The sequence below is a fragment of the Mus caroli genome, unplaced genomic scaffold (assembly GCF_978045245.1).
Source record: "Mus caroli unplaced genomic scaffold, Mus_caroli_1 scaffold_8, whole genome shotgun sequence".
NCBI classification, from domain to species: domain Eukaryota; kingdom Metazoa; phylum Chordata; class Mammalia; order Rodentia; family Muridae; genus Mus; species Mus caroli.
Genome location: NW_028227263.1, coordinates 73,176,706 through 73,248,794, shown reverse-complemented (window position 1 = coordinate 73,248,794; position 72,089 = coordinate 73,176,706). Strand labels below are relative to the sequence as shown.

The window sequence follows — 72,089 nt, the reverse complement described above, 5'->3', positions numbered from 1 at the left end:
TAGAGTGCCGGGAAAAAGGGAAGTAGGCTAAAGAGAACAGGAATGCAGATGCGTTAGCAGACTGGGAAGGAGAACGTCGCAGACCCAGGGTGGCTCCTGCTCTTGGGCTGGGCTTCTCTGGCCAGCTCGAGAGGGATAGTGCACCTGGACTGGCTGGCTTTTATAAGTCTTTCTTAATTCTTTCCTTCAGACTCCCCCTAATGAATATCCACTTTGACCAACCTGTCTCTTATCCCCAGTGGAAAATTTCTCTGTAAAACGTTTTACTTCATTTAAAATAAGTAGCTGTAGTTATTAAAAGTATCCTAGGAGTGAGAGATTAGCCCAATTGTATTCAACATACTGGGCCAAATGTTTGACTTCCTGGATGTCAGCAGGAAGGGAGAAATCTACTCCTTAATGAGGAATTTTACCAACTAGGGATTGGTATGCAAATGTATGCAAATAACAATTCCTCCTGGGGCCTCTTGAGACAGGGATTTGCTCTTAACAGGATTACCTCACTGGGCCAATTCAGTTGGGTAGAAAAAGCCAGTGCAAATGGGATTTTCATATTAATAAGAACTGCTGTGGATTGAGTATCAGGTCTTGATGTATCTATTTATAACTCTCTTAACATGGCAGCGATTAAACAGCAGACAGAGCTTTGTAGTTGGAAATCAGGCTTGCTTACGGTGCCAAGGTATTCAAAAGCCAGAATCTATCTTTCTTTTTTTTTTTTTCTTCCTGTTTGCTTTTTAAAGACAGGTTCTCATATAGCCCAGACTGGGCTCAAATTTAACATGTAACCAAGGATAGCCTTCAACTGGCCTTCCTGTCTCACCCTCCCAGTGCTAGTATACGCCTGTGCTATCAGGTTCAGTTGAGTCGAATCTTAGATAAGATAATGCTTTCGCTTTACCTCAAAAGGAAGCCACCATTCACTCTAAAGGCTGTCTTCAAATAATGAAGTATAAACATTAGTGTCTCGATTTTAATTTTAGGCAGTTTACAGAGTATATGGTAGGACACTTTTGTTTATTTCTGTGTCCTCGTTCCTCTCATCCCGTGAGACAGGGTTTTTCTGTGTAGCCCTGGATGTCCTGGAACTCACTGTGTAGACCAGACTGGCTTTGAACTCAGAGATCTGCCTGCCTCTGGCTCCTGAGTGCTAGGACTAAAGGTGTGCACCACCACTGCCTGGCTTACTTTTTAAATTAAATTTAGTTTTTTTTTTTTTTTTAAAGACAGGGTCTCACTTTTTGCCCTGAATATTCTGGAATTCATAGCGATATATTTTCTTCTGTCATCTGAGTGCTGGGTTAAAGGTGTATTCTACCATGACCAGTTACCTGCTTACTTAAACAGAAAAAAAAAAAAAATTAAAGTCTAAAGTCACGTGCTCAGACCCATCATCGAGCGCTCAGGAGGCTGAAGTATGAGAATTGCTGTCAGTTCTGTTCAGCCTGGGCTCCAAAATGTATTTACAGGTCAGCCTGGGCTTTAGGGAGATTTTAAAAAGTTGTTTGGGGGTTAAAACCTAGGGTCTTATGCATGCTAAGGCTAGCCCAGTGTACCTTTGAATTGGTAACAAAGTCTAAACATTATATATATTAATAGCATAGCATGCAATAAATACCCATAGAGATTGCATATTTAAATATTTAAATCAGGCTAAGGCTATTTATCTCACAGTTATGATTTCTTCATGGTGAAAACTTTCCAGGCCTTTTGTTTTTGAGCTTTTGAGTTCTACCGTTACTGACAGTCACTGCTCTGTGCAAAGGCATGCGGAATTTGCTTCTCTCTGACTGTAGCTCAGTCCCTCCTGATCAGCCTTTCCCATCCCCCACTCTCTATCCCCCAGCTCTGGTGACCACCATTCTGTTTTGTTTGTTTGTTTGTGTTTTTGAAATATGGAACGCTTCACTAATGTGCGTGTCATCTTTGCGCAGGGGCTAGGCTAATCTTCTCTGTATCGTTCCAATTTTAGTATATGTGCTGCCAAAGCGAGCACGGTGACCACCATTCTATGGCTTTACTTTTTTTTTTTTTGGTTTTTCGAGACAGGGTTTCTCTGTATAGCCCTGGCTGTCCTGGAACTCACTTTGTAGACCAGGCTGGCCTCGAACTCAGAAATCCGCCTGCCTCTGCCTCCCGAGTGCTGGGATTAAAGGCGTGCGCCACCACGCCCAGCTGGTTTTACTTTTTTTAAATGCATATGAATTCAGGGTCCAAGGAGGTATGAAGCATCTGCGGGAGCTAGAGCTACAGACGTTTGGTATGAGTTCTGGGAACTCAGGCCCTCTGGAAGAAACAGCGCATTAAGATTTAATCATTGAGCCGGGCGTGGTGGCGCATGCCTTTAATCCCAGCACTCAGGAGGCAGAGGCAGGTGGATTTCTGAGTTCGAGGCCAGCCTGGTCTACAAAGTGAGTGCCAGGACAGTCAGGGCAACACAGAGAAACCCTGTCTCGAATAACAAAAAAAAAAAAAAAAAAAAAAAAAGAATTTAATCATTGAACCGTCTCTCCAGCGTGTCTACTCGCAGTTTCTGTTTGGTTTTGCTTCTCCATATGTAACAGGCTCTCAGCCCTTACTACACCTAAGCACAACTGACGCCATGATAGAAGCAACATCAGGTTTTGGAACCCAGCACATAGGCAGGGATGCTTGCCAAAACAGGAACAAAGGATAAGTCAGTGTAGCCACGAGGTGGCTGTTAAGTATCTAAACGTACTTGTCAGATCCAGACCAAGCTCACTCAGTACCTATGGCTCCTCCCAGCACTTCTCACCCCGCCCCCTACTTCAAACCTCTCCCTCCCAGGGGCAGGGCTTCTCCCCCACAATTTCTGATTTCTGTATAACTCAGCCATTTTGGCTAAGAACCCTTCTGGTTCTTCACCCCTCTTCTCGCCTGGTCTTCTGTCTGTCTGTCTGTCTGTCTCTTTCTGTCTGTCTCTCTCTGTCTCTGTCTCTCATCTCATGGTTCTGGCTGTTCTCTCCCTCATATCTATAATAAAACCACACCAGCAGGCATGTCCTCATTTTTATTCAGTACTAACCTCATGTTTTGGCTTCTGTGGTTCTGTTTCTCACTAACTGTTCATGCCAGCCGCAGTGTGTCAACCCAGGATATGGTTTTTGTACTTAAATGACCAAGAACAGTGAGGTTTGGGGCTGCGTGATTTGGGCATGTTCCAGTGCAGCTGGTGAATAAAACCTTTCTATTGGGCTTTAACTGTGTCCATGCGTGTTCTGTGGACCATGTGATTTAGGTGGTTCTGTTCTAGATGATTTTTTTTTTCAGTGCTGGGGTTTCTAGTACCCTCCATGTTTACACAGGGAGAGAATATCTTTTCTTTCCTTTTTTTCCTATTGGCCTCACACTTATGATCTTTCCAGCAGCATCTTCTTTGCAGTTTCCTGAAAACAATGCCATAGGCTTGGTGAACTGTCAGAGATTTGGTGTTTGTGGCTCAGGGAAACACGGCAGCTGTTTAAATGTGCTCCGATCACACAATGTTTTGGTGTTTCTAGGGCTAATAGGCTAGAGATGAGAAAAAGAAAAAGCAAAAGCACGTTGGTTTAATTATTATTTACACAATGCATTTTACGGGTTACATAAATTATGTGTTGTTGACCTTTAATGAATATAGGCTTAATTAGATAATTTCATTGTGTTTAAAGAGACAACACAATTATTTTAATATGCTCTTGATTTGTTTCCCCTTATGTCTACACGTGCCTTTGTCTGCTGGTAAGGCCCACAGGTATTACCATCCTACAGAATTTCTTTTCAACTGTTTTCTGGTTTGTGGTTTGCAGAAATCTGATCTCACTGACATATGGTACTACTAAATTGTTTAATTTCCTAGGCTACACTACAGTGACTTTTGTTTTTTTTTTTTTGGTTTTGTTTTTTTTTTTTTTTTTTGGTTTTTCAAGACAGGGTTTCTCTGTATAGCCCTGGCTGTCCTGGCACTCACTTTGTAGACCAGGCTGGCCTCGAACTCAGAAATCCGCCTGCCTCTGCCTCCCGAGTGCTGGGATTAAAGGCGTGCGCCACCACGCCCGGCTGTGACTTTTGTTTTAATGCAGACCTGTATTTCCAAAAAGCTTAAACTTGATGACCTGAAATGGGACTTTTTTCAGTAACACTTTGAGGCTAGACTCTTTATCATCTTAGGCAGTAAGTGTGGAGCAGCTAAGACTCAGCCCTCTGGTGTTGGTTCACGGAAATGCAGGCGAATTGTGACACAGGTTAAGCGCTCTTGCTGCTCTTGAAGAGGACTGGAGCTTGGGTCCCAGCACTTATTGATTTATTTTTTTTCTCTCATACGTTACATCCCAACTGCAGTTTCCCCTCCCTCCACTCTTTCCAGTCCTCCCCCTTTTCCCATACCGTCCCAATCCACCCCTTCTCTGATTCCCTTAAAAAAAAAAAAAAAAGTTCGCCGGGCGTAGTGGCGGCGCACGCCTTTAATCCCAGCACTTGGGAGGCAGAGGCAGGCGGATTTCTGAGTATGAGACCAATCTGGTCTACAAAGTAAGTTCCAGGACAGCCTGGGCTATACAGAGAAACCTTGTTTCGAAAAATCGAAAAAAAAAAAAAAAAAAAAAAAAAGGATCAGGGTTTCCCAGGGATATTGAACAAACAGTATATAACAAGTTAAAATAGGACTAGGCACAAAACTTCATATCAGTGCTGGACAAGGCAACTCAGTAGGAGGACAAGGGTCCCAAGAACAGGCAAAAGAGTCAGGGTCCCCACCACCCCCAGCACAGTTAGGAGTCCCACAAGAACACTCAGCTACACAACCATAAGAGGACCTAGCTGAGACCCATACAGGGTCTGTGATTGTTGCTTCAGTCTCTGTGAGGCCCCACGAGCCCTGCTTATTTGATTCTGTGGGCTATGTTCTGGTATTCTTGGCTCCTCTGGCTCCGGCAATCTACCCCGCCCTCCTTTCTGTGAGGTACCCCTGGCTTTGCCTAGTGTTTGACTGTAAGTCTTTGCATCTGCTCTTTTTTTTTTTCTTAGATATTTTCATTATTTACATTTCAAATGCTATCCCGAAAGTTCCCTATACCCACCCCCCAACTCCCCTACCCACCCACTCCCACTTCTTGGCTCTGGCATTCCCCTGTACTGGGGCATATAAAGTTTGCAAGACCAAGGGGCCTCTCTTGCCAATGATGGCCAAATAGGCCATCTTCTGCTACGTATGCAGCTAAAGTTTGCATCTGCTCTCATCAGTTGCTACATGATGCCTCTTTGATGATGATTGGGCTAGGCACCGATCTATGAATATAGCTGAATATCACTGGGAATTATTTTATTGTGTTTTTTTTTTTCTCAGTCCTGTTTGGTTCTATTCTGGGTCTCTTGACTATCCAGCCTCTGGTTCCTGGTCATCCAGGCAGTGTGAGATGTGAACTCTCTCTCTTGTGGTGGAGGCATCAAGTTGGACCAGTCATTGAATGGCCACACCCACAAGTTCTATTCCACCATTACTCCGGCACATCTTGGAGGCTGGTTTCCAGTACTTAGATAGAGTGGCTCACAACTGTCGGAGACTCCAGTTCCAGGAGACAGGATGCTTTCTTCTGTCCTCTGTAGAGACCAGGCACAAACATGTTATACATGTATGCAGATATTCATACACACATACAATTAAAAATCAATCAATCAATCAATCAATCAACCAACCAATCAATCAATTTTGAGAAGACTGTGTTCCATAAGTCCAGGCTGGGAAGTCTGACAGGAGGAGGACGGAGGAAGACCCAGCCAGACTCCAGAGGTTCCTCTCTTGTAGACTTTTAAAAATGTTCAGGGCACTGAGGGACTCATTCTTGACAAAATAGTGATTTTTGGTACCTCAAAAAGAAAAGCTTTAAAACTATGATACTTGAGCATAATCATATGCAATCTAAGGACAAACTGTCTTATAAATGTTCATTTATATCATTGGATTTTAGTGTTTCTCATACCAAATATATAACTATATGAACTATCCTCGAACAACTACTTAACTCATGATAGAATTGTATATTTCCCACATACACACACAGGGACACACACAGAGACACACACACATACACAGAGTTTTGTTTTGTCTTTTTTTGAGACACAACCTTATATAGACTAGGCTAGCCTTTAACTCACTAGATAGCTGAGGCTAGTCTTTAATTCCTGATCTTCTTGCCTCTACTTACCAAGTGCTGGGGTTAGCAGCATATACCACATGCCTGGTTATTACATATATAGTAATTTTTAAAAGATTTGCTTATTTTATGTATGTGAGTACACTGTCATTGTCTTCAGACACTCCAGAAAAGGGTATCAGATTCCATTACGGATGGTTGTGAGCCACCATGTGGTTGCTGGGAATTGAACTCAGGACCTCTGGAAGAGCAGTCAGTGCTCTTAGCTGCTGAGTCATCTCTCCAGCCCTATATTATATATTTTAATGTAATTATGTAATTTAATGTAATGTAATGCTGTTTGTTTTCATGAAAACACGTTTGCTTCCTGGTGTAATGATATACGAGCAAGTAGCAGCTGCATATCCCCACAGCCACAGAGCAGTTTATCACTACAGTTTTCCCACTATGGTGTACTGTATCCCCTCACACCAGGGGCCAAAATAAACCTTTGCTCCCTGGAGTTGCTGGAAGACTTTCCCCCAGGTTTGACTGGGTACAGACCCAGAGACTGCTGCATCAGGGCAAAGGGGGCCAGGCTGCATACTGGGCTGGCAGCAGAGCAGAGAGCATCATCACCCACGTGGTGCTGGTTGTGTACGTAGGTAGAATGGGAGAGCGGGGCCCTCATAGAGGGGAGTGTCACATTCCAGAAAGCTGCTGAGGCCAGGCAACGTGTGACAGGGTCATAGTTCCTGCATGGATGACCCAAGAGGAACTCAGAAGAGCTCAGGACGTTGGTGATGCCAGAAATGTGGGCTCTTTATCAAGGACCCCTAAATAGAGTTGGAGGATGGAGCTGCCTAAGTCTTCTGAAATCTAGACAGTGAAGTGGAAACTTATGCATTCTTTGGAAAGACATTTTCATTGGATGGGTTTTTGCTGGGGCAAACATGTGAAGTGTTTCACTGAAGTAGACACAGGTGAAAGGATGTTCTGCTAAAGCAAGCATGTGAAAGGACACGCGATGAAGGATTCTTCTCTAATGACATGCATGTATCGGTCCGCTTTACATTGTGTGGTTGAGCTCCATTTGTAAGGACTCCACAAAGAGAAATGCATCAAAAAAACTTCTGGTGGTGTGCTGCGGCTTCTTGCAATTGGCAGAGTAGTGTCAGCTGAGTCAGACTCATGTGGTGAGACAAGATCCTTGAAGGACACGTGATGTTTGGAGGGAGTATAACTAGGACTCAATTCACTATGAACTGGGTTTGCTGGTAGAGCTAGCTGTGAAACGCTTGTTGGTCTTGTCTCTTCACTGATCTTCACTTTGTGGAGAGACACAGAGCTGAGAACTTCTGCAGTCCCTCCTGGTCCCTCCTGCTGACTTGTGCTGATTTGGCCGAGACCTGGCTGTTCCTGCTAGACTGTGCCACTGCTGCTGCTATCCCAACATTACCGAACTGGACTGCTGATATTATCTATGAAGTGTTTTTGAACAGACCGGGCTGTTGGCCTATGAACTGAACTGCTGATTTCCTGACAATTCAGATAGGATTTCTAAACAGGTCCACTTTTCCTGTATCCTTTATTTTCCACTACCTCTGGTGGGTGGTGGGCTAGAAGGGAGGTTAAGGCATTTATAAGAACCATCGTTAAAGAATACCCAAGATACAAGATACAATTTGCAAAACACATGAAACTCAAGAAGAATGAAGACCAAAGTGTGGACACTTTGCCCCTTCTTAGAATTGTTAACAAAACACCCATGGAAGGAGTTACAGAGACAAAGTTTGGAGCTGAGACGAAAGGATGGACCATCTAGAGTCTGCCACACCTGGGGATCCATCCCATAATCAGCCTCCAAATGCTGACCCATTGCATACACCAGCAAGATTTTGCTGAAAGGGCCCTGATATAGCTGTTTCTTGTGAGGCTATGCCGGGGCCTGGCAAACACAGAAGTGGATGCTCACAGTCAGCTATTGGATGGAACACAGGGCCCCCAATGGAGGAGCTAGACAAAGTACCCAAGGAGCTAAGGGGTCTGCATATGTATCAGAAGATGGCCTAGTCGGCCATCATTGGGAAGAGAGGCCCCTTGGTCTTCCAAACTTTATATGCCTCAGTACGGGGGAACTCCAGGGCCAAGAAGTGGGAGTGGGTGGGTAGGGGAGTGCGGGGGTGGGGGTGGGGGGAGGGGAAGGTCTGGGGGACTTTTGGGATAGCATTTGAAATGTAAATGAAGAAAATACCTAATTAAAAATAAATTAAAAAAAGAACCATCATTAAATATAGGGTTTGAAAAAATTAAGGTTACAAGATAGGGGCACCAAGAGCCCCTGGTGGCAATGTTTTTCCCTGCTGGGTTTCAGTTCCTTTGGTCTGATCTTTTGCTACCTTCCTAGTCCTTCCACTTGGAATGGGAATGTCTGTTCTGTGCTGTTTTATAGGGGAAGTATTTAATTTATTTAAAATATAATTTTCTGTTCTTTCCTTTTTTTAAACTAGGTATGTGTGTGCTTGAATGTATGCATGCATGCATGCATGAACCCATGCATGCAGGAGCCTAAGGAAGTCAGCAGGCATCAGGTTCCCTGAACTGGAGTTACAGTTCAGTTGTGAGCCATCAATCATGTCAGGGCTGGGAATTGAACCCTGGGTCCTCTGCAAAGGCAGTCAGTGCTCTTAACCACTGAGCCAATTGTTTAGCTTCCCTCTCTCTTCCCATAGTTCAGAGAGTTTCAGAAGAAACACTGGGCTCTGAAACAGTGTTAGAAGTATGGGGACGATGTTTTGCAAGGAATCTCTAGGAGGTAGAAATGGTTTGATGGAGAGTAGGTCTTTATGTTCATGGTTGTTCTACTTCCTGCCCCATTTCTGCTTCCTGGTCCACTGGGATGTGATCAAGTCCTGCCATGTGCTCTCACCACTATGGGGCCACCAGTCACCATCCCTTTCCTTTAGTGAGGGTTATATCCTTTTAAACTATAAGCCAAAATAAACCCGTACTAGTCAAATTAGTAAGCGGCAGAGGAAGCTGGGAGTGGTAATGCCTGCTTGCAATCCCAGCATGCAGGAGGCTAAGGCACGGCTGGGAGAATAGCTTGGCCTATGTGTAGGAAGGCTGCAGCTGGCAGTAAAGCACCTTCCTGATGAATTTAAGGTCCTGAGTTTGATTCCCAGTACTACAAACAAAGGCAACAAAACCCAATGGCCCTATGCCCATGGTCTTCATCATAGTTAAACAACCAAACTTGGGATTTTCTTTGTAACACCATGGCAAGAGGCTGAGGGTGGGCTCTAGTGAACACCCCGAGGGTGAGTTCGGAAGCAGCTGGTTTTTCAGCTCAGGTCCTGACCCTGGCTGACACCTTAATTCTAGCCTTCTGAGAGAGCCTGAGGCAGGATCTAGCTAAGCTAGGCCCAGTGTGTTAGTCAGCTTTCTGTTGCTGTGACAAAAATCCTCTGGGTAAATAACTTCAGAGGATAAAAGGTCAGTTTTGGTATGGTTTCTGGTTTCAGTCGACAGTTGCTTGACTCAGTTGCTTGGGGCCCTGGGCAGCGGAGTATATCATGGTAAGAGCATACAATGGAGGTGTGTGCTTACCTCATGACAGTCAGGAAGCAAAGACAGAATGGCTTGGGTCCCCATATCTCCTATAGTGACATGTGCTCCTGACCTGACTTCTCTACATGTCCCCACCTTGTTCCACCACCTCCCAACAGCCTGGCTTTTCACTTGTCTTCTTGAATGCTGTACAACCTGAGGCAAGTTCCATGCGGTAGGAACTGGTGTTTCTCACTGCCATTTGTTCCCGCTCCTCTCTTTTTCTTGGGAACACCAAGGGGTTATGTCCCAATTCCTTGCGTGTGGATGTTAATTGTTGGGCTCTGAGCAGAAATTCGACTGGTCCCTTATGGCTGAGGCGAGTATGAGCTGTGGGCTTTCCCACTTTATCTAAACCTGTCCCTGGAAGGGGAGGGTGATGGGGCTGACACAGTTGCAGAAGGTTACAGAGTTGCAGTGTGGAGAGAACTTGGCTCTCTATATAACTGACCACTAGAGGGAGTCCTCCCCACTTACTGGACAAGGCTGCGGAAAAACAAAACTGTTGTCACTTGTTAAACTGTGAGATTTTTTTTTTTTTTCCTTTTAGTAGCAATTCTCTATTCTGACAAATGTGATATCCAACCTCTCTGAATCGTGGCTATTTTTGGCTGCTTGGTCAGTTAAACGGAATAACTTGGTGGATAGTGCTGGTGTGCGGTCCAGGGATGTCAGCTGTTGTCTGTGAGCTCCGGAGAGGATGCAGACTTTTGCTAGCAATGTCAGGACTCACATTCTCACAGCATCACCAGAAGGTGCCGAACACCTGATTGGGCCAGCCTCTGTCCTAAGGACACTTGATGTGGTGCATGGCACTCTTGAGACCAGTGATGAGTGCAGTGTTCGTCCCAGTGAGGAGCGTAGCAGCTGAGGCCATGACGAGTTACAGACACAGCAAAAGGCAGACCATAGACTCCTGGTGCTTCCGCCTCAAGACGAGCTCCATGAGTTTTTTGGAAAAAGTGACAGAGAAAAAAAAAATATGTCTCTCTACAATGTCCATCTACTTTCTTTCTCTCCGGGGAAGCGTTGTTTTTCCTCTTCAGCTTTCTCTCCACGATAGAAGGACCTGCCGGGCTGGTGAGATGGCTCAGTGGGTAAGAGCACCCGACTGCTCTTCCGAAGGTCCAGAGTTCAAATCCCAGCAACCACATGGTGGCTCACAACCATCCGTAATGAGATCTGGCGCCCTCTTCTGGAGTGTCTGAAGACAGCTACAGTGTACTTACATATAATAAATAAATAAATCTTTAAAAAAAAAAAAAAAAAAGAATCTTTCGGCTTATGCTTGGCTCCAGATGCGGAAGGACAGTCTTCCTTCCTCCTCTGTTCCAGGGTCTCTTGTGTGTGTTTTGTTTGAATCCTGTGGGCTCTGTGTGAAGCTGCGCAGTGGAAAATTGGTCTGGGAACGCAGCCCATGTCCCAGTCTTTCCCAGCTCCCCTCAGCACTGGGTCTCTTGAGGCCACAGGGACACTTTAAAGCTCTTACCATTTCAAAGACAATAAAAGCTGGTGAGATGGCTCAGCGGTTAAGAGCACCGACTACTCTTCTGAAGGTCCTGAGTTCAAATCCCAGCAACCACATGGTGGCTCTTAACAAGATCTAACGCCCTCTTCCGGAGTGTTTGAAGATAGCTACAGTGTACTCACATATAATAAATGCATAAATCTAAAAAAAAAAAAAAAAAAAAAGAAAGCAAAGACAATAAAAACTGTGGCGGGATTATAACTCTGAAAGTGGCCCTTTTTCCCGTGGAGTGTTCCAGAAGCACCTTACATTTCTTTATTTCTTTGTGGAGCAGAGGGAGATTTGTTTGCAATCCCACAAGAATTAGAAAAGTTTCAACTTTTGGGTGTGTTTATTCAAATCCAGATACACTGGGGCTGGAGAAATCCATCTGGCTTTAGCCTTATTATTATTATTTTTTTTCAATTTCTATGGCTTCTTTGGGAATTTTACATTATGCACCCTGATGAAATTCATTCCTCAGTCTTTCCATGTCCTTCCATGTCCGCACCATTGTGGCCTTCCCAACCCCCAAAATAAGATAAAAATCAGACCCAAGTCCAATTTGAGTCCTTTGACCACTGGAGCATGGTCAAACTCTCCATGGCCTGCCACTTAAATAGAACCGAGTCTTCCTGCTTCCGCACCGCTGCCAGAGGACGTCACTTGTGGGGAGCTACACTTGAGTATCTATCCTATTACACCTTTTAAGAGTTCTCTTTCTGTTTAGGTTCACACTCTTTTTTTTTTTTTTTTTTTTTTTTGAGATCGGATTAGGAGGGGTTTAGCGTCCTCAGCATCCTGGTTTAGTCTTCCAAGTGCCCAGATCACACACTCAGTTTAGAGGGTGAAATATGTTCAACAACATAACTTTTTTTTGGTCGTTATTTAAAAACAATGTGATTAGACAGAAACAGCCCTATCTTTGGGGTTTGGGAAACTGACAGAAGATGGCGCCAGAGAGCCGATGTGGAGATGGATGGGGTCCTGAGCTGAGAAAGTCCCTGAAAACAAGTGGCCCAGAAGCATCTTAGCATCCTGGGGTGTGTGTGTGTGTGTGTGAGTGTGTGTGTGTGTGTGTGTGTGTGTATGTGTGTGTATATGTGTGTGTGTGTATGTGTGAAGCCATCATTGCCCATCCTCCCAGTCTCACTGTATCACAGGACTTGGAACATGCTTCCCACAGACTTTGCCACCAGGATGCCATCCTCAGTATAGCAGCTATGCTGGGCACAGGCTGCACACCCATCAGTGTGCACTTGCTGGTTGAGATAGGGAGATCCGGAGTTGAAGGTCATCATGGACTACATTTCAAGTGTGAGGCCAGACTAGGTCCATGCGTGCCTATCTTAAAAAACAAAACCAACCAACCAACCAAAGAATAAGAAAGAAAGTTGGTGGCATGAAGTCCGCCATCTTGAAGATATTATTTTTGCAGATAGTCTCCTGTATCCCAGGCTGGCCTCACACTGACTATAAAGGTCAAGCTGATCTTGAAATCCTGGCCCTCCTGTCAACACAGGAGGATCTGTGGAGGAAATGAGATATCCCAGCCTCCCTTGTGAGTCTTGCCCTTTACAGTTTGAGTGGAGAAAGCAGCTTTGTTTTAGGGTGGGAGAAACAGAGTCTCATATGATCCTGGCTGACCTTAAACTCCCGATTCTCCTATCTTGCCTTCTAAAGTGGAGTGATTACCGCCTTGAACCGCCTCACTCAACTTATTATTATTATTATTATCATCATCATCATCATCAATAGACTGAAATAAGGTCATGGAGGAGCCAGGAAGCTTGGGAGGAAAGAGAGGCCAAGGCTGGACCCAGACCTTTTCCTTCCAAAGGGCCTGCTACCTTTCAGGATGATTGGGCTTGGCTCGTGACCAGGTTTCCGTTTACTGAGCAGGAACAGCTCCTAAAGGAAGAGATGGTATCTCCACTGGGTAGTTATGAGCAGCAAAAACATCCCTGCTCGCTGGAGGCTCCGGCTGGGAAAGCTCAGCTCACTGGGAGTGGAAAGGAGGGAGGGAATGCTGGGAAGGAGGAGAGCAGAGAGGCCAGGGATCACGTGGCACCTGGAGCTGTCTGGGGAGGGAATGCTGGGAAGCTCTTCCTGGGGGAAGAGTGACTGACTCACTTGTTCAGAGAGACTGAAGGACCACTTTGCTTCTGAGTCTTTTGTTTCAGATCAATTGCAGGGAGACTGAGGGGAAGGGTCCACAGGCGCCTACAGGCACACAGCAAATTCAATCACTGACTGAAACCGCCAGACCAGGCTGGCTGTTTGCTGATCTGAGCCCAGACATGAAACAGCTAGCCTCAGCTCAAGCTGGGAGAGGGAGGACCTAGGTAAGGTTGGCCTGGAGGAAGTGATACAGGAGTTAGGTCCCAAGGGATGAGTAAGAATTGTCTAGATGAATTATGAAACAAGGGGCAGGGGTGAGCCAATGCTGTGGATGATGCTGAGACTCTCCCAATGTTATATAGGTAGAGCATAAGAATTCCTATGTTAGTCCTAGAAGTATTTAGTTGAAATTCAAGTGAAGCATGAATGAAGTTGCATTGGTCCTATATATCTTATAAGCCTTGTCAGAGAGTGTGGGAAGCCACATGTGCTGTTGCAGGGTGGTGCTGGCTTCCGCTGGCCACCACACATACATAGGCAGTTAAGTTTTTTTTTTTGCCAAGATGAGGTTTTGAGAATTAACCAAAATTAACCAATCAGATGAGAGACAAGTTAACCAGTCAGATGAGAGACAAGTTAACCAATCAGATGAGAGAGAAGTTAACCAATCAGATGTAGGCATGCAAATGAGGTGGTAAGCATAACCCAAGCACAACCAATCCGGGTGTGAGACATGCCTCTCCTAGGCCTATATAAGCAGCACCGGTTCTGGGCTTGGGGTCACTTCGCCTCTGCAATCAAGCTCACCCAATAAACATGTGCAGAAGGATCCTGTTGCAGCATCGTTCTTGCTGGCGAGTTGGGCGCGTGCAAGAAGAAAGTTTGGGTTTTACTTTGAAATCAACAGGGGATCTGCTGAAGGGTTTGAAACAGGGTGGCCAACACCTTGGCATCTGGCTTTTCAACAGGAGGAAGAGAGGTAAGGTGAGTCTGTAGAGAAGTGGCTCTTCCTCCAGACCAGGCTGGTTGTATTCCAGGCAGAAATGGGGGTCAGAGCTAAAATTGTGGATTAGGAAGGACCAGAAAGTGCTGTCTCCACAGCACAGCCCCAGAGGCATCATTCATGGACTCCTGTGTGAGGGATACTTCCTTAACATTGCTCATCACACACCCAAATAATACTCTTTAATGTCTCAGCGAGGAGAGATGAAGGGAATGAACGATGGGGACTTGATTAAGTCAAAGAGAATGGCTAGTACTGCATAGAGGGCTCAGCCCATGAAGTACTTGCCTAGAAAGTGCTGGGAAGAGGGCTCAGTCAATGGGTTCCTTGCTAGCAGGAACACTTGTGTTTGGTCCCCCTGACCCACATGAAAAAGCTCAGTATGGTGGCATGTTCATCACATGTGCTTGTAATCTCAGTGCTGAAGAGGCAGAGAGGGGTGGGTGGACCTTTGGGGTTCACTGGCCAGCAGGTCACGCTTACTTGTCAAGTTCCAGACCAGTGAAAAACCTTTTCTCAAAAATGTAAGGCACAAGCTAGGGAAGATGGCTCAGTCAACAAAGTGTCTATTGAACAAGAATGAGGGCTTGAGTTTGGACAGCCTCACCCATTTAGAAGCCAGGCATATTGGTGCATGTCTGAAACTCTAGTGGCCAATGGCGAGTTCATTGAGAGTTCAGTGAGAGACATTGTCTCAAATATTAACTGGCTGGGTTAGGAGTCACTGGTACCATTCATCTAACCAGAGAATGCAGGAAAGGACAGCTCTGGGATGCCTTGGATGGGAGAAATGGGGAAGGAAGAAGGAGTGGAGAGTGTTTTGGGTTTTGGCACAAATTCTCTAGAGCAGGAGCTCTCTGCTGTTTGCTCACCCCAGAGCACCCATTTCTTTGTGGTCTCTCATAGCCACCCTGGGGACTGGTCTAGGCCTAAGGCAACTAAGATCAGGGTTAGATGAGAGGTTCTGAGGTGTGGAACGAGAACAGTGAATGTCACAAAGAAGCCCACAGGACACCCTGTGCTGTTTCCCTGGCCATGTCAAACAATGCACAATGAGCAATGTTAACTTTTTTTGGTGTTTGTTTTGTTTTTTGAGACAGGGTTTCTCTGTATAGCCCTGGCTGTCCTGGAACTCACTTTGTAGACCAGGCTGGCCTCGAACTCAGAAATCCTCCTGCCTCTGCCTCCCGAGTGCTGGGATTAAAGGCGTGCGCCACCACGCCCAGCAAATATTTATTTATTTATTTATTATATATAAGTACACTGTAGTGTGTCTTCAGACACTCCGGAAGAGAGCATCAGATTTAATTATGGATGGTTGTGAGCCACCATGTGGCTGCTGGGATTTGAACTCAGGACCTTTGGAAGAGCAGTCGGTGCTCTTAACCACTGAGCCAGCTCACCAGCCCATTAACTTTTTTTTGGAGGGGAGGTTTCACACTTCTTCAGAATAACCACGTGAAAGGAAAGCCTCCCAAACACCTGGGCCTTATAAGTGAATTCATGCCAAAAGCAGTCAGCTTCCTTTGGTATGTAGCTTGAGGTCCAGAGAAATGGGGATGAACTACCGGATGCCTGCCTGCCAAAGGACCCCTTTCTGAATATGGAGAGACAGCCTGTCTGGTTTCCAAGTAGGGAGGTGGAGCCTGCACTTTCCCCAGGGTCCATGTTCATCTTCCTTGCAGGAAACATTAAAGAGCATCCATAAAAGACATACTGCAAATTTTGTAGGCTGTAAAACTCACAGATGAATTTTCCCATCCTGTTTTATGAGCATGGGTTTTAAAGCCTTCACCGTGCCAGGCAGGCCACCCCTCTGGTGTGTGTTAACTTCCTCTCCAGGTTAGGGGTTGTATTGTGAACTCAGCTGGAAGATCTCTGACGACACGGGGTGACTTAACATCTAGAACTCCTAAAGGACATTGTTTCCCTCCTGTCATGTAGATAGCAGATGGGAGATGTCCCTGCTTCTTGTGTAAGTAGCATGATCTATGTGGAAGCTGAGTGAGGATCCCAAGCAGGCAGGTGCTATCCTGGTCCCCAACAGGATCTAAAGACCTCAAGAGTCAAGAGAGATAAAATGAAGGTGTTTAACACGAAGGTTCAAGCACACATTCTACATCCTTCATCATTTGGAATTGTAAAGGTGCCAACATCCAAAACTTTGAGCCATGAATGACATGATTTATATGTGGAAAATCCCACTCAACCTTGTTTGATGAGTTGTGGAAAATGCAGGCAGATTAATAATATGGCATGAAGTCACCTTCAGATCATGTGAATACAAGGTGTATATAAAATGTAAATGAATTTTGTGTTTAGATTTGGGTCTCATTCCCAAGAATTACACTATGTGTGTGCAAGCCTCCCCACCCCATTATCTCAAAACCCCTCAAATTTGTCCTTCTGATCCCAAGCATTTGGAGGAGAGAGATTCAATTCATGTCTCTAGGAGTCTCCAGTCAGAGGAGGGGAGGGTAAACAATCCATAGGTGCTGAGGTGGAACGCAGTAGAACACCCACCTCGCACATGTGAGATACTGGGTTTAGCCTTCAGCCTGCAAAACAGAAGCCAATGCAAAGCAAACCCAAACTACCCAAGTTACCAGTACCAAGTTACCAGTACCAAGTTACCAGTACCAAGTTACCAGTACCAAGTTACCAGTACCAAGAGCAGAATCTAGATGTCAGACCTGGACAAAGCCTTTGAGGTCATTTAATCCGGTTTATTAAATCTACACTTTGGCCACCAAGGCCAAGATCATGTTCGAGGTTTTATCATGTGGTCTCCAAAGTCCTCTGATGTTTTAAAATAATTTTCTTCCATTCTTGCCCTCCTCCTCCTCCTCTTCTTCCTACCACTCCTCCTATGCCTTCCTCATTGTTGAGCCAAAGCCAGCTTCAAACTCAGGGTGATCCTCCTGCCTCTGCCTCTTGAGTGCTGAAATTATAGACATGAGTTGCCATGCTTGGATAAAAATAGTTCTTTAATTTAAAAAAGCAAAGCTAATTTTTAAAAGTAGGACGGTTAAATGAGACCCATTTGTTGTTGCCTAATAATAGCTCAAAAGTTTTCTCCCGCCCTAAATTAGGAAACCTCATTAAGGAACAGGCTTTTTGTTCCCAAGAATCCACAGAGCACTGCCCGCTCACTCCCTGCTTCTGAGGACAGCTGTGCAGTTCCAGGTTCAGACAGTGGTTTCTGGGCCTTCTCTGGCTCTGGGAGGGATTAGAATCTCTATGGGATGCTCTTTATGTAGCTTCCTAACTCAGAGGTCCCTTCGGCCTTCCTGGAAGGGAGAGGCTTCTGCGTGTATTCCTTATTACTTATGGTTGTGAGTGAGCCTATCCTGGCAAGGGCAGCTTTTCAGAAGTATGGTGAATAGGGTAGGGCATTGAAATAGTTCATTGTGTAACGGTGTTTGCTGCCAAGCCTGACAACCTGAGTTCAATTTCTGGGACTCATATGATGGAAGAAAAATCAACTCCTGCAAGTTATCCTCTGACACACACACACACACTCACTCTCATATACACACATAGTCATACACACATACTTATGCACACACACACTCATACACACACATATGCACGCACACACTCATACATTCTTAGTAGAGAAACAAATGCTAGTAGAAGTAATTTTAATGAAACATCATCTACTAGCTGAGATAGTGTCACATGGCAGTAATTTCAGGTGGACACGAAGGTCAGATGTTCAAGGCCATCCTCTGCTATACAGCAAGTTTAAGGCTAGCCTGTGCTAAATGAGGCAGTTCAACACTCAATCAACCAACAGAAAACAACAACACAGATGAGGGGGTGAGCTGGCTGCAACCCTTGTCAGCTCATTGGTCACCGGGCTGGTTAGGCTGTGTCCCCTTCCTCTCTCACTGCACCCGGTATCCTATCTGAAGTAGTATGCTGGGCTGAAGAGAACAACCTTTGGTGAAAGGTCAAAGCAGTTCTCAATCTGTTGGCTGTGATCCTTTGGGGGTTGAACGGCCCTTTCACAGGGGTCACCTAAGACCATTGTAAAACACAGGTATCTGCATTACGATTCATACCAGTAGCATAATTAGTTATGAAGCACCCGTGAGAATAATTTTATGGTTGGGGTCACCACAGCATGAGCATGAGCATGTGTTAAAGGGTCGCAGCATTAGGAAGGTTGAGAAACACTGCTGTAGAGTAGCTGTGGCCCTCTGCGGGAACCTCCAGGCTTCACAAAACAACAGCAACAAACACCAATTACAAAAAAAGAGAAAGACAAAACAAAACAAAAACCCTAGCATTTCTTTAAAACTGTCCCTCGGAGGGAGATGCACTCTGGAAGCTCCCAAGAAAGATGTGCGCAGTCACGTTCTGCCTACCTGGCATGGCATCAGAGTTGGGGCACTTTTCCCTTCTCGCTGAGGATATTTGCTCTGGACCAGGAGGCTGACCTTCCGGTCTGCGTGAGTGGTGTTGTTTATTATTGTTTCTTGATGGACTCAGAGCAGAAGCTGCACAATGTCTATTAGGCCTTGAGCCTGGGCTCCTTGTGTCCCCTCAGCAGAGAGACTCGCTGGCAGGAGTTTTCCCAGAAAACAGATAAGAGAGCCGGTGGAAAGACAAGAGGGGGAGGTGGCCCAAAAAATCGTGTTAGGAAGCTAGCAACTGGCACAGGCAGTGGGAGGTTGACTCTATGGAAACGTGGGATGTGGTAGGGAGTGAGAGGATCCACTAAGGAATATTTACATGCCAATTGTACCTTACTGAAAGTGGAGTGCCCTTACAATGGATATGAGCCACTCTGAGGCCTTTGAGATGGTGGTTTTATGTGTATCTTACCACAATTTAAAACAGTGTGGGTAAAAGTAGAGGCCAAGGCCCTGTGGTGCAGGCTTGTAAGCCCAGCTCCTTAGTAGGCTGAGGCAGGAAGGCTGCAAGTTTAAGGGGTTGTTCAGGACTACAGAGGGAGCTGCAGGCTAGCCTGGGCAAAGTAATGAAACTCTGTCTCAAAAATAGAAAGTTGGTCAGTGGTGGCACATGCCTTTAATCCCAGCAGGGAGGCAGAGGCGAGTCTAGTTTGGCCTATTGAGTGAGTTCCAGGCCAGCCAGGGCTACACAGAGAAACCTTGTCTTAAAAAAAACAAACCAAAGAACAAACCAACCAATCAAAAACAATAGAAAAAAGGTCAATGGATAAGGCTCAGCAGTAGATTGTTTGTTGTTTGCCTGACATATATTAAGTTCTATACTCCATTCCTAGTAAAACACACACATGCCCGTGTGCTTGTGTTTGCACACACACACACACACACACACACACACACACATACACACACACACACACTCATACGGGTGGTGGTGGTGCACTGTCATGCAGTCCTTCTTAGCAGACGGCTCAAGGGAAGGCAGTGGCTCCCAGTGTGCTTTGGACCTATCTGGGCATCCATGATGCACATCCATCCCATAATACTATTTATTGTCTATAATTTGAACATTGAAAAAAATATCTGAAGTGGAAACTTCTAGTTTCTTTGGAAAGTCAGTATGTCAAATGATGTTTTGCTGGGGCGTACAGGTGAAAGGATGTCTTGCTAAAGCAAACACAGGAAAGGCTATTTTCCTGAAGCAGACACGGGTGAAAGGATGCTTTGATATAGAAGACACATGAAAGGACACTTGATGAAGGAACATCAATCTGACCCCACAGGCAGTGGGAGATGAGCACTGAGCATTGGCTTGGTTTGTTCCACCTTGTTATTCTTTGCTAATGACTCTCATGTATTGGTTCACCTTAAAATAGCATTGTTGAATTCAACTTGTGATAACGCTGCTGTTGAGAGAAACTCCCTCAAGAACAGGTTGTGAGGCTCCTGCAGTAGCTTGCCTCCACTTCCATGGCTTCGACTCAGGCTGGTTGGCGAGCCTGGTGGTTACTTCAGGATTGAACTACAGTTGCCGGTTCGTGTCTGGTGTCTGCCTGCCTAAAGGACTGGTCTGCAGCTGCTGAGTCGTATTTGGTGTTTGCTATGGGACTGAACTGAAGATCAGGCTCATTCCCAAAGTACTATTGCTGAACAGGGCCACTTCCCCCATACCCTAATAACTTTTCTCTTCTGCTATCTCTGCTGGGTGGTGGGTTAGAGGAGAGGTTGAACCCTTATTAAACATAGGTTGCAAAAAATTTATGCCTACCGACAACCCATAAAATAAAGAGCTGGACACTGAGTGCAGATTCCCAGTGCCCAGGCACATGTGCATCTGTGATCCCAGCACTGAGGAGGCACAGAGAGGAGGATTCTCAGGGCTTGCTGGCTAGTGAGAGACCCTGTCTTAACACATAAGGTGAGGGGAATGGGTGGGGGAGCATGTGGGGGACTTTTGGGATAGCATTGGAAATGTAAATGAAATAAATACCAAAAAAAAAAAAAAAAAAAAGCAAGAGAAATAGATATGTAATCTCAAAAAACCAAAACCAAAACCAAAAACATAAGGTGAGTGGCTGGGTGTGGTCTCAGCATTCACAAGGCAGAGGCAGGCAGATCTCTGTGAGGCCAGCCTGGTCTACAGAGCCAGTTCAAGGACAGCAAGGGCTATAGAGAAACCTTGCCAAAAAAAAAAAAAAAAAAAAAAGACAAAAAACAAAAACAAAACAAAACAAAACAAAAAACCAAGCCAAAAAGAAACAAAATAAACAACAACAAAAATAAACCCAAAATAAACACCGCCCCCAACTGGCAAAACAAAAACATGAGTGTATGTATGTGTATGCACAAATATAAAAATAAAATCTGCTGAATCCATTTTTGTTGGTATATATGTGGTATCAGGGTTGACACTGTGTGTATGTGTGTATGTATAAAACAATAATAGGCATCAAAGAAGAGAGGCTATCAACTTGAGAGTTGGGTTGAGACATGGGAGGGGTTTGAGGAAGGGTAGCTGGAAGGGGCTGGAGGGAGGACATGGAACACTAGGGGGAGGGATCAATTAGAAACACACTTAAAAAATGGACAGGACTTGGGGAATTAAACAGTTTTACAAAAAAGAATATAAAAAAATGGGGTGGGGCTGGAGAGATGGCTCAAAGGTTAAGAGCACTGACTGTTCTTCTAGAGGTCCTGAGTTCAATTCCCAGCAACCACGTGGTGGCTCACAACCATCTGTAATGTAATCTTGGTGCCCTCTTCTGGCCTCCAGGCAGAATACTGTACATAATAAATAAATTTCAAAAAAAAAAAAAGTGTAGAGAAGACACTTGATGACAGCCTCCGCTTTCACCCTCCTAAACTCCACCCCATGTACATGTCTACACACGTGTGTTACATACGGGTACTCATACAGACCAAATCGAACCAAGCCACCACCAACAAAAATGCTGTTTTGAAACTTGAGAGGTTCTGGTCTGGCCTGCGTGGTGTGTGGCCTCACCTCCTTGCCTCTCTCTGTGTCTGACCATTGTTTCTCACTCATGTGTTCCTCCTTTGAGGGGAACATTACACCCTTCCCCTAGTAAATAGCAGTAAGGACAGCTGTGGTAGGGTGGAGACCCTAGGCTAGCATTAGAGCGCAAGTGGTTTAGGAGACAATCCCGGAAGCACGGATGGAGAGGAGGCAGCAGACAGAAGGGAGAGAGGGAATGGAGTCCAATGGGACGGGATTTGGTGAGCTGCCTCTTGCTGTGGGGCTCTGGGAGGCTGTAGCCCTGAAGACTCTAGGAGGTCTGTGTCTAGCATTCTACAGAGTCCCTCTCTGCAGGGACACCAGTCTTTGTCACTGACTCCCTTGCTTTATTGGTGAGGGCACTTTTGTTTATTCTGCCAGGGTGCAGAGCAGCTGTTCCCCTTGCCAGAGCAGCTACATGGGGGACATTGAATCTCAGCCGAAGCAGTGGCAGGAACTGGAGCAGCTGGGCATCTGCACACCAGCCTAAGGACCCTAGTTCCATTTCTGGAATCCGTGTAAAATGTCAAAGTCGTTCTCTGATCTCTACATGTGTGCGGTGGTGACATCCTCCGACCCCCAACCCCACACACAGTGACTAAAAAATAAAGGGGGTGATTAGACTGGTGTGTCTCTACTGTCTGATGTCCCCATGTGTCATGTGATCTCTTCCTGGTATTTATTGAATTGTGATACAGCTAGGGGGGCAGTACCATGCTGTATAGGCCCTCCAGCCACCAGGATCACACATCTTAAAGTCCTTGGCTGCAACTAATTTTTAAAGTTGCATAAAACAGCCCGACAGAGGGCATATAAGTGGGTCAGCAGTCAACGTAGTAAATATTGGTCAGAATGGCAAATGTCCATAGCTACACCCCAGCGATGCCACGTGCTATAACTTGGCATTGCTGTCTGAGGTGGTAACAGATTGGAAATCAGCTTAGATTGTCACTAAGATTGAGAAAAGGAATGACTTCTCTCTCCTCCCTTAACCCTCCTCACTTTCCTGTGGGGTTGGAGGTAGGATCCAGGCCTTGCATGCTAGGCAAGCCCTCACTGACCCCCAGCTGCAGAAGTGAAGGTGGCTGGGTTTGACTGTTCTCTTACTTTATGAGAACAGACACTTCCAGGAGCAAAGACTCTCCAGTACCTAGGATGGGGACAGGGGTCAGGGCGGGGTGGGGGGGGGCGTTGTCTCCTGGAGACCTGGAGATGGTGGATGGGCAGGAGCTGGGTGAGGTGGGCTTTGTTCCTTCCTTTCTCAATATGTGGGAGTTCCACACCGTTCCAGAGTTTCCTGAAGAAGTCCCACTCCTGTCCCAGTGTGCAGTTGGCTGTGGTTTGCTGACATCTTTTGTTGGTCAGGTAATTTTCTTCCCCCATTGCTGAGAAACTTGAAGTGGACTGCACGATCTAGGGTCTGGAGAACAGGGGGCTGCCTTGAAAACCCTCTGCTTTCTGTTTGAAGGGCTGTGAAAGGAGACACTTTTGCTGTAAGCTATTATTGCTGAAAATTGTGGCTTGAGTCTCCTGGCTGGGGACTCACAAAGGATGGACAATTGTGGCTTGGATTGCTCAGGGCACAGGGCAGGGAGTTCAGCCAAGCCTGATCAAAGTGTGTGAGAAAAATATCTCAGCATTGCCTGTATTCTGAGGGGCTGCACGGAGTGCTCCCAGACTATCTGACACCCTCTTTGACACTTAGGGCGTGTGGCTGACTTCTGTCTTTATTTTCTCTGGAGTCTGTCTTGTCTTGCAGGCTTGCTTGCACTCATCCCACCTAGGGTGATGCTGTGAGTATTCTCTAGCTGCTGGGAAAGGGATGTGGGTGATTAGGACCAGACATCCTCCAAGGAGTCCTCCATGTCTCATTGAAATGTTTCCTTGAGAATGAGATTGGGTCGGGTCACTGGAGCTTGAGTGGAGTGGTTGCCACAGCCAAACTCAGGGGATGACAGGACCCCAAAGTGCCTGGCTTGGGAGGTTGACATTAATCTGCCTTTTTGCAGGAACCTCTGGCACATTTGCTTTTCCTCTTGGTTTCTTGACCTGGGATACACAGTAAGATGAAAAATCCTAGCTCATATCCTTCCCACATCCCAGTTCATATCCTTCCCACATCCCAGTTCAAATCCTTCCCATATCCCCAGCACTCTGCCCTGTGAGACAGTGATCACTGCTAAGCTTTCAAAGTGGAAGGCAGGACAATGGGTAGGCAGCAGCCTGAGGAGGGGAGAACCCCAGCTCCTCAAATCTCAGCATCTAGCCCTTTATCAGATGGGTCCCTGGAGGAGGGGAATGGGCTGCAGAAAGCTGGAATATCGTGATGGTGGTTGCTTTCCTTTGCTTTGAAGTCCCCATGCCCCAGGGGTCATGGAAAATAACAGAATTTCCCGAAGTTCAGCATACAGGTTCTCAAAACATCATCATCCCCCAAACAAAATAATAATAAAATAATAATAATAATAATAATTCTAAACAAATAAATAAAATCTCCCCCAACCTCCCTCCCTCCTCCACACCCCACCTCTTAAAAGCAAAATATTGTGAAGTAAAGGTCTCAGACGGGTTGGTTGCGGCTGTAGCTGGCTTTGCTTGTGTTTTAGTTGGCCCGTAGAGTATTTTCTCTTTTCAGCCAACATTTAAACATTGGGGAATTTCAAATAGCAATCCAGAGCATACGGAGATCCTGACTGTGCTGGAGTCACACAGCTACACAGTGGTTGTTGGCCAGTTACCAAACCCAAATGTGTTGTCTTAGCTGGTTTCTGACGCTGTAGATATGTCGGTTTGTTATCTTTCAGGCCGAAGACCTGGAAACCCGCTGTCTTCATGATATTTTTCTGGATTAAGCTTTCTGGAGTACTAGAGTATCTCTTTACTTTTGGATTCTTCTCCAGATTTGATAACCCTTCACTGCTGTCATTAGTGCCTATTAGGCTTGTGAAGCAGGAGAATCTGGCATTTAAGGCCAGCTTCAGCAACCCAGTGAGTCTGAGGTTAGCAGGGACTGTATGAGACCTTGTTTCAAAACCCCCAAAAACAAGGGCTGGAAGATGGTTCTTGGGTAAAGTGCATCTTATATAAATATTGAGGACCCAGATTTGAATGTCCATTGCCCAAATAATATTCAGATGTAGCTGATTAGCTGATGGGGGATAGGAGGCAGAGATAGAGGCCCAGAAGCTCACGGGCTAGGTAGACTGATATATGCAGTAGAGAATAACTAGACAAAACACAACAAAAGAGCCTGTTTCAAAGTGGAAGGCAGGACTCAGGTTGTATTCTCTCTGTGTCTGTCTGTCTGTCTGTCTGTCTCTGTCTCTCTCTCTCTCTCACACACACACACACACACACATGAAAAGTAAAAGGTATAGCAGCACACACCTTTAATCCAAGCACTCAGAAGGCAGAAGAAGGAAGATCCCTGAGTTCGAGGCCAGCCTGGTCTACAGATGTCTTAGTTAGGGTTTTACTGATGTGAACAGACACCATGACCCAGGCAAGTCTTATAAATGACAACACTTAATTGGGGCAGGCTTACAGGTTCAGAGGTTTAGTTCATTGTCATCTAGGTGGGGGCATGGCAGCATCCAGGCAGGCATAGGGCATGAGGAGCTGAGAGTTCTACATCTTCATCTGAAGGAAGCCAGGAACTGACTGGCCATCCTCAGGCAGTTAGGAGGAAGGTCTCCAAGCCCACCCTCACAGTGATGAATTTCCTTCAATAAGGTCACACCTTCCAATAGTGCCACTCCCTGGGATGAGCATATATGAACTATCACATTCTACTTTCTGGCCCCCATTGGCTTGTTCAAATATAAGTCTATGGGGGCCATACCTAAACATAGCATAATGAAAAATACATTTAGTTTAACTTCAAAAGTTCCCATAGTCTATAGCAGTCTCAAGTGTTAAAAGTCCAAGGTTTCTTCTGAAATTCATTCAACCACTTAACTGTCAGCCCCCAAACAAGACAGGAAACAAGCTGGGCAAACTCCAAACTCTGCCATGTCTGATGGCAAAGCAGTCTTCAGATCTTCAACTCCTTTTCCATCTTTGTTGACTGCATCAAACTGCTTTCTCCTAGGCTGGATCCACTCCTTGTTCGCAGCTTCCCTTGGCAGGCATCCTGTGACTCTGGCATCTTTAACATCTTGGGGTTAACTTCAGTTTCACAGCTTCTTGTTACAATGTCTGGTATCCACACGTGATCTTCTGTGCTCTTCCAAAGGGCTGGTGTCACTTGTCCAGCTTTGCCCTCTGTAGCACTCTAAGTTCAGGTTGATCCATAACACTGCTGCTGCTGTTGTTCTTGGCGATCATCCCATGGTACTGGCATCTCCAATACATTAGGGTCTTCCCCTGCAACTAGGCTTCACTGATAGCCTCTCATAGGCTCTCTCATGATGCCAAGCCTCAACTCCTTTGCATGACTCCTTCAGCCCTGGGCTGTCAACTGCAACTGGGGCTGCACCTTCACCAATAGCCTTCCATGGCCTCTCACAGTGCCAAGACTCAGCTGTTCTTCATGACGCCCTCATGCCTTCAAAACCAGTACCACCTGGGTGACTCTTATACATTACTAAGTATAACTGCAGCATGAGATACAACCTTGGCTATCTCTGGAACACAGTTTCTTTGTGCTCTCAGAAAACACTTCCCAGATTTCACCACAGTGATGCTGGTCTCTTTGTAATCACCACTAATTTCTTAGCTCCAGCTAACCAGCAATTGTCCCAGTAGTCCCTTCTATTTTTGGACTCTAAAGCCAGAGCCATGTGGCCAAAGCTGCTGAGTTCTGCTGCTTTCTGGGGCTGGAACATGGCCCCCTTGTTCTATTATCATCAGCTTTCTGTTTTCCAACTCCTTCACTGCCTAAACTTGGTGTCTTCTTCCACCTCTCTTCACCCTATTAAGTTATTAAGATAGATGTAGTCACCCTATGTAATCCTGGTTGGCCAGTAACTTGTAATACAGACCAAGCTGGGCTTGAATTCACAGCTACCCATTTGCTTCTTTCTCCTGGGTACTGGAATTAAAAGTGAGCCTGGCTTCTTCATCTTCCTTCTTTTTCTTTTTGTTTTACATTTATTACTTGTTTTTTTATGTGTACGACTATTTTGTTTTCTTATATGCATATGCTCCACACACATGCCTAGTGCCTAGGGAGATCAGAAGAGGGCATCAGATCCCCTCAGGCTGGAGTTCTAGACAATTGTGAGCCACTATGTGAGTGCTTCGAAGCCCAGTCCTTAGCAGGTGCAACAAGTGTTTGTAACTTTGAAGCCATCTCTCCAGACCTTTAGCGTGCCTCTGTGTGTATGTGTGTGTGTGTGCATGTGCATGCACAAGGGTGCCATGGCATGCCTATGGGGCACAGAAAACAATTTTCTGGAGTCAGTTATTTCTTTCCCTGTGGGTTCCAGATATCAAACTCAGGTAGTCAGGCTTAGCAGCAATTGCCTTTATCTGGTGAATCATCTCACTGGCCCTTAATTCTTATTTTTTGATGGGAAAGCAGAGCCTATTATTTTTGTATATTTACAGTGCAAATTTGACCTGATATGTTATCTTCTATGTATGTATTATGTGTAGTTTAAGTGACTTTTTGAGAATCCTGTTGTTTTATATTAAAAATTCTGATTCTCGTTGAGCAGAGGTGGCACACGCCTTTCCTCCCCAGCACTTGGGAAGTGAAAGCAGGTGGATCTCTGTGAGTTAGAGGCCAGCTTGGTCTACATAGTGAGTTCTAAGATAGCCAGGGCTATATAGAGAGATGCTGCCTTGAACCCCCCTCCCCCAGCCCCCTGGCCACCCTCCCTCCAAAATTCCTGGAATATGAGAAGACTCTGTGGGTAAAGGCATTTGCTGCCAAGCCTGACAATTTGAGTTTAATTTTAATCCCTGGAAACCATGTGGTAGAAGGAAGGAATTAATTTCCTCAGGTTTCCCCAATCTCCACCAGTGAATTATGGCATGCACACAAATAAAAAAATGTAATTCATTAAAAAATAATATATTAGATTTCTTTGGAACACTGGAAGATCTAGAAACCTAGACCAATCATCGTCTGGTGCTGGGCAGCAGCTGCTCCGTTTTAATGGAGCCTGCTGGAGACCATCCCAACATTTCACAGTGATGTGCCCACATGCACATACACACACATGGCCCCTCTGCCCTCATTTATAGACCATGGCTGGCTCCTTGTGGGTATTTAAGCGTGCTATCTCCAGAGGGAAGGGACATTTTGCTAGGGGTCATGGGGGGAATTGCGTCTCAGAAAGTGCACTGACCTAAAGCAATAGGTTATGGATTGCTAAACGCAGTCTGAAGTTCTTTGCTCAATGGGGGAAGTGGACCAAACAGCGTATGGAACAAGTCAAGCTCCCTCCTGCATCTGCTGAGAAGTTTCCTCCTTTGAGGGCTCCCCAGTCTATCTCGAGGGTACTGTTTGCTCAGCACCAAGGAGTACAAGGAGGAAGAGCAGCAGAGCCATGAACATGAAAATACACATGTAGTATGGAATTCTCTGGTGCTTCTCAGCGTTTAGAACACTGGCTGGGTGGTGATGGCCACGGGGTGAATAAGGTGATCCTGGAGTTGTGGCTGAGTTGGTCGAGTGTTTGCCCAGGATGCTTGACGGCCTGGGTTCTATCTCCACGGCATCACCTGTAGTCCCAGTATTGGGGAGGCAGGGGAGCATAAGCAGAATCCTCAGATGCACAGAGGTCAAGGCCAGCCTGGAACACAGGAAAAATAAAAAGGTAATGCCGACCTCACTGATTCCAAGGGCGCTATCTCCTTATCTCCCGTTGAGATTGCTTTTTTTTTTTTCTGCTCAGTCAGTCGCTGAGTCTTAGGACCAAGAAGATGGAGCCGGGACTCCAGCTATTGTTTTCTGTCCCTACCTGGGCTCTATCTGCTCCACAAGTCAGGAGGTGACCCTTGAGGAGTTTACATATGGAGACTAGCTGACTTTCCTGCCTGTCTTCCTTCTCCGATGGTACCTGGTCTTTGTAATTGAATGGTATTTTTAATATTTTCCAAATGCCCCTTGCACCCTTTGTCTGACGATCCGACTAATAGGCGCATGAATTAGGTGGGGCAGGCAGACTTCATTTAAAATGGAAAATGAGCCACAGTGAGGCTAAATGACTTGTCACTCACTGGTCAGCACGATAGCAGAAGAGCAGGGGTCCCACTCAGCCATCTAGGTCTTTCTTCCCTCCTCTCCCGACCTGTTATTTTTTCAGATGCCAATTATTTGTACTTTTATTTAAAAGTTGTGAACACTTTTTATACAGTATGTTTTGATAATATTTATTCCCCTTCTTCAACTCCTTCTAGATCTTTCCTACTCTTTTACCCACTCAGATGTGTGTGTGTGTGTGTGTCTGTCTGTGTGAATGTATGTCGTGTGTGTGGGACTATCCCAGGAGGCTAGAGAAATGTGTCAGATACCCTGGATCTGGAGGTACAGGGTATGTACCCTATGTGGATACTGGGAACCAAAATCAGGTTTTTTGGAGAACAGGAAGTGCGTTCTTAACTTGTGAGTAATCACTCCACATCACTGGGGACTTTTAACTGCTAAGGCTAGGGCAAATAGTGTTTTACGAACGATTGAACAGAGTCCAATAGTCAAATCAATTTAATAGGTACAACTAGATTTTACAAATGAAATGGAACAAAATGGATAATATCGGCACTCCTTGTAAGCCAAGTCTTATTAGTCATGTTTGCTGCAAGCCTGCTGCTGTTTGGGTTTCCAGTCTCCTGCTGTGCTTGGTTGGAAACAGATTCAAGTCTCTTTAGACTTGGATTTTGGATGCTGTGAAGCCTTATCGGTTGCTTCTGCCTGAGCTTCAGGGAGATTAGATTGCAGCGATGGATTCTTGGGAAGTCTTGCTTTTGCACATCTGACAATCCAAGGCAGAAATGTATGCACAGACAATAGGACTTTTGATGTACTATGACAGTGGATTAAAAAAGACATTACCGTTGCCCTTGGTTACCTCCCAGAATGTAAAGGAAAGCCCCTATTGTGGAAGACAACACATGCTTTGGACAAGGGACCTGGAAGAATCGGGCTGAATCTGACCCGGAGGCCTCTTCCCTAAGGACTTGGTCTCAGTGCCAGAAGGCATCAATATAAACTGCTAAGAGAGAAAAGCAGCCACCCAGCTGTGACTCCCAGAACCACAGTGACCAGCATGGTCAGGTATCCCCAGAGGTGTACAGCATTATCTTGTATCTTAGTAACTGACAGCTGTCTAATTTCACTCTCTCAGTCGGAGGGAATTCATGCCTGGGGCTGTAAATTTAGCCAAATACCCACAGCTGGGGAGGCCATGGAACTGAGAGGAGACACGGCTGCTTTCCTAAGCTAGTGTACTTCTTCACTGCATTTATGTAGCATGAAATATTAAAAACCACCAAGCACGCTACCTCCGGCTAGGCTCCGGTGGGCCTTTGTTATCTTTGGCCAACTCTCTGATCCGGAGCTCTGAAATCTCACCGCCCGACTCACTAGGTTCCCACTGGCGGGTCACTACCATGCTAGCCCCATGCTTCCAAATTCCCATGGGCTTTTGGGGGTGCACTTTTTGCAAACTAAGGCTTTGCTGCTGTACCTGTCTCTCTTGAACCCAGTTGAGATGCTGTGTGAAGGGAACCACCACACAAACTTAGTTCAGATCAATGGTAACTCAACCACAGGGCGCAACAACTAACATCCTAATTATAAGCCATTCTAAGTTAAATCCTCTGGTAGCGGATCCAAACAGATCCGCCACCTGAATCTGGGTCTCCACTACCTACATTTTCACCTTCACGCTCCCATCCTCCAGTCCACTTTCCCCTTCTGCAGTCCTCGGTCCAACCCGGAAGTCTCGCCTACTCACCAAGTGATTGGTTTTTGTATTCATTAGACGGGTCACATGAAGTTCTGATTCACTCTCGGCCCAGGCAGCCCGATTTGGGGGGTGGGAAGCTGAATTAGCATCAAAATACAAATGGCACCAGGCTATCCTCAACACACTTACTTATTCTTATGCCTACAGGTACGGGTGGTTCTAAGTCAGTGTTTTATTGCTGTGAAGAGACACTCTGATCACAGCAACTGTTATAAAATAAAGCATTTAACTGGGGCTTACTTACAGTTTCAGAGGTTTAGTCCATTGCTATCTTGATGGGCAGAACGGTGGGATGCAGGCAGACCTTGTGCTGGAGAAGTAGCTGAGGGTTCTACATCTGCAAACTGCAGGCAGCAGGAACAGCAAGACACTGAAATGGTTTTTTTAAAAAAATATATTTACAAATTTTATTTTATTTTTATTTCAAAAATACATATCTCCAAATGCAGACAGGCCTTTGCCTATCATGTGGTATTATTTATAATCACAAAACACTGTCATATGAAATTCAGCATACAACTCTAAAGTACACAGACTTTAAGAGTATCTTTCTTTTACTCTTCTCTCCTTTTCTTTTCTTTCTTTCTTTCTTTCTTTCTTTCTTTCTTTCTTTCTTTCTTTCTTTCTTTCTTTCTTTCTTTCTTTCTTTCTTTCTTTCTTCTCTGTGTAGCCCTGGCTGTCCTGGAACTTACTCTGTAGACCAGGCTGGCCTTGAACTCAGAAATCCACCTGCCTCAGCCTCCCAAGTGCTGGGATCAAAGGCGTGCACCACCACTGTCCGGCAAGGAGTATCTTTCTACTCACACAGACCCCAGGTGGGAAGTTTAGACACTAGGCTGTCCCTTACTTTCCCCTCTGGGGAGGTAAATACAAATGCATGATCAAAGATGAAGTAGAAGTGTGGCAGCTACACAACCTCCGTCCCCAGGCCACAGCAAGGCCCCTCCTACACAGTCAGAAGGGAGAAGAGGGGTAACATTTAAATAAAAAATGCAAAGCTGAAGAAAAAGTCCGGATGATCAAACTATGATGTCTGTGTTTCATGGCGAAATCAAGAATCCTCACAGGGTGCAGAACTACAGCCCAGTGCCTGGTACAGCATCAGCTCCTGTTGGTAGAAGCCATGACCTCCCTACAGTCATGTCCACACAGGTGTTTATCAAAGACAGTCAATCAAGAGGTCACGTGGTAAACTGTCACTGCCTACCCCCCCCAAAAAAAACCCCTAAGTTCAAAATAAACTTTTTTTTAAACAAAGATTTATTTATTTTATGTATGAGTACACTGTAGCTGTCTTCAGACACACTAGAAGAGGGCATCAGATCCCATTACAGATGGTTGTAAGCCACCATGTGGTTGCTGGGAACTAACTTGGGACCTCTGGAAGAGCAGTCAGTGCTCTTAACCACTGAGCCATCTCTCCAACCCCAATAGGGATAGTTTCTAATAGTGGAGGCTGCCTTTCATCTGCCAGCTGTGGGGTACCATTTCCTCTTCCTCCTCTTCATCTTCCTTCCTCAAGTTCAGAGGTGTCCGAAGACTCATGAAGCAAGACATACTCTCGGCTACTGAATCCAAATTTAAGTACGTCGCTTTCTTTCAGTTCATAGTATCTCTGTGGCTCAATACGCTTGTTGTTTAAGAACGTTCCATTGGCTGAGCAGAGATCAATGATGAAGGGCTTCACTCTCCGATCAACCGTGCCATCAGCACGGGTGGACTCCACAAGCCGGTACTGGAAGACTGCATGTTGCTTTGAGCAAGAGGGATGGTCGATGGGAATGTCTGCGATGCGTCGATGTCTACCCAGAAGGTAGGCACTTTGCCGATGGATGTACAAGAGTGGAAGCAGCTCATCATTTTTAAAGGGGTAGAGACGCCACCGTTCTTTGGGGATCCGGGCTTCTGGGGGCTCATTGTATTTAATAACCACACCCCGGAAGGTATTAGTGTCCTCAAGAAGTGCCCCAGAAAGTTCAAAGCATGGTTTTTCCTTAACGGGCACCTCTTTGCTTCTGTTACCAGCAGGGTGAGGGATCACCTCTTCTTGAACCTCACTGCCGCCAGCACTTCCATTCTGCTGGCGATGCTCCTGGCGCCTGGCATTATGAAAGTCCCTGTCTTTTTCCTGAGCCTTCAGGTTCTGGCTGTCTCTATCCCGGCCCTGTCCACTGGCAGGCCTCTCATCAGAGCTCCTCCTTTGGTGGGAACGGCCCAGGTGCCGGGCTCGCTCATTACTGTTCCTTGCTCTCCTGTGCTCCTGTTCTGATGGCTCCCGGGGTTGTGGATCCTTTCGTCCTCTGGGTGGATGGTCCTCACGTTCCTGCTTCACTTTGACCGTGGAGTACTGGGGACTCCGGCTTCTCTTAGTCGGAGGGGACTTGCTTCTTCTCCCGGAGGACTTCCTTTTCTTTTTGTCTGGGGAACGACTAGCATCGGGCTTGGCAGTGGGCAGGCTAGCATCTGGAGCGCTGGGTTCGGGGCTCAGGCGCTCCTGCTTCACCACCACAGACGCCAAAGTGTTGCCTGACCCGTATCTCTGCCTGCTTTGCTCCCGCTTGCTACTCCCCATCCTGCGTCTCTGCTGAGCTGAGAGTGAATTGCATGGTCTCTTGAGCTGCTTGAGCTTTTGAATCCTCTCCAGAGACTTCCTCCAACAAGGCCACACCTACTCCAACAAGGCCACACCTCCTAATTCTTCTTAAGTAGTGCCAATCATTCAAATAAATGAGCCTATGGAGCTATTTTTTCCATATTAGAATAATTTATTTTAATTTTCAATAAATATTTTCTACATAGTCATATCCCCAATGATAAATCAACTGTCCTGAGTTAGCAAGAAATTAGATTTATAAAACTTTTATAAGAAAAAAATTGTCCATTATTTAGCATTTAAGAGTAAAACTAGCTGGGTGTGGTGGCGCACGCCTTTAATCCCAGCACTCAGGAAGCAGAGGCAGGCGGATTTCTGAGTTCAAGGCCAGCCTGGTCTACAAAGTGAGTATAGCCAGGGCTATACGGAGAAACCCTATCTTGAAAAACAAAACAAAACAAAACAAAACAAAAAAAAAAAAAAAAAGAAAAAAAGAATAAAGCTGTTTGCTTCCCCCTCCTGCCTGGGGTGGGGTCAAGGCTAGGCCAAATTCCAATCTCCATCCACAGGAACATTCTTGAATAAAAAATTCTCAGAATGTACTGACTGATAGGCGCGTGACCCTCTAGAAAGTCCCAGGTACAGTTCAAATTCGCGTCATGCTTGCAAGCCAATTGATTTAAAGGTCAGTATGCTTAGCCAATAAGTTTGAACTGTAACCTTGCTGATGTACCCCTAAAAAGTATAAAAATTGCTTGTAATAGCCATTCTAGCCACCCGCCTTGAAGGACTAATCGAAAGTTTATCCCAACCAAAAGAAAACCTCTTGCTTTTACATAGAAGAAGAAGAAGAAGGAGAAGGAGGAGGAGGAGGAGGAGGAGGAGGAGGAGGAGGAGGAGGAGAAGGAGAAGGAGAAGGAGAAGGAGAAGGAGAAGGAGAAGGAGAAGGAGAAGGAGAAGGAGAAGGAGAAGGAGAAGGAGAAGGAGAAGGAGAAGGAGAAGAAGAAGAAGAAGAAGAAGAAGAAGAAGAAGAAGAAGAAGAAGAAGAAGAAGAAAAGAATAAAGCTGTCTGAAGAGCTCAAATTTGACACACCTGTGGCAAGTTTTACAAAGAACATTAATCAAAACACAATATCAATATATGCCTATTTTATAACCTCAAAATCTTAATATATGCCTATTCTGAGTCATAGTATGTTTCCTAATTGCTACTCCCTTCCACTTCTAAGATAAGCCCTAATTATAGAACAGTGAGCCCAATATGGGACCCTTGGTATCGCCCATTAAAATTCTGGTTGTTCCTGGGTATGTGGCACACACCTTTAATCCCAGCACTTGGGAGACAGAGGAAGGTGGGCTCTCGGAGTTCTGAGGCTAGCCTGGTCTACAGATTGAGTTCTAGAATAGCCAGGGCTACACAGAGAAAGAAACCCTGTCTCAAATCACCCCTCTCCATTCTTACCCAGTGTTTTCTTTTTTTTTTGGTTGTCTTAACAAAGGGGTGCTAATGCCAGTAAACATCTAACACAGGCCAGAGCCCTACAACAAGAAGATCCACTCCCAGCCATGGTAGTGTCGAAGGTTTTCTCAACTCTTTAAAGTAGAACTCGCTCCTACCTTAGGACTAACCATCTTTCCCCACTATGATTGTAAACAGATTTTGCTGAGTAGTTAATCGGTTACCATTATTACCAAAAGTAACAGTTACCTTTAAGTAGTAGAATAATAATTTTGGGATGGTTAAAGCACAAAATCAACTGAGATTACAGAACTGGCCTTTCAAATCTGTGGGTCAAACATCCAAGGGTTCAAAGCAACTGTCTATTAATATCTGATCTGTACTGCACATGCAGACTTCTCCTTATCACAAAGCACAGTACCACAATCATTTACATGAGCATTTACGTTGTGCTCAGTGCCACGACCATGCCAGAGATGAGGTGCCGTGTGGGGGAAGATGTGCCTAAGTTATAAGCAAATGCAATATCATCTTCTATAGACTTGAGCATCCAGGGTATTGGTTATACAGGGATTCCTGAGATTAATCATCCTGTGTGAGGACTGAGGAAGCCACTTTCTCTCCTCTGAACCCATTCTGTCTGTTATTACTGTTGTTACAATTATCTTTAGGATTAGGGACTCAACAACCATGACGTCATGCCTGCAAGGCAGTCATGGTACCACTGAGCTGTCTCCTGAGCCCTGCCCATTTAATCTCTTAGTGCTGTTTCAAAGCAGCCAAGAGTGTCTTCTGCTCAATTTTCTGACATATGATAAAAATCTAATGATATAAAAAGCACTTGGCAATTGGCGAAGTGTTCTGAAAGTATTTGTCAAAAATGTAAAACATGAGTTCTAGTTATTTCTTCAATCTTGTCATAGTCAGGTATTTGGATAGGCTAAATTAAGTTTTACTTATGGCATAACTTCACAATAACCTCTCCTAAATGTCTTTTACAAACATCAGTGCATATATATGGGATGCAAATACAAAATTGCAAGTTAGCTGAGTTTTTCTTTTTTCTTTTCTCAAAACAAATTTTGGTTGTAAAATACCTATGTATCATATAAGGGAGCCCAACTTCAAACCAAACCATTCTAACTAGGTAGAAAAAGTTAAAATCGTCTACACATTCACAGTCTATGTATTTTTTCATGGTCAACAAATGGATTCAAATGGTTTCCAGTTATCCAACCATTTAAAGAGGAAAATATCTGCAATAATCTTAAACCACGGAGTTAACTTAATTTCACCACTGGCTGCCTTCTTCATAATTTCTTTGAGTTCTTTCTTTGATGCATAGCAATAGCTTTTATCTCGTTGGGACTCAAGGTTACATTCTTCCTCAGAAACAAGATGTTTTTTTTTTGTTGTTGTTTTTTTGTTTGTTTTTTTGTTTTTGCTCTTGTTTTTCGAGACAGGGTTTCTCTGTGTAGCCTTGGCTGTCCTGGAACTCACTTTGTAGACCAGGCTGGCCTCGAACTCAGAAATCAGCCTGCCTCTGCCTCCCGAGTGCTGGGATTAAAGGCGTGCGCCACCACACCCGGCTCAGAAACAAGATGTAATCAATTTCATGTTCAGCCTAGATACCATCAGATTGGGCCTTGTTAGATAATTCCTTTCATTTAGATCAACCTCTTCCAAGGCTATTCCCAACACGGCTTTTAAGTGCCTCTGTGCTGCTCGTTTTACACTAAGATAACTGTCTTCTTCCAGCTCGCCTGGGTTACGCAATGGATGACTACCGCAATTTCTGGTGAAACAACCTGGAGAGGTAATTTGACCATCTGATCTCTGCTGTAAGAGGAGCTTACTTTCAGTATTAAACAAGAAGACACTAAAAGCTCGATGTATTAATTCTTTGTTGATGTTTTCATTCAGGTGAAATTTTTTCTTAGTGTCAGCCCCAATTTTATTGTCATTTTCATCAATAAGAATACACATCTCAGCTGGGCCGATGGTGGTGCACGCCTTTAATCCCAGTACTTGGGAGGCAGAGGCAGGTGGATTTCTGAGTTCGAGGCCAGCCTGGTTTAAAGAGTGAGTTCCAGGACAGCCAGGGCTACACAGAGAAACCCTGTCTCGAAAAACAAACAAACAAACAAACACCGCCCCCCCAAAAGCCCCCAAAAAACCCAACCAAACAAAACCAAAAACAAAAAAACAAAAAACAAAAAAAAAAAGAAAAAAGAAAAAAGAAATAAGAATACACATCTCTGCTAGAAGCTGAACCTGTTTCTCATCAAGATGGCTGGTATTTATTTCGGGCATTGTGACAGAATATCTGATCTGACCTAGAACATAGATTCCAGTTAGAGGTGCTGGGAAGCGGTACGGTGCCTCGCCCCCCTAACAGGACCAGTGCTGGTCCCGCCACATGCCTTTAGCCAATTGCCAATCTCGCGCAAGCCTGATGTCACGATCACTCCAGATTGGCGTGCGGTGGCCCTACTTCCCCTGAGTGTGGCTCTGGAAGATGCTATGGACGTCTCCAAGGAGTGATTGTGGCCCTGGCACCCGAGCGAGGGTGTTGGTGACTCCTCGTGGGAGAGCTGAGACTGTCCGCCCTGTCTAGCTGCTTCGGTGGGGAAGCTTCTTCACGCCAATGGGGCCATTCTTATTCAAAGCACTGCATCCCTCATCAAAGAAGTTGCTTCTGTTTATAGTAGACAGAGGCCGTGGCATAAGTCCACCAAGTGCTAAAAATACAAAGACGTTCCCATACCCAGCTGAAATATCTACCATACAACCCCAACACCCAACAGGGAACATTGTGGGAAAGAATACTAGAATTTGTAAGAGCCACAGGACCAGGTGCTTCAGTGTCAGAGTGTGTCCTCTCCATATGGCTGGGAAGCAATACCCATGAAATCACAATAGTATTGCTACTTAAAGAAGACCTGAACAATGACACCACTAGTTGACACACCAACATAGATGAAGCGCTCCAGGCAATTAATGACTGCTGAGAGAATCGGATTTCCCTAGAGCAAAGCCCCCAGTTGGTCATCCAATACCAAGTGGTTAGCCCTAAGACATACATAGGAGTAACACTAAAGGGATTCAGCAGGAGATCTATATATGTGTGTATGTGTATACATATATACGTAAATATATGTGTGCATATGTATATATGTATGTGTGTATGTGTATATATATGTGTATATGTGTGTATGTGTATACATATATATGTATATATGTGTCTGTGTATGTGTATACATACATATATATATATATGTGTGTGTGTGTGTCAAACAATAATAAAGAAAAGGGGGTCATGAATTTGAGAGGGAGTGGGAAGACATGGTAGGAGATGAAAGGGAAGGGAAAGGAAATAACAAATTCATCACTCATATAAGAAATTCTTTAAAAAAAAATTGACCTACAAAGAGTCACACCCATAAGGGACCAGGTACTTCTACAGAGGATGACTAGAACCGAAGCGTTGTAAGCAAACATCAGCACAAGGCTAACATGTAAATTTTAGCTTTAATTTTGAAATTTATTCGTTGTTTGTGTGTGTGTGTGTCCTGGCATGTCTGAGTATGTCTGAAGACAACTTTGTAACAGTCTGTCCTCTCCTTCTACTTTTTTGTGGTTTCTGGGGAGCCAGTGGTGTTTGTGTCAGTGGACAGTTAAATGCTTTACTTGCTGGGTGGTGGTGGCGCACGCCTTTAATCCCAGCACTTGGGAGGCAGAGGCAGGCAGATTTCTGAGTTCGAGGCCAGCCTGGTCTACAGAGTGAGTTCCAGGACAGCCAGGGCTACACAGAGAAACCCTGTCTCAAAAAACCTAAAAAAAAAAAAAAAATGCTTTACTTACAAAGCTGTGAATGAGCCTCCTGGGCAAAACTCTGTAAGCTGGGACCAGGTAGACACAGATATTCAAGGAGTGAATATGACTTTCAGACTGAGAAAGGGATAATGGTCAAGCCTGAGAAGGTTGTCTCTTGACTATGGGTGTCATTAAGGAGTGGAGTAGTAGAGAACAAGTCAAGGCTTTCAGGTTACCCAGATCTGGAGGAGGGAGACTGTTCCTTGCAGCATAGCCCAGCAGGCTTATGGGCAGTCATCACTGGACATGCAAATAGTTACAAGTGTGAATGATTAAGAAGTCAATTTACATTGTGTCACTGAGAAAACCCAATAAAACAGAAGCCAGTCAATCAAGAGAGGTCATTAATAAACAATAAATATGCATGCAACATAGAGTGCTCTTTCCAATCCATTGTCTACTTGACTAATTTTCTTGCAGATGATCAGTGGGAGAAATATATCTTCCTAAGGTCTATTTAGCAAAAAGAAGAATATATTTTTAAGGATATATATATATATACACACACATATATATGTGTGTGTATATTTCTACCAATTATTTAAAAAGTTATGAGTATATGTTAATTATACATAATAATGGGTTTTACTATGACATTTTCATGCATATACATAATATATTTCAATCATATTCACCAATCATTACTTGTACTTATTTTTCCCTTTTGGTGTTTGTCTGTGTGTCTGTGGCCTACATCAGTCCTGAAGAGTTGAAAGCAGAAGGATCAGATGTTTATGGCCAGCTCAGCTACATAGTAAATTCAAGGCCAGCTGGATGATCTAAGATTTCTTCTCTAAAAAAACCCAAAATGGTGGGGAAGGATAAAGGCTAATGATTACTACACCACCAGAGTCAGACAGCTAGGTGTGGTGACGCATGCCTTTACTTCCAGCAGTTGGGAGGCAGAGGCAGGAGGATCTTGGTGAGCTTGAGACCAGCCTGATTGATATAGAAAGACCCTGTCTTCAAAACAAAACAGAACAAAACAACCAAAACCCAAAAACCAAATCAAAACCAAAGACCTTCCCTTTCTACCTCTAATCTTCGTCTGGCCATCGCTTAGAGCTCAGAAGGGAGGGTTTTGTCATCAATGCTATGAAGTCTAAGGAGCCAAGCCTTCCTGACAGGGCTGCTGGTCAGCAGCACACTGGGGCTAGTGAGCACTGGGGCAGAAGGTAATTATAATGAAAGTCTGGTTAGCTAAACTCTTACTATGCGGTGGGCACATGTCATGCTCTGTGTCTGGATTTCAGTAGTGTGGACAGATGAGTCTTAGTGGTTGTCTTAGTCAGGGTTTCTATTCCTGCACAAACATCATGACCAAGAAGCAAGTTGGGGAGGAAAGGGTTTATTCAGCTTACACTTCCATACTGCTGTTCATCACCAAAGGAAGTCAGGACTGGAACTCGAGCAGGGCAGGAAGCAGGAGCTGATGCAGAGGCCATGGAGGGATGTTCTTTATTGGCTTGCCTCCCCTGGCTTGCTCAGCCTATTCCCTTATAGAACCCAAGACTACCAGCCCAGAGATGGTCCCACCCACAAGGGGCCTTTCCCCCTTGATCACTAATTGAGAAAATGCCTTACAGTTGGATCTCATGGAGGCATCTCCTCAACTGAAGCTCCTTTCTCTGTGATAACTCCAGCTTGTGTCAAGTTGACACAAAACTAGCCAGTACAGTGGTGTGGCCAGAGATGACTGTAAAGTTTCTTTAGGGGTTGGTGGGGGTCTGGAGCAGTGACTGGGTTCTGTGTTGAAGATGTATCCACAGAAGGCTTCCAAGATGGAGAAAGCCTCAGTTTCCATACTGAAGAACGCTGGTGGGAAAAGTGGGGTAATGGGTTGAGCTGCATATTACTAGTAGAGTAAGCTGTCCTGTTATTTTGAATGAACTCTCTTTGTTTGAGTCTGGGTCTCATGTAGCTGAGGCTGGCCTCATGTAGCCAAGGCTAGCCTCAAACCTAGATCCCAAATGCTGGAATTATCAACACGTACTGACATACCTGTGAGGAATCTCTTAACATCTGGATTAGAGATGGGCAAATCTTCTTGTCAGTTTGCAGAGAGGAGTTTGGCCACTACAAGCTTCATTACAAGAAAAATTCTACCTCAGAGGTCTGTCTTTGCTCTTGTTTGCGAGGAGTGTCTTCCTGTCCATGGTGCTGTTCAGCCCCGAAATCTGTGCCACCATACTGAAAGAAGAATCATGACCTCCGTTCAGCTTCTCCCGTCATCCTCAGCCACCATATAGACACACTGACCTTCAAAATCCTTGGCAATCAAACCTTTCAGCCAGTTTTACATTGGGCTTGTAATCTATATTCATACCGGGAGGGATACTCTTGCCCGAGGCACTTCTAGCTGTAAAACTCTTACCAGGCTCCACTTTTTCATTTATAGTTGAGGAAAGTGATTCTTGGAGTTTAAGTGACTTTGTGAAAAATGACTCTGAGAAGATATCCTTTGGCTAGTCTGTGATGTGTGTGACATGATACACAACCGCATGCTTTCCTCTGTGGCATGAAATTTGGTGAGATGTGGTAACCCGGATCAGTGTTTGTCCCATTGCATTTTGTTGTAGGATTGGTGCCATATGAAACCTCCTTTTTTCCCCCCCAATATAAGCTGGGTTCTTAAAGCTGTTACTCAAAATGCCCCCACCCAAATCTGACAAGGGGTGGGCATCTGATGTGATTAGGCTGCTCAATCAAATGGTGAGTTTTGATGAGGAAATATGGGATTTCTGTTTGTCCCACCAGTGGGACACTAATGAACTGTCTATCACTCCCAGCCCCAGATACTTAGAGGGTCTGATATCAATCTTTCTCAGTTTGACAGCTCAGCCCTGCACTGTGTCCTCAAATGGTTCTGTGTATTTCCAAAAGCTTTCTTTCTTATTCTGCCTATTCAATATAGGTCTGCTTGCTTCTGTTAAATGTCCCAAGTGATATACTTCCTTCCCTAAGGGACAGATTTTACAGGACACCATTGTCCTTGGGTGGGGCTTCATAATGGTGTTCAAGGACAAGATGACCTGGTATGCAGACAACCAGGTTCCTGGTATGTGTCAGGCATCCATGCACACAAGGTGCTCCCGAGTTCCGTCAGCCTGTGGTGTCTGTAAAGACAATGCCCATCCAGAATCCTAATCCTCTGTTAGGTAACATGGAGTACCTGATGCATGAAAAATGCTTAAGTTAATTTTCTTAACGTCTGCCTTCAGCTCTCTCAGATGGATAAACTGTTCCCTGCTGCACAATTCCTTTTGCTGAATTCAAATTTTGGGCTGTTGTTTGCTCGCTTCCTATCTTTTCTGGTCAGTTTGGTTAGGTAACTCAATCACTGATGGGTGAAAGCCCTCATTTGCTTGCTCAGAAGGCTTGGAATGAGGACAGAAACGAATGAGTCCAGGAATAGTTTGTGACACAAACTAAATCTTGGAGAGGCAGGATTCTGACATTGTTTCCAACAATACAAATGAGGCTAAGTGGTCCAGTCATCCAGGAGCAGCAGAATCGAATTCTGACCCATGGGGGTGAGAATGAATAACAGGATAAAGCCTGTGTCTAGTGGCATAAGGAAAGGTATATCTGCCCGTGGAATGGTCTCATCAGTTACTGTTCTGGTCAATGGTCCTAAAGTTATGAGGGTAATGTTCACAGGACGGTCTGCTCAGAATAACCTTGGATTCAAGGATCAGAGGCTGGAGAAAGGACCACAGTCAGTCAGCACTCCAAGGCCTTTGACTTCCTGGCGTTAGGGGTGGACTGAAGTGAGGGCTTCCTTTTAATTCAAGTTCTGCAAGGCAGAATGTTCTTGATAGTTCTGGGGTGCTGTCTCAGAGGGATGAGACAAGAAAGTTTGGCAGCTGGGGTGCCAGCTTGCTGGAATGCCTGATGAGCGAGCAGAACCCCAGTTCAGACTTCCAGTATCCCAGAAAATCTTGGAGAATGTACTTTTTTATGTTACCCAGTGATAAGGGCGTGGAGCAGGAGAGACAGGGGGATCCCTGGAGCTCATTGGCTGGATAGCCTTGCTGAATCTGTGAGTTCCAGGTTCTGTGAGGTCATGGAGAAACCTTGTCTCAAAAAAGGAGATGGAGAGTGGTGGTTTGAATAAAAAATGGCTCCCATAGGCTCATAGGGAGTGCCACTATTATAAGTGTGGCCATGAAGGAGAAGGTGTGGCCTTATTGGAGGAAGTGTGTTATTAGGGATGTACTTGGAGATTTGAGAAGCTCAAGTCAGACCCAATGGCTCATGTTTCCTTCCTGCTGCCTGTAGATCCAGATGTAAAACACTCAGTTACCTCTCCAGTTCCATGCTTGCCTGTGTGCTATCATGCTGCCTGCTATGGAGATAATGAACTAAACCTTTGAAGTATAAGCCAGCCCCAATTAAGTGTTATCATTTATAAGAGTGCCACAGACCCTCTGGGCCCCTTTGTCTGCGTGGAACGGGTCTCTAGTTGCGGGTGGGCAAAGCGTCGGATGAATTGACAGACAGATACACACAGGAGAGGTTGTGTAGGATCTGAATGTATTTTGTCAAATCGGGCATCAGATTTTTTTATACAGAAGACAATAAGGAAGTTGGGTGACATACCCGCAAGGTACAAATGAGGTTACCGGATGCTAAATGACTCTTACACAGAACAGAGGAATGAAACGCAAAGACTGGAAGGAACTGGGCAATAAAATTAACTGAGACAAAGTTAGCCCTATCTAAGGTCAGCTATAGTCTTAGAAGCCAGGTGTGAGGTCTTTTCACTCCTAGGGCAAGGGCTTTCACACCCAAGTCATGGTTCTAACTAGGGAGTTCTGTTCTAGCTAACCATCTCATGAATAATGCAATACTCTAAAACCATAGCCCGATCTGCTTCCTAAACCATTGTAAATTCCTGTATATGGGTGCGACTTGGCTTTTATTCTAAGTGATAGTGTAATACCAGAGGCTATTCTGAATGTCACTGAATAGCAATATTCTTACTGAATTTCAAGCCCATGGTCTTGCTCAAGGACGTTCTAGGACTGTTGGAGCACTGGCTTTAGCTATGCCAGAATTCAATCTTAAAAGGCACTTATAATAGGATAATACTAAAAGAGAGCACATGCATCCATCCACTAGACTAACGCGGGAATGGAAAATTAATGTATGGGTTAGAGAGAACGCCAGACTCCAGGAGCAGGTTTCTGTGAAACTCTTTTGCCTTGTGGGTAGCTTTCAAGCCTCTTGGCTTGTCAAACTGACTTGACCAGAGTGAGTGGCATAAGAGTTGCTGTGGTCATAGTGTCTCTTCACAGCAATGGAAACCCAAACTAATACAGTGAGTGACTGATGAAAATGCATGATGTCAACTTCTGGCCTCCACACATACATGTACACATATGTGCACATACCCTCTGAACATGCCCCTCCATGAACACATGTATACAACATACACATAAAGTGAATGCCACAATAAGTAGTCAGGAATCTATGTGGGAATGCATTAGGGTGTTGGTACAATGCAGGCCTACCGATAATGGTGGAAAACTTACTCCAGACAGATGGATTCAGGTGGCATCCTGTGGCATTTTCTTTGTCATCCACAAGGTTGTTATAATTTTGGGACCAGGCATCTTAGAGTCATTCATTGTACATAATTCTAGCACAGCTGTGGACATGTAGAAGACACTAGATAAAGACATATGCATTGTCTGTCTGGTTGAGTTTTGTTCGCACTGTGAAGTGCTCTTTCTTTAGCTGACCTTAACTTTGACCAGACTGCAGCCAGAAACATTGATGACTGATTGCTTCTCACTCCAGCAACTTCCATAGGACCAGGAGCATTCATCATGTCCCAGTGGAGACCCCTGCTTCCTTTCTTCCTCAACCACTGAGTGGCTGTCAGGCGCCACTGACTCCAAGTCCATTGCTGGGCCTCAGATTTACTGGCTGAGACATTGACAGCTTCTGAACGATTCCCATCGAGGCAGCCATCTGGAATAAGATCTTAGAATTAAAAGTTCACATAAGCCGGGCGTGGTGGCGCACGCCTTTAATCCCAGCACTCAGGAGGCAGAGGCAGGCGGATTTCTGAGTTCGAGGCCAGCCTGGTCTACAAAGTGAGTTCCAGGACAGCCAGGGCTATACAGAGAAACCCTGTCTCGAAAAACCAAAAAAAAAAAAAAAAAAGTTCACATAATATTCTGAAGGAACGTGGCAGTCATGGCTGAAGAGGCAGAGAGGAGAAAGGGTGCAGATAGGCTAAGGGCAAGGGAATACGAACTGGGAATGTTTCCAGGAAGTTGTGAAAGAGCAGAATGTGGCACATCAGTATTCATTTTGATGCTCACCTAAGAGCAAATGGAGGTCTCTGATTCATGGAGGAGCTAGCAGAGTCTTAACTGAAAACAAGAACAAGAATAACAAGAACAGAACAACAACAATAAAACTTTAATGTATTGTCTTAGGGTTTCTACCGCTGTGAAGAGACACCATGACCACAGCAACTCTTATAAAAGAAAACATTTAAATGGGCACTTACAGTTCAGAAGTTTAATCCATTAGCATCATGGTAGGAAGCATGGTGGCATGCAGGCAGACAGGGTTCTGGGGAGGTAGCTTCAAGTTCTATATCTAGATTGGCAGACAGCACGAAGAGTGGCTTGAACATCTGAGACCTCAAAGCCCAACCCTATTGGCACTCCTCCTCCAAAGAGGCCACACCTACTCTAATAAGGTTACACCTTCTGATGGTACCACTCCCTGTGAGTCTACTGGGGCCATTTTCACTTAGACCATCACATTATTAATATCATCATCATCATGATGTATGTATGATTTTGTGTTGGGAACAGGACAGAGAAAAGTAAACAGATTGGAGATGGGTGTTCAAGAGGGAAAAAAAAATCTCAGCTGGATGGTGGTGATGCATAATCTAATCCCAGCACCTGGGAGGCAGACACAGCTGAAACTCTGTGAGTTTAGGGCCAGCCTGGTCTATATAGTGAGTTCTAGGATAGCCAGGGATATATAGAGAAACCCATTGAAAAACAAACAAACAAACAAAAACCCAAAAACAAGAACAAAATCTCCAGGACCCATTGCCCTGGACATAGGAAGACAGAGAGGAAGTAGTCAAAGATAATTCCCAGGGATTACCTCAGGGCTTCGGACCAGGCTGTGAGGTTGGTGGTGGAGATGACGGTAGCAGTGAGTGTGGCATAGAGGAATTCACAAACACTCTGTGGATATATTGAGTTTGAGAGGTCTTTGCCACAGTTCATCCAGGAGCTGTGTATTCAGGCATGGTTTGGCGTAGAGCTCACGGAAAATCTCTGGGCTTGGAGGGAAGACTGGGCAGTATGTCCTATTGCTGTGGTACAATCTTTGACCAAGCAGCTGAAAGGAACAAGGTTTTATTTTGGCTTATCACTCCAAGAGTCCGCCATGATAGGGAAAGCATCGAGATGGGGCCTATTTACCTATGGCATTGGGAGTATGTAGCTGCTCACATCTCAGTGGGGCAGGAAACTCAGGTGGCTATAACCTTAAGGCCCCAACCTCCACCCATGTCTCTATCAGGTAGGCCCTACCTCTCAAAGGTTCTAGAACAGTGCTCACAGCAGGAGACCAAGTGTTTAAACACAGAGCCCAGGGGCCCATTTTACATCCAGACCACACAAGCATCATCATCTTGAGGGTGGACATGGGGCTGGGGTGTGGCTGAGTCTACAGAGACCACAGAGGGGACTTCTGACATGCGTGTGCATGTGTGTGAAGTTGAAAAAGACCAGGAGTGAAAAATACCTGTTATGTTTGGTGGTGTGCAGTCCTGAAGGTAGAGAGAAGCCTTTGGTGTAGTTGTGGGCTAGGAGGCATGGGGCAGAGCCTGAGGAGACACTGAGGCCACAGAGAATTGAGGGGCTTCTGGGAAGGTTTTCTGAGGTGCTGGGTGCACTTGTGAGGTATCTTTTAGCCCAGTGGTTCTCAACCACTTCCTAACTCTGCAGCCCTTTAATACAGTTCCTCGTCTTGTGGTGACTCCCAACCGTAAAGTTATTTTTGTCACTACTTCATAACGGTAATTTGCTTCTGTTATGAATCAAAATGTACATATTTTTGGAGGCCTGCCAAAGGGGTTGTGACTTCCAGGTTGAGAACCACTGCTCTAGACTTTCCTCACTAGCTCCACCTACATCCTACCAGGATATGGAAAGTGGTAGCTGAACTACAGACATGACAGTGCTAGGGCCACAGAGAGAAGGCGCCAAGAGCAAGGTCTCAACCTTGCTCTTAGTGTCAGCTGCTGTCCAACACTGAAACTTTCTTTGCTTAAGAAAAAATGAGAGCTTAGGCATTGTTTGCAGCTAAAGATGATTTGTGGTGGATGTGTCTTGCCACCCCCATTATTTCATTTAGTCAATGTAGTGGTTTGAATATGCTTGGTCCAGGGAGTGGCAACAAGGTGTAGCCTTGTTGGGGGAGGTGTGGCCTGGATAGAGTAGGCATGGTCTTGTTAGAGTAGGCATGGTCTCTTTGGAGTGGGTGTGGCCTTGTTGGAAGTGTGTCACTGTGGGGGTGGGTTTTTTTTTTAAAGATTTATTTATTTTATTATATGTAAGAACACTGTAGCTGTCTTCAGACACTCCAGAAGATAGTGTCAGATCTCATTATGGATAGTTGTGAGCCACCATGTGGTTGCTGGGATTTGAACTCAGGACCTTTGGAAGAGCAGTTAGTGCTCTTAACCGCTGAGCCATCTCTCTAGCTCAGAGGTGGGGATGGGAGTGGGGGTGGGGCTGGGGGTAGGCTTTGAGACCCTCCTTCTAGCTGCCTAGAAGATAGTCTTCTAGCTGCCTTTGGTTGGGGATGTAGACCTCTTAGCTCCTTCTCTAGCACTAAGTCTGCCTGAATGCTGCCATGCTTCCTGCTACGATGATAATGGACTAAACCTCTGAAACTGTAAGCCAGACCCAATGAAATATTTGCCTTTATAAGAGTGGGCTTGGTCCTGGTATCTCTTCATAGCAATAGAAACCCTAACTAAGACAGTCTCGTATTGTCTTTTAGGTAGGACTGATCTTACATCCATGTCACAGGAAGATCAGAACAGTAAGGTTAAAAAAAGTAAGTGATTTAAAGTGAATAAATAAATAGATGAAAAAAAACCTATGGGGCAGAGCTAGTTTTTTTTTTTTTTTTTTCCTCCTTAGTGTCTTACCATGGTGCCCTGGCTGGTCTGGAACTCACTATGTAGATCAGACTAACCTTAAAACCATGGAGATCCACTTGTATTAAGGGTGTACACACCACACCTGGCAGAGTTGAGTTTTAAACACACAAGTGTCTAACTCGACTCTGGGAACTGGCGTGTTGCTGTCTCAATGGCTTTCGTTGTGACTTCATGTTTATGGCCTTTGGTCATGTCAAACAGCCTTGGCACGATCTGATTTCACTAAGGTAGGCATAGAGTAGGTGTTTAGTGTATTAAAGGGCTTAAAGTGTTATACATGGAGCAGGTGAGATAGCTCAGTGCGTAAAGGCGTTTGCTGTACAAACCTGGTGACTTGAGTTTGATCTCTGGAGCCCATGAAAGCAATAAGGAGAGAACCGATTATTCTATCTAGTTGTCTGTGGCACAGGCACCCATACACCCCTCTCTCTTTGTCTCTGTCTTTCTCTCTCAAACAAAAAGTAAAGAAAGTAATTTAAATGTCATATCTGTACTGGTCTGTGGCACATTTTATGCAGATGGTACTGATTACCATGATGATAGAGGATGGTTAATTTGAAAAGTCATTTCAGAAACTGTAATTCCACAATTCAACTTCCAACTTTATGTGTATTTAAATTGTTTTAAATTATATTTATATTTGTGTATGTGTGCGTGCGCATGTGTAGGTCATGGGACAACTTACAGGAGAATGTTTGCTCCTACAAGATGGATCCCAGGGATGGAACTCAGGTTGCCAGGTTTGGTGACAAGTGCTTTGTCATTTAAACCGTCTTACCATAGTCCCTTTAAAAATCAACACTTTTTTTTCATTACATTTTTACTTAGTGAATGTGTATATATGTTCATACATGTGCATGGTATATGTATATATATGTTCATACATGTGCATGTGCTATGGTAGTAGCTGCGCAGTAGGCATCTCTACCTATGGACCATCTTGCTCCTTTCCTTCTGACCCCCATTTGTGTTTTGAGACAAGGTCTCTCTCCGTCTCTCTGCTGTCCTGAGACTCCGATATAGCAACAGTCTTTCTGCCTCAGCTTTCCAAGTGCTGGGATAACAGCCATGACACATCATGCCCAGTGTTTCATATATACTTAAAATGTTCATCAGTATGTATCAACTATATGTAATGGGTGGTGACTTTCTTTAACTTTTTTTCCTTCCTCTTTTTCTTTTTCTTTGATTTTAAGATAGGGTCTTGCTATGTAGCACTGGCTATCCTGGAACTCTCTATGTAGAGCAGGGTGGTCTTGAATTCACAAAGATCCACCTGCCTCTGCTTCCCAAGAGCTAGGATTAAAGCTGTGTGCTACCCTGCCCAGATATAATAGCGAGTTTCATTATCAAATGACATATACATTTATGAACATGTATATATATTACTTTGATCACACTCACTTCCATCATCCTTTCTTATCTCCTTTCCACTTGCATCGATCTCTTCTTCCTTGCCAGTTTCCCAGCTTTTTTTCTGATGACCTACTGAATTTAATAAGGCTTGCTTACATGACCATGGGTGAGAGGTTAGACACAGGAGCCTGCTAGGTACAGACCAGTGGCCCCACCACTGAGGAAAATGCCTCCTCTTCTCAACACCCACTACCTACCTGAACCTGGACCTAGGCTGACATTCAGGAAGCCCTAGAGGTCCTTTTAGTTACTCAGGGAGGAAATATCTTCCTAATTATTAATAGATTTAAATTCAATTCACTTATTTGTGTGAGACAAGGGTTGCATTGTGTTATGAGGCTGGCCTTACACCAGAGATTCTTCTGCTTCAGCTTCTCAAATGCTGGGACTACAGGCTCAGTTTACATTCACTTTAATAGTTGATGTACATGATCCTAGTTTAAGATCATGGTGTGTATGTGTGTGTGTGTGTGTATCTGTCTGTCTGTCTGTATTTGTGTGATTCTGTGTATCTGTGTGTGTGTCTGTCCATGTGCTGAACTCATAGAAGTAGAGTAGTTGGCATAGGGAATCCAGCTCCATTTCTAATAGCATATCCTTTAGCCACATTAAGGAACAAGAGCGGCAGGGAGCTGTGTCCATCAGTATTCTATGAGGCACTATGGGGGGCCACTAAAGGGGACTACGAAGTCATCTAGCACCACAGGGAACAGAAAATTCACCCAAGTTGCTCGAACCTTTAAAACCCTAGTTGTCTGCTGGGAGAAACATCCCCGCAGTTAAATCAAAGAACAAGGAAAGCTTTCGAAGATGGTTTTTATTACTTGGTTGTTACTATAAACATGCTCTCACACAAATAGAGCAAAACTATGAGACTTTCTGAAAATGAGAACTGTGAAATCACAGCCCCAGGAAATCCATAATTACTGTTGATGATCCACTTTGCTAGTATTTCAGTGTGCAGTGTGAGGAAGAAAGAGACCAGCCCACCAGCACCACTGGCACTTAGTGGGAGGACTAGCCCATTAACCTTTCTTAATCTAAGTCAAGAAAGAAAACTGCCCAATGACTGTGCCGCCATTCTGTGTGCTGTGTGTGGTGCATGTGCCTATGTGTGCGTGTGATAGACCAGAGGGGCTGCAGGAGTCCTGATCTATCACTTCCCGCCTTACTCCTTTGAGCCAGGGTCTCTCTCTGAACTTGGCCCTAGGCTGACATCCAGGAAGCCTCAGTGGTCCTTTCCTTATCACTGTATGGAGGTAATAACATGAATGGCCTTGCCAGGTTTTAAACTGAGTGCTGGTGTCTAAGAAGTGGAGCAATGAGGATCATGAGCTCAAGGTCTCCAATAGCTACATAGTGAGTTTGAGTTCAGCACCACCACCATTATCACACGCAGCAGCAGCACCATTGCAGGCAAAAACTCTACTGACTTCAGTGTGAATCTCACCTGACAAATCTTTCCACGGGAAATACCTGCACTTGTGTTTGGCCAAACAACTGGGCATCATAGTCAAGAGGAGAATTATCATGGGCTACTCAGTTTTCTATATGTGTAGCATTAGAAGCAAGGTGCTAATGCTAGATGCTGGGATTAAAGGTGTGTGCCACCATACCCAGCTATTTTAGGAAGTTTCATTATGAAAATTTCACATGTATGTATATTATTTTGATCACACTCCCCTCCATTACCCTTTCTTACCTCCTTTCCACCTGACTATGCCCCCAGCCAGAAACACAGAGATGACTCAGAGGGTAAAGGCCTTGATACCAACCCTGACAACCTGAGTTTTGTCTCCAGGATCCACACGGTGGAGGGAGAGACACAGCTGGGACTCAACTTGTACACCGTGAGACTTGCTCACCCAGATAAATAAATGCCATTTAAAAATCAAATTATTTAACATGGACTGGGGAGGTGGCTCAGTGCTTGCTTGCAAATATGTGGCTCTGAGTTCAAAGCTCATCAGCCATCTAAAAGGCTGGGCATGGCAGTATTCAAGTATAGTCCCAGAGATGGCGAAGCAGAGACTATTGTCAGGGTCACTGGTTGGTCAGCTTAATCTAATCAGCTCACCCTACATCCCAGTGATGGACCCTATCTCAAAAAATGAGGTAGATAGGTCCTGAGGAATGAAATCAGAGGTTGCCGTATGGCCTTACACACAGGTGCACACACACACACACACACACACACACACACACACAAAGAAATTATTAACCATCCCATTATCTGTTTGTTATAGGTTAAATTGTATCCCTCCAAAATATATATATGTTAAAATAAGATGTTTTTGAAGAGGTAATTAAGTTGGAGTGAGAACATTAGGGTGGGGTCGAATCCAATATGATTGGCATGGCTTGGCTCAGGCAGGCCTAGAATCAGAGCAATTCTCCTGCCTCTGTCTTCCAAGTGCTGGGATTAGATGTACACCACCATGCCTGGCATGACCGTTTTGTTGTCATGTTTTTACACAGGGTCTCTGGGGTAGCCCAGGCTGGCATGATCTCTGCTTTATTTAATACTAGGGATCACATGCAGGGATTCCTGCATGCTAGAATGCAAGCATTCTACCAATGGAGCCACATCCCCAGCCCAACTGGAATTTATGAGAGCCAATTAGGGCAGACATAAACAGAGGGGTGATGGGGGGGTGGTCCACAGGGAGAAGATGGTGAGAGGCCAGGGGGAACCAACTCTGGGGACACTATTACCTTGGACTCCTAGCCCTCAGGATTATGAGAAATGCGCTTTTTGTAGCTGAAGCCACCCTTTGGACATTTTGCTGTGGCAACTCTTAACAATCAAATACTATATCATCATAGCTCAGCAGAACTAACCTTTGAATTAAAAGTTCTGAACACAGCTGGGGGCAAAGTAGGGTGTGACATCTCAGGCTTCCTAGTCTTCTATGTCTTCAGGGGTCCTGGCCAGGCAGTAGGAATTCTCTGCCTGGGAGAAGGGTGTCCAGTCTCTCAGGTTGTGTGAACCCTTGTCTATATAGGAAGTCCCTTCTGAATCACCTGTAGGGCACTGAGTACTGAGTTAGACAAACATAGGAGATAGATTGGGGGCTTGAGGTTGATTAAATTTGGTTATATACCTCACCCGCCGCCCCCCCCCCCCCATAATGATGCATTTGGCAGCCTAGCTTCTTTACCAGTATGTGCCTAGCAAACTCAGAACCTTCACAGACCCCATATGAACACTCCTCTTTGAACAAGAGTATACACTTTTACCTGTGCCTAATAGCACTCGAAATCAGAAAGTTGCTATTCAAGTACGTTCAAGTATGCCCATGAGAATGACAGGAGGGCTGGTCTGCCTTGGTTTGGGGGGCATGTGCAGTAAGGCAACTGTCCCTAAGTGAACTCTATATCTGCCCTCTTAAGCCTAGTCACAATTGGGCCTGTGTCATGATAAAAGTCAAATGCATTAGAGGGAAGGACACGTGCAGTAGAAGAAAACTCAATCAAAACAGAGAACCACCCACCTTATAACTATCTCCTCATTCTTTTAGATTCCATAAAAGAGACTCTGGCTTGTGACCCATTTATGTGGTCTACTGATGACCTTGACAGTTTTATGCATTTGAATCTATATTATTGCTTTGCTTTGAATAAAATCCTCTTGCTAATTTTGCAAATCTATATGAATTCATTCAGGTCTTTGGATAAGAGGGCAAGAACCTGTAACAAGTGACTCCAATCTTAACCCTGACCCCTGACCATCAGAAACACTACCTGGGGTTTCTTGGGATCCAGGATTCAGGAGTTAAGGCTGGGGAGCTGCCTTCTTCCCAGAGTTCAAGGGTCCTCTCATCACTGGGAAAGTCGGAGAGCAGGACCGCCTTCCCTCTTCTGAGGCTGATCTTGCTGGAGGAGGATCGGGCAAACACTCTCTATTAAACCTTCCCGCCCCAGTTTCTGGCATCAGCTTCCCTTTGATTAGCTTCACATGGGTAAACAAGCAGGCCAGATGTGTGTGTTTGAAGTAATTATTCACACCTTATTAAAGTTAAAAATAAAAAATGAATGTTTAATTTTGGCTAGCCAAAGCCAGTGCAGAAACTCATGTCTCCACAGCTCTGCAATGTACAACATCTTCCCTAACACCCAAAGGGGGCTTCTCATCTCTGCCCAGTGCTTGGGAGCAACAGGGGCAGTCAAGAGCTCTTTGTTTTTGCCTGTCAGTCCAAGTCTCTCAGAGAAGCTCCCTCTATTCCTCTGTTCAAGACAGACTTTAGAGGGCTGAGATCTAGCATGCATGAAGCTCTGTGTTTAATCCTCAGTACTGTATAAACCAGATGTTTTAGTGCATGAACATCAGAAGTTCAAAATCAACCTCTATTAACGTAGTGACTCCAAGGCAAGTCTGGGCTACATGAGACCCTGCCAAAGAAAAGAAAGGAGAGGAAAAGAAAGAAAGGAAAGGAAGAAGGAAGGGGAGGAAGGAAAGAAGAGAGAGAGAGAGAGAGAGAGAGAGAGAGACAGACACAGAGAGAGAGAGAGAGAGAGAGAGACAGACAGACACACACACACACACACACACACACAGAGAGAGAGAGAGAGAGAGAGAGAGAGAGAGAGAGAGAGAGAGAGAGATGGCTCAGTGGGTGAGAGTTCTTATTATTCTTGAAGAGGATGTGGGTTCTGTTTCCAACACCCACATCATGGGTGGCTTACTGCTGCCTGTAACTCCAGTCTCAGGTGATTCAATGCCTTCCTCAGGCCTTCATGGGCTCCACCACACACAGATAATATGCATAAACTCACTCAGGCCTATATACATGAGAATAATAGATAAATAAATAAACAAATACCTTGATTTTATTAAACATTTTATTCAAAATTTTATTCAAACATTGGAGACTAACACATCTCTGAAGCAAACAGCTTTGCAGAAAAGTGAGCAGGACCTGGGATGGGTTCTTACAGCTGCCACCAGAAGGCTGAGGGAGCAGTGGGAAGCACACCCCTGTGCACAGAGCAAGGGGTATTCTGTATTGAAATGTGGGAGAGGAAGGACTATCTTGGTTACACCAACCCTCTGCTGACTCTGGGCAAGAGGGGCAGCATCAGAGAGGCGAAGAAAGGTGTGGGGGGACAGGATGATTCATGAGGGAAAGCTTCTGGAAAGATTGGGGTAACAGCCCAGAATGTTCATATAGGCAGCAGCTCTGATGGTCAATGATACTGGGATTTAAATCAGGGCTTCTACAGTGTTCAGAAATGGGAGAAAGGCTTCTGTCTCTTGCCTCTGGTCCTTATTTTCAAGTTAGGAGACCTTAAAAAATCAGCAGAAATCAGAGTATAGGCCGATCTTAAATATAAAACAAACAAACAAACAAGAAATGCATTTCCCTTTGTAGTGAAGAAGCTCCTCCTGAGACCTGCAAGGAATGGAAAGGCAAGGGAGCTGGCTGTGTTGGTAGTGGGCTTGCTTTGAGAGGGTGAGTGCAGGGGCAGGGGAATCCCTGGGGCTTGCTGGCCTGATAGCCTACCAGAATCAATGAGTTCCAGGCTCAGTGAGAGGCCTTGTCTCAAATTCTTATTTTTTAGTTGAAGAGTGAAGTGTGTCAACTTGATACAAGCTAGGATTATTTGGAAAAAGGAATTCCCATTGGAGAAAATGCGTCAGTGAGACTGTGCTGTAGGCAAGTCTGTGTGGGCATTTTCTTGGTTAGTGACTGGTGTGCACTGCAGCCCACTGTGATAATGCCACTCCAGGGCAAGGCATCCTGGGTTGTATATGAAAGCAAGCTGAGCAAGCCATGGGGAGTAAGACAGTAAGCAGCACTCCTTCACAGCCTCTGCTTTTAGTTCCTGCCTCCAGGTTCCTGCTCTTATTTCCCTCAGAGGTGGAATGTGTCTGACCTGGGAGTTGAAAGATGAAATAAACCATTTCCTTCTTAAGTTAGTTTTGATTGTGGTATTTATGACAGCAATATTTTATTTTCAGGGGGAATATGACCTTATTGAGTTTATCCACCAGAGTGGAAATAATGTCTGCATGAACCCAAATGTTTGTTATTATAACTTCTGCATCATAATTAATAAGCCAAACAGTTTTTTTTTTAAATAGTCAACTCATCAAAACCCACCACTTCAGAATCAATAGCCTCTTTGAAAGCCACAGGAACACTTAAATATGGTTAAGACTCAAATGCAGAAATTTGGTTGGTTGGAAGGATAATTAAGCCTTCAATTTGCTCAAATAAAATTACAAAAAGGCAAAATTGTATTTTTCACAGAGATGCAGTCCACTGGAATCACCAACATCGGACAGCTGTTAAGAATATTTAGAGTCCTGAGATAACAAGGAATCCAGGCATCCTTAGTCTTCTGCTGGCCTTTCTTGCCAATCAGCAATTTGTGGATGTATGGGATGACACCCTGAAATTGTATCCCTAATCAGAGAGTCCAATTCTTCATTTCCATAAATATCAAGTTGCAAGTGACAGGGGTGATATGTTTTAACTTTAAGATGTTTGATGCATTTCCTGCCAACTCAAGTACTCCTGCCGGGAGGTACTCCAGGGTGGCTGCACTGAACACAGCAGTGGTTGCGCCCACACATCTGTGGCTGGTTGTCCGAGATTTTGGGTGTTGATGAATATACCACCACAGAGAACTGCAAGCCGGCTTGCTGTGAACAGGAAACCACCTTTGACTTGGCCTTTCTGGACTCCTTTACTGCCAGCCATCTCGGACTGTGCTGAAGCTCAGTCAAGTGAGGAAGAAGCCAGAAGGACTTGGCGAGATCCAGGTACCAACTCCTCCATCGTATCTCAATTTAAACTCTATCGACAGCAATTTTAAAAGAGGAAGACACTCAACATTTAGCTCTGGCCTACACATACATACATTTGCTTACACACCTGGCTGGTTCATGTGTGCATACACACACACAAATGCACACACACCTCACAGCACACACACACACACACACACACACACACACACACACACACCTCACAGGTTTGGTGTTGTAAGCCATTTAGGAAACATGATTAGGGGATCAAGAGGCATGCCATGCTTGGTGACATTGCACACCTTGATGTCACAGCATTGAAGAGGGGTAGGAATAATCTCTCTAGTTTCCATCAAGGAAATGGAGGTCTTCAAAGTTAAGTGTCTAAGGAAGACAGTTTCCAGAGCAGAAGAGTCACCAGATCTGACCCAAATTGTGTTGGTGGCTTCATCTTCTGCCTGAGTTGTGGTCATGCAGACTGAGAAACACAGGGGTACCCAGGACCCAGAGTAAGGAACTAGGGCTGGAAGGCACAGGTAGAAGAGAGCAGGGATGCTGGCAAATGACTTGGGCCAGATTCTATAGCCCCTGAGTGACAAATCAGCCTCTGTCACTAGTGACAAGACGGGTCTTGCCCTCCAAGTTCCTGTTTCTAACCTCTTGTAGAGCAGGGCAGAGCCTGGACACTGTGTATGTGATGGTCTCCAGCATGGCTTAATGTTCAGCTAGCACCATCAGGTGGGTCCGACCTTCAGCCTGTGGCCTGAGGCAGGAAAACATAGGGATATTTTAGCAATCCTGCCTGGACTTCACTTGCTTTGCACTATACACACAGGCTTTTCCCCATAAAGTCATTTGGTACTAGAGATGCCCACCTGGATTAAACCTGGATTATGCTTCCTCCTCTCCAAATAAAGTGGTTATTATACCCCAACAAGCCCTGGGAACATCTAGAAACTTTTCAGCAACTCCCATTTTTGTAAGCAGACATATTCTGGAACAAATGTTGGCACTGGAAGGATGTGTGGATACAGCCAGGGTTGGTTTTAGGTACACGTACAAGAAGGAAACTTGGGCCACCAGAGCAACATTTTAGGGGAAAACTCCTATCTGCCATCTTTCAACTGTGCATACAGAAGTATAGGCACAGTTCAAATCAGATGCAAGGGGGCGGAGAGATGGCTCAGCAGTTAAAGGCACTGGCTGCTCTTCCAGAGGACCCCAGTCCTCTGATTCCTAGCACCCACATGGTAGCTCAAAACCACCTGTAGCTCCAGTTTCAGGGAGGTCAGTTACCCTCTTCTGGCCTTCACAGGCACCAGGCATGTATGTGGGGCACAGACATACATACAGGTAAAGCATTCACACATGTAAAATAAATAATTAAAAATTTAAAAAATCAGATGTGTTAAGAGAAAGGATGTGCATAGTGAACAAAGGCTTATGTAACTCAAGCCTGTCAATCAAAATAGAAAACCACATACAACCTACCCCTAGTAACCAACTCTTTCTGGACCTACTGAAGAAAGCCAGGGTGGTGACCAGCTGTTTCTAAGCATATCTTTTGGGACCAGCTGCTCCCTTGCAGTGTATCCACATGGCACTTTCTCTTTGCTCCTGAATAAATCCTCTGCTAGTTAACTACTTAGTATGACCTTTGTAAATTCTTTGACTAAGACACCAAGAACCTGGAAACAACAGTCAAGGCAGAGACCACCAGTAACAGGTCACATATGCAGTCAACTCTAGCTAAGATGTAAAATTGTAAACTTAAAGCACTGTGAGGTGTGTGTGTGTGTGTGTGTGTGTGTGAACCAGAATTGATAGGAATAAGGAGAATTATTTTTATTATCTTGTAACTAGGAATAAAATAAAATTAGGTATAAACTATTTATGCTTATGGCTCTTTTGCGCCTATAAAACCCAAAGCAAGCTTCAGTGAGAAGCAAGGGGAAGCACATAGGCACAACAACTTAATAAACAACATCATTATGCTGGGATTTATGATGAGGCTGGACTGACAGTTATCACTCTCAACGCCTTCATCATGGAAAGATGCAGCCTCGGGTCCAGCTCCATGTCTATGTCTGTATTTTGATTAAAAAAATACCCATGAGAATCCCACTGATAATGGCCACTTCTTTTTTCTTATAGAGAACAACATTTAATTGGGGCTGGCTTACAGGTTCAGAGGTTCAGTCCAGTATCATTAAGGTGGGAGCATGGCAGCATCCAGGCAGGCATGGTGCGGGAAGAGCCGAGAGTTCTACATCTTCACCTGAAGGCTGCTAGTGGAAGACTGACTTCCAGGCACCTAGGAAGTGGGTCTTGATGATGGCCACTTTTATGTGGCGACTCAACACATTGCCTGGGAGGGGAATCTCAGTGAGGAACTGTCTGGATTAGGTTGGCCTGTGAGGGATTTTCTTCATCGGGCTAATTGAGAGGTGATGAACCATCCTGAGTGTAGGTGACACCATTCCATGGGCTAGGCCCTGACCTGAATGAAAAGGAGAGAGCTGAGAGAGCACACGTGAGTTCATTGCTCTCGACTGTGGATGTAACATGACCAATTGCTTCAATTTCCTGCCATTTTGATTCCCCTGCAACAGTGGACTTCATCTTGAGATTGTGAGCCAAGAAGCTTTTTCCTATTAAGTTGCTCCTGTTAGGGTAGTGTATCATAGCAACAGGAAAAGAAGTCAGGGCACTGCTCCTTCTCCCAAGGATGAAGCACATAGGGTATTGATAATGCCAAGGCTGTATTTGTAAATGACCCAAGTTTGGACACTAAACAATTTCTAATTATTGATTTTAATGAGGTGTCACTGGTAAGTTAGTAATGTGTTCACATTCCTTAAACATATTGCTAACATTATAGCCTTATTAAAATCTACTTGAAATAGAGCCACTCTGCCTTCTAGAATGGGAAAGGAAAATGCCCTAAATGGGTACTTACTACTCATCCCTAATGAACTGCTAAAAACTGTTCTGTGTAGACTGGATGCACACAGCATCCACAGAAAATTTGACACTAACCACTACTCCATTTCCAGTGTGCTTTGCTTTCCTTCCTTTGTGCCTTGGTGGGCTTTCCTTTGCTTTCCTTCCCTCTCGGTCCTATGGGCACTCTTCCAGAACCTGTATACATTCACAATTTCACTTTTCCAGAAACAAATATGAGCACTCAAATCTTACAGTGGGTCTCTTACAAAAGGATAGCCAGATATTGTACAACACCCACTGTCAGGTTCCAAGGAAATGCCAGTTCTCCAAATCCCCAAAGGCTGTCCAGATACCCAGAGCTGAGAACAACCTGGATTATAGGAGGATTTCTGGTTAGATAAAAGCCAGTGTTCCTTAGGAATTTGTGAAATTGGTTCCCATCTACCAAAAGGAGTCATTTCTCTTACCACTGGCAGAAGGGACATATGGCTTCTTGTGGTGTCTAATAACACATCAAAGCTCATGCTGGCCTCCAGGCTCCCTCAGTATCATGAGCCACTATTACATATTTCAAAGTCCATGTTAGCGTCTTATCCCTTCTCACCCCTTCCCCACCCCAAACTTCCCCCAGCTCCCTGGTCCCCTCCCATTAGCTACTCTTCTCCTTATAACCCTGCTATTCTTACTGTTTCTCTCTCTCTCTCTCTCTCTCTCTCTCTCTCTCTCTGCTCTTTTGGTCTTGCTTCTCTTACCATGCTTTCTTTATTTTCTCTCTATTAAAATTTGCCATTTCCCCCTGTTTCATAGATAGCCCTGGCTTGGTCCAGTCTTCTGGCCATGTTTAGTCTAGTTCTCGCTCTCTTTACTCTGGACTCTTCTGGATGCCTCTGGGTGTCCTCTCTCTCACATTGACAAAAGCGGTGCACTCCTCTGATACTAGCACTCAGGAGGCAGAGGCAGGCAGATCTCTGAGTTCAAGGGCAGCCTGGTCTACAGAGTGAGTTCCAGGATGCCAGGGCTACGCAGATAAATTCTATCTCAAATATCAACAAATGCGCTGCCCCCCACCCCGCAAACCCATAAGAACAAAAATCAAAACAAAACAAACAAAAACAACTTTTCCCCTTGATCATATCATGGGGTAGTCATGTCATCAGTTTACACACTGAGATTTTATTTTATATTAGGGTTCTTTGCTTATGTGTGTGTTGCATACATCTATAGTATGTATGAGGTACATGTACATACATGTGTGGGTGCTTATGGTCATGTGTGCACATGCAGAGGCCTGGAGGACATTGGGTGCCTTCTATAGTTCTTTATCTTAATCCCTTGAGAATCTGTCATTGTACTGGTAGTTTGACATTTTCATTAGGCTGTTTGGCCAGTTAGCTTATAGGATCTACCTGAGCCTGCCTTCCAATGCTTCTGGGATTACACGCATGTGTAGCCATGCCCAACTTTTGACATAGATATTGGGGATTCAGACTAGGGTCTGTATGCTTGCACAGTAAGTAAGCCATCTCCACAATCAGCCCTCTCCCACATAGTTTTCTGAGACAGAAAATTCACTATATAGCCCAGGCTAGCCTTGAACTCAAAGCAATCCTCCTGCCTCAGCCTCCTAAGTGCTGGGATTATAGGCATGTGTCACCATTCCTGACTTAAATATTAAAAAAAAAGCCCAAACATGTAAAGAAAATCCTTGTACAGAACTGAGATTCCCTGAGAACACCAGGTGTCTGTGTTGCAGGAAATATTAAAAAGAACGGCAAATTCCTGTGCTACACAGGGCACTGGTGGGTCACATGGCTCCAGCAGGGTGTTCTCATCTTGGCAGACTCTCACTCTGCCCTGAGCTCCCGAGACATCTCCACCTGACTCACTAAGTTCTCACTTGGCCGGTCGTTGCCACGTCAGCCCCATGCAATGACTACCCACCTCGAGGTTAGCTGTCACAATTCCCAGTTACCTGGTAAAATCAAAACTCTAGAAGCTTATAATTAACCAGTCAGATTTATATACCAATAAATTCTCAATTCACAAGATGCCACACAATAATTTCAGAGCCAATTGATAATGGTACAAGCCGCCCACCTAGATTATACAAGTTATCCCAGTTATTCTATCCCTATATGATATTATAGCTTCCTATGGCTATTTAAAGCCACGTGAAATCTGAATCATCCTGTTTGTCCTACATATTCCTCCTTCTCCTTCTCCTGTCTCTGCAACTCTTGGCTTTGCCTCCCTTTCCCTGTCCAATCACAGGCTTCTTGTTGTATTAATATTTAAATTAATTGGACAGGGAAAATCCTGGTACATGTCCATGTACCCTAAATTGAGGACTGGCAAGAAAACAGAATCATCTATTTCCTTAAAGATGATCCAGTGAAGTAACCTCTAGCACTTCCCCACATTTAAACCGTGAATCTCCTGAAGGGCCTGGATCAGATGTTAAGGCTGCTGCTGGAGATGGAGGTTTGGAACAGATATGGTTAAGTGGAGGGGCAATTTTGCTATCTCAGGTACACAGAGAATTCTCCAGCTCTTGCCTCCAAGACAAACATTGAAAGGAGAGGTAGGGGACTTCAACACTTTAATGTTGACAACAGCTAGATTTGGGATAACTACTTGGAAAGACCACAATTAAGAGGTAAAGAGCAACAAACACAGTGCCCAGAGGCAGAAGTTCTCAACCTGGTTGCCTATTAGAGTCACCAGGGGAGCTATTTAAGTGTGCTGATGCACAGCTCCATCAGGGAAGATTTGAATTAATTGGTCTGGTGTTGGGCACCCGGTTTGTAAAAGCTCCCCAGGGGATTCTAATGTGTAACCTAGGTGGTCCACTCCTGCCCAAGAGATGCCTTTTCTGTGGTATAATTACATTTAAGAGACCTAAATTAATTTATTTATGGAAGACAGAGGAGAGAAGGGACCCAACCTCCATTGAATGTTCTGTGCTAAGTGTATAGATGTAAAATTCACTGAAAGCTGGTTAGATGCCAAGCCTTATCTTAACTACTGCCCCCGTGTTTGCTCTCCACGGTGGCTCTTCTCAACTGGTTTGCTTCCATTCTATAAAGGAGGAAACAGAGGGTTACTGACAGCCAGATGTTTACCTTGAATTAGTTAGATGATAAATAAATAAATGCATAAATGAAGGTTGCCCGGGATCACAGAGCTCGGGGAGGGGGGGGGGGATAGGCTGTGAATCATGACCCCAGCCCTCCTGTGGCAGCAGAGTCAGCAAATCTCCACTGAGTAGGCACTATACAGATGTGCACAGGATCAGAGACGTGAGGATGCCCAAGGCTGAGTTTCTGCTTGCCAGTCTTATCAGGTAGATGCTAATTCTAAAGAAACATGATGATACTAATAGGTTATCCCATTGCCTGGAACCATGTTTTTTTTTTTAGGATGTTTTTTATTGTTTGAGAATTTCATTTGTGTATATAGTGTGTTCTGATCAAGTCCATTCTCCATTACCTCTCCTCCAATTTCTCTGCTACCCATGACTACTCCCTTCCTTATTTTTTAAAAGTAATCTTAATATATGTGTTATTATTTTTTTTTTGATCATTAGTGTTTTGCCTGCATGTTTGTCTGTGTGAGGGTGTCAGAAACCCTGGAACTGGAATTACAAACAGGTGTGAACTGCCATGTAGGCGCTGGAAATTGAACCTCCATCCTCTAGAAAAGCAGCCAATGCTCATAACCACTGAGCCATCTCTCCAGCTCAAATTATTCTTAAACCCACCGAGTCCACTTAGTGGTGTCAGTATGGACGTGGATGAGTGTAGGACCGTCTACTGGAGCTCAGGCAGCATCCCAGGGCAGCAACCTTGAAGAAAGCTGACTCAGCTTCTTCTAGCAGCCGTTAACAGCCAATAGCTCCTCAGCTCCACGTTGGGGCATTTTGACCGCTTTCATCTCCCATGCTGCGATCTTGTCTGGCTTGATTTTTTTTTTTTTTTTTTTTTGGTTTTGTTTTTTTGAGACAGGGTTTCTCTGTGTAGCCTTGGCTGTCCTGGGACTCACTCTGTAGACCAGGCTGGCCTCGAACTCAGAAATCCGCCTGCCTCTGCCTCCAGAGTGCTGGGATTAAAGGTGTGCACTACCATGCCCGGCTGGCTTGATCTTGCACAAGTTTTGTGCATGCTTTTTACAACCACTGTGACTTCATGTAGCAATTGCCCTGCTGTGTTCAGAAAACAGTTTTACTGTAATCAACTGCTTCTGGCTTTTAATATTCTGATTCCTCCTTTGTGATGATCTCTGAGCCTTGGGGGTGGGGCACTATGTATGATATAGAGGTTTGCTTTAGGGCTGGCATTCCACAGCCTCTTAATCTCTACATGTTGAACAGTTGTGAGTCTCTGTGTCAATCTGCTGCAAATAGTAGCTTCTCTGATGTGGACTGAAAGCTGTGCTAATCCATGAGTATAATGATGTCATTAGGGGCTGGTTTAATGCTATGCCCATTTAGGGGACTAAGAGCAGTAAATTCTACCCTAGGGCCCATAATCTACCTAATCATGAGTTTGTGTTCCTATTAACAGTGCAAGGCATGGATTCCATTTTTTAGGGTGGGCATTAGATCCAATCGGAAATTGAGTGGTTAATCCCATAACATTTAAGTGTGTCATCAATGAAGATGGCTCCATCAATGGCCCCATCAATGAAGATTTGAGTTAATTGGTCTGGGTTGGGCATCAGAATTTGATATGCCCATTGCTGCACCAATGGCTGCTTACAAGGCTGCCTGCAACTGTATCTGATAGGGTTTCCAGCTGAGTAAGGTTGCTAATTGCTTTGCTTAGTAATTTAGCACAGTACCTTTCAGCATTATGAAATTAGTCAGTAGCAAGAGTAATAAAATGACTCCTAATGACATACTGCTATCCTCGTAGAGCAGAGCATCACTCAATTCTCTTCTTCTTACACTAGATGATATTACAGTGTTCCATTAGCTCGCTAACATGTTGAATTGTGACATCCCAATGCCTCCTTGTTTTATCCCAATGCTTCATTATGACATTTGAATGTTCCATGGTACCCTCACAATGTTAAGGTGTGCCATCACAATGTTCAGTTGTGACAACACAGTGATGAATTGTGACACCATATGGCTCCCAGATGTCATTAAAAACAAAACAAAACAAAACACTGCATTGTAGCATCAAAATGTTCTACTGTGAAATCATGGGGTTGCATTGAGGTATAACAATGCTGTACGGTGACAACACAATGGTCTCTTGAGACTTCGTAATATACCATTATGTTATTACCATGCTGAATTATGACATCATAATGTTTCATTGTGACATCATAATGCAAAATTGTGACACCACAACGTTCCCTTGTGCCATTACATCGAGGTACTGTGATATCTTAGTACAACAGCATGACATCACTATGTTGCACTGTGAAATCATGTTCCACTGTGCTATCTCAATTCTGAATTGTGATATCACAGTGCTGACTTGTGACATCAAAGTGATGTAGTGTGCCACCATAATGCCTTATTGTGACATGACAATGCTCGTTGTGCTGTTGCAATGCTCATTATGACATCACAAAATTCCATTTAAGCATCACATAGCTCTATTGTATCACAATGCTGAATCATGCTCTCCCAGTGCCTCTGTTTGCCATCATAATGCTGAGTTATGACATCACAATGTAGCATTGTGACATCTCAGTGCTGTATTATGAGATCACCATGTTGCATTGTGAAGTCATAATTGTGACAATGCTGTCGTACCATCAAAATACTGAATGGTGACATCACAGGGTTGCATTATGTTATCATCTTCCTTCATTGTGCCATCAGAATGCTGAACTATGACATCATAATACTGAGCTGTACCACCACAATGCCCTATTGTGCAAAGTTGGAGTGGAGAGTTTTCTCTTAAAACCATCAAATTCAGTTGAAAATGGAGAGAGTTGAGGTCATCTCTGGAATGAAGCAGATGAAGGGAGGAGGTGCATAGAACCTAGAGTGAAAGTTCGAGTTGGGGGCTGGTCTGTAGCAGGATGGGGTGCTCCCACGGGCAGAAGGGTACAAGAAAAAAACATGCAGAAATGCTGGGCGGTGCCTTTTAGGTAGTCAACGGCTCCTAACCGAGGCTAGAAATGCACCTATAGCAGGCTCCAGCTTTGAGATCCACACTGTGGGCAACGGGGGAAAGAGACTTACCGGGGCTATCTCAGTCTATGCCCCCCTCTATCCTTCCAAGGTCTAAGCTCTGCTTGGGAATTAAGCGCGAATCCACGCAATCACATAGTCTAGTGTGGGCCCTGGCTGCCAGGCTGACGCTGTTGCATGCAAGCCACAGCTGAAAAAGGGATGGAGATGTTTCTGTACCTGGGGTGACTCCCACTTGGAACCTGGAGCACAGACACAACAGCTGGTGCATTTACGTGGGCAGGTTGGGGTCAGAGCGGCTGTCAGTGTTAATTAAACACCGAGCCATCTGGAGGATGAACTGCCCTGCTCCTCACCCTCAGCGTTTCTGGGGGTGGGGGTAGGGACGAGGGTGGGGGAAGCAGGCTGCAGCCTAATTCTGCCCAGCTGGTCCTCGCCTCTTACTCGGAAACAACTTTGATGTGTGTGAGAAAAATCGCAGAGCTGTGAAAGGAGCGGTGGACAGATGGTGTGCCCCTCACTCAGAGTTCGGGCCCTCCCTGTGTTGTGAACCTCAGGACTTTGTGCCCTGTGGAAGTCTCCTGAAGAGCCGCCCTGTGGGTGGCAGCCATGGCTGTGGCTCCGTTGGCCAAGAAGGCTCTTGTCAGCCAACATTATGTCATCACCAGCTGTCTGCAGCTCTCCTAGGAGACACTTGAGAAACTGAAAGAAATATTTCTCTTCGGCCATAGCCGGCTGTTTCTATGGTTTGACAATACTAACCAGATGTAAAGTGGGCCAGTAGGAAAGAGGCAGGGGAACGGAGCGAGGGGTGAGGGTGGGGGGTGGGGGTGGGGGTAGGGGTGGGTGGGTAGGTTGGTGGGGGGACCAGGCAGGCAGAAGGCTCCATCGCAAACTCCTGCCCAACCCCAGCAAGTTATGCCCTCATACTCTAATCCTTAAAATGGAACAAACCCAAGACTTGATGGCCTTCTAGGGTTGTAAGTTTGAGTGACAAAAAGCTGTGCACAAATTCCAGTTCCACTCTGTTTGGCTTTGTTTTGCTTTGAATTGGGGTTTTGCAGTCCGGAGCTGGCTTACAATGGATGATCCTCCTGCCTCACCTCAATCTCCTACATGCTGGGACTGCAGGCATGTGCCAGGGTTCAGCTCAGTTTTTAATTTTTTTTTTTTTTTTTAAGACAGGGTGTCTCAGTGAGGTTCCAGCTGTCCTGGAGCTGACTATATAGACCAGGCTGGCCTTGAACTCAGAGATCTGCCTGCCTCTGCCTCCCAAGTGCTGGGCTTAAAGGTTTATGCCACCATGCCTGGCTACTTTTTTTTTTTTTTTTTTTAAATACAGTCCTTTGGAAGATACATTTTAGGAGCAGATGAAATAATAAAAAGCAATTTTATGTGCAACGATACCGACTTTGTAGGAGTCTAAAATGCTGTTCACAGTTCTGAGAGATCTGTTGGTTCAAATGGTTCCCAGGCTGGAGAGATGGCTCAGTGCTTAAAAGCCCAGGCTGCTTTTTTTTTTGACAGGTCCTGGGTTTGATTCCCAGCACCCACATGGAGGCTTCCAACTGTCTATCACTCCAGTTTCAGGTGCTTCAGTGCCCTCTTCTGGCCTCTGCAGGTACTGCAGTACACAGATATACAGGAAGACAAAGCACAAAAAGAAATAAAATATTAAATAATAATAATAAATAAAATAAATAAAATAGTCATGTCACTGACTTGACAGAGCACTATAACTGACTTTTCCTTTTCACAGTGGTGTAGATAGAAGCCAGGCAAGGACTCTATCACTGTTCTTGTCTATATCTCTAGTTCTTAGTTTTTTTTTGAGACAGGATCATGCTTGAATGCTCAGACTGGCCTTTGGACTTGCTATATGGCCTTATGCCAGGTTCAAACATGCCATCCTCCTGCTTCAGCTTCCCCAGTGCTGATATTACGGGTAATGTTACTACACCGACCCAAACCCAATTTTCTGAACAGACAACATATACTGTTAAATGTTTCCATCACATAAAACACTACAGTTACCATTCTCTTTTCTGTCCTTTTCCCAGGAACCCACATTCTCTCTGCTTGGTGACCAGATGGGCCTGGTTTGCCTGAGATTTTCTGATCTCCATGGAAACGCCTTGTCCTGGGAGGAGTCATCAACTTGTTTTAATACATTTTGACAAACACGTCTTGATGTTTTGCAAATCATCCTAGAGAATCGCATGAAGAATCTTGTTTAAAAGCCAGTGCACGCTATTGGGTAGAAAGAGGAAATCCACAAGTATCACAGTAACTTCCGGCACCCAGAGTCGTTCTTCCTGTGCAGGGGGATGTTGCCGGTCAGGCTTGGGAAACAGACCCACGGGAACATCAACAACCCGTGGCCTCATTTCCCTGGGCTGGGTTGGACCGGAGACTCTGTTATCTTTTGTTTATAATTAATCTCCATGGAGTTAAAAAAAGGTCATTTTTGTATGTTGGGCTTAGCTTTCATAAATATGCCTAATTGCTATCACCTTTCAGGTTTCCCTGCACGAAGGTAACCAATTTGGGAAAACCCCGTTATGGAGAAAACATAACAGCCCTTATCAGGTGCCAAGGAGGGAAGGAGATTCGAAGCCTTTTCCAGGGTAAAAATAGACCTGGACTGAGGCATATTTTCAATACAGGACTTTGGCAAACTGCAAACTGGCATGTTATTATCTCATGAATAAGGCACTGACATTTCTTTTAAACATTCTAGCTTCAGGCTATTTTACTTTAGTGAAGAAAAGGATGAATTATTTATAAAAACCGACATGAATATCATATGATAATCCTCTCATTGCTAGCAGGGAGTAAAATGAGCTGCAGCTGGTGCCCTGTCGGTTCCCCAGACCAGGAGATCATAGAAGCAAGTGCAGGCTGGGCCCATCCTCCATGAGTGTCCTATCCTTCAGATGCGGGCAATTCTGAGGTGTGACTCGATCTTCTCTGGAGAGGGAGGGCAGTCCATCCTCACCACCTCTCATCGCTAACTAAAAAATTATTTTTGTGTATCTAGTGTGTGTGTGTGTGCCATAGTATGTGTACAGAGGTCATAGGCTGTGGATTATAAAGGTGAGGCCTACTTCCACCTTTGTGTGTGTTCTGGAAATTGAATTCAGGTGTGGCAGGTTTTTTCTCTGTTGAACCAACTTGCTGGCTCTTATCTCTCTCTCTTTCTCTCACGTGTCTTTCATTGACTCCTTTGAATTCCTTCTTTCCTTCCCCCCTTTCTTCCTTCTTTTGCCCTTCCTTTCTTCTCCTCCCACCCATTTTTTCCATTTTTTTGAAACAGGGACTCTTTGAACAAATTATTCTTCTCTTATATATTATATCCCTCTCTCCTCTCCTTCCAATCCCCCTCCCCTCAGATCCCCTCTCTCTGTTTCTTTTTCAGAAAAGGGCAGACCTTCCAGGGATCCCAAGTAAACATAGCATGTCAAGTTGCAATCAGATTAGGCCCCTCCCTCCTATTAAGGCTGGGTGAGGCAACCCAGTAGGAGAAAAAGGGTCCCCAAAGCAGGCAAGAGACAAAAGAGTCAGAGGCAGCCCCTACTCCCGCTGTTAGGATTCCCACAAGAACACCAAGCTACACAACTATAGCATAGATGCAGAGGACCTAGGTCAGACCCATATAGGCTCCCTGATTGTGGTTTCAGTTTATGTGAGCCCCTATGAGCCCTGCTTAGTTGGTCCTCTTGTCCATACCTGCTGCGGTGAATGACAGTGGTCCCCATAGGCTCATATGCTTAGCCCCCAGGTTGGTGAATGGTTGGAAAGAATTATGAGGTGTGTGTCCTTGTTGGAGGAGGTATGTTGTTTGGGGTGAGCTTTGACACTTTCTACTCCAGGTCCAGTCTCCACCCTCTCTCTGTCTCTGTTTCTCTCTGTCTCTGTCTCTCTGCCTGCTGTCTGAGGATAAGCATGCCAAAATAAAACTCTCAGCTGCCTCTCCAGTGCCACGCCTGTCTGCCTGCTGCCATGCCCCAATTAAATGCTTTCTTCATATAGAGTTCCCTTGGCCATGCGTCTCTTGCCAGCAGTAGAAAACCAATGTAGACACCTGTCAAGAGCTGAGATTACAGTTGTGTGAGCATAGGATTTCACTGGTGTTTAATATATGCATCTTATAAGAACTAAAGCCTATGAAAGACTGTGATTAGCGTTCTGGAAGGTTCTCCTCCTAAGTCAGCACTGCTTTACTCTTCTCTTTTCTCTTTTCCTTTTGAGACAGTACCACATAGCCCAAGCTAGTTTCAAACTCAACATGTAGCTGGGGTAACCTTGAACTTCTCACCATGAGGCATGTGCGAGCCTAGCACTAGAACTTCTCACTTGAGGCATGCCATCTGTGTTGGGTGTGCTTGTGGAAGTCAAGTTTGTGAAGTCAGTTTTTTTTTCCTTCCATCTTTATGTCGTGTTCATGGACCAAACTCAGGTCACCTGGCTTACACACCAACTGCCTTTATCTCTTGTCCTGGACCACAGTACTCTCTTTTTCCATTGATGAATGAGTTGAGATGTAGCTAGGGCCATGCCAGCTCCACAGGCTGGGTGACTTTTCTGGCCATTTTGGTGACCCTTCTTCTGGAAATTATATGAAAAGGAGGACAGAGATGGTGGTGTAGCTCAGTTGGTAGAGAGCTTGCCAAAAATTCATGATATTGCTCACTGGCACTACATAAAACTGGGGGTAATGGCACACCTGAATGCTAGCATATGCGAAGCAGTGGCCTCAGGATCAATAGTTCAAAGTCACTTTCAGCTGTATGTAAGTTTGGCGCCAGCCTAGCGTATGTAAGACTCAGTTTCGAAAACAAACAAAGCCAAGAGATGGTTCTCACCATTTCAGGCAACAAATCAATCAAGATTAAAATATACAGAACATGTAAAAGTTACAAAATTAAGATGTAGGAAAAGTCTATTCTCATCCTAGCAATTGAGCCCAGAGCTTGGTACTTGCCAGGCGAGTTCTGTCATCCTGAGCTCTATTTCCAGCCCTCCTATAAGAAAAGGAAGAAAACACGAAAGTCCCATAACCACGTTCTTGGGATATGTGCCATTAATATGTTGGTATATTTCCATCCAATCTTTTGTTGTTTCCCTGGTGCCTTCCCCTGTTAAATCCTAGAAAATGGATAATGTCTGCCTTCCAGAGGGTTAGGCAGTTTGCCTAAGACTCATTTCCTCAGAGCTCAGTCAGCCAATATGAAGTGAGAGATAGGCACTGGCTGCTCCTGTTCTGAATTCAAAGGTGGTCCAGACCTCATTACCTAAGGAGTCCAGTTTTGCGCCTCAGTTACTGCCTCCTGGAAGTGTTCTAGGCAGGATGCCAGCAGCTCCCTCCCTCGGATACCCAACAAGCCTTGGAGAGTAGAGAGACAATTTACAATCAAAGGCTCTCTGCTGTCTCAATGATCTTTTTTCATTGCTCTGATAGCTTGTCAATAGTTAGTACTCGCTATGCAATTAGCATTTCTTAGATAATGTGTTAGGCACGCTGAAGCACTAACTCACTTAGCCCTTGAAATACTCTTATGACAGAGGTCCTTTCAGTATCCCCACTTTATAGAAAACTGAAGCCTAAAGAGGTTCAATCCGGTGGCATACTGGAATCAAACCACTTCTATTGTGCTTATTGTGCTTACAGAAATATGTGTACATCTCTTTATTTCTGTCCATTTATCCTGGTCTGACTTGAATAATTACTGAAGAATTTTCCTTAGTGTTGAAGTGGCTATTTCTCATTTCTAGTCACACACACACACACACACACACACACACACACGTCCTTATTTTGAGTGCCCCACCAGTTGTGTGATCCTTGATGAAAGAGGACTTACCTCCCAATAGAAAGACAATGGGATTGGAGCTATCATTTCCCCCTAATAGAGCAGGTAGCAGACTGATGTGACAGTTGGGTCAGCTTTGGACTCTGCAACCATGGCCTCTGCATTTACGCAAGTGATGCAATTCACCAGTGGTTAGGAAGGTATTCTCCCAGTAGAAGTGATGGTACTGGCAGCTAATGTCCAATGACAGAAGAGACAGTGTGGATGCTGGACGATGCCATCTCCTAACCATAGTCTGCTCAGGGTGGGGTGCAGGGGGTTGATTTTAGCTTTGGCTCTACAGTCAAACTTGTAAGTGTTATAGCTCTGAGGGAAAGGTATGCCTAATGCAAATGTTACAGCTCTGAAGAGAAAGATAGCCTGGCAGTCTGACTCCAAGGACTACCACCAAGCCATGCTGCAAAACCAACCTCACAGAAGAGATTTACTGGGAACACCACAAGCTGCTACTGATCAGGAGAGAAGCAACAAAGAGCTGAGAGGCAGGTTTTATATAGGGGGTATATTGTTGCGGGTAGAGTTTTCCAGGGTGGAGACTTACAGGGTGGGGATTGGTGGGATTTCAAGCCCCGAGCTTGGGGCAAACTCAGGAATGCATGGGTTTTTGAATTTAGGGATTGTTGGGTTTTTGAGCTCAGGGACTGGTGGGATTTCAGGCTCTAGAACTGGGCTTTTTACCTACAAGGCTCAGTTCAGTTTCCTGCCTGTTGGACTGAGGATTGCAGCCCATATAGCACCCAAATCTCTCTTTCCCACTTTCTCAGAAAACCTTCTCTCCCCCTATTTTAGTCATTGTTCTATGGTGAGAAGAGATTCCATGGCCAAGGCAACTATTATAAATGAAATAATTTAATTGGGGGACTCGCTTAAAGTTTCATTATCATCATGCTGGGGAGAGAGAGAGAGAGAGAGAGAGAGAGAGAGAGAGAGAGAGAGAGAGAGAGAGAGAGAGAGAGAGAAAGAAGAAGAAGAAGAAGAAGAAGAAGAAGAAGAAGAAAGAAGAAAGAAGAAAGAAGAAAGAAGAAGAAGAAGAAAGAAGAAAGAAGAAGGAGGAGGAGGAAGAGGAGGGAGGGAGGGA

At 44.8% G+C, this 72,089-nt stretch overlaps 1 non-coding gene and 2 pseudogenes across 1 annotated transcript; all 3 read right to left on the bottom strand.

Annotated features, from left to right (window-relative positions):
- Positions 1-1,889: 1,889 nt before the first annotated feature.
- On the bottom strand, positions 1,890-1,996 carry LOC115031696 (U6 spliceosomal RNA). The gene has a single exon (XR_003837356.1). It is a non-coding gene; the product is annotated as a U6 spliceosomal RNA (small nuclear RNA).
- Positions 1,997-32,166: 30,170 nt separating this feature from the next.
- Positions 32,167-33,295, bottom strand: LOC110299505 (smad nuclear-interacting protein 1 pseudogene; annotated as a pseudogene).
- Positions 33,296-35,950: 2,655 nt separating this feature from the next.
- Positions 35,951-37,088, bottom strand: LOC110299431 (isopentenyl-diphosphate Delta-isomerase 1-like; annotated as a pseudogene).
- Between the last annotated feature and the right edge of the window lie 35,001 nt (positions 37,089-72,089).